The 64,668-nt window shown below is 39.6% G+C and overlaps 1 protein-coding gene across 1 annotated transcript; it reads right to left on the bottom strand.

The window, feature by feature from the left end:
- Positions 1 to 16,952: 16,952 nt before the first annotated feature.
- Positions 16,953 to 56,799, bottom strand: mbtps1 (membrane-bound transcription factor peptidase, site 1). The gene is made up of 23 exons (XM_061722309.1): positions 56,656 to 56,799; positions 48,792 to 49,343; positions 44,335 to 44,598; positions 40,600 to 40,815; positions 38,700 to 38,810; positions 37,146 to 37,255; positions 36,937 to 37,053; positions 36,310 to 36,377; positions 35,770 to 35,872; positions 35,516 to 35,667; positions 31,843 to 32,004; positions 30,388 to 30,532; positions 29,225 to 29,413; positions 27,958 to 28,130; positions 25,380 to 25,495; positions 25,133 to 25,289; positions 23,502 to 23,626; positions 22,617 to 22,694; positions 22,339 to 22,479; positions 22,133 to 22,258; positions 20,107 to 20,233; positions 19,739 to 19,869; positions 16,953 to 17,773 (listed from the first exon to the last, which is right to left on the bottom strand). Exons 2-23 carry the CDS (start codon positions 49,012 to 49,014, stop codon positions 17,568 to 17,570), a joined length of 3,240 nt encoding a protein of 1,079 aa, XP_061578293.1. The 5' UTR covers positions 49,015 to 49,343; positions 56,656 to 56,799; the 3' UTR covers positions 16,953 to 17,567.
- Between the last annotated feature and the right edge of the window lie 7,869 nt (positions 56,800 to 64,668).

The raw sequence follows: 64,668 nt of genomic DNA, 5'->3' as shown, positions 1-64,668 counted from the left end.
AATCATACTCTCGATCTCGTTCTCACCTACGGTGTTGAAACTGATGGTCTGTTGGTGTCACCTGTAAACTCCCTTTTATCCGACCATTACTTAATAACGTTTGAATTTAATTTTGTTGATGTTGAAGTGCAAAATAGGAGGTATTATTTTAGCAGATGTTTGTCTGATGAAGTTATTGTTAAATTTAGGGAGGCCATTGCTTATCTTACGACAGTGCAAAATAGTGATGTAGTCGAGGCCAGTGACCTGGGTTCTACCTCTGCAGATGTTGATTTCCTTGCTAGTAACACTGCTGATTTGTTGCATTCAGCTTTAGATGAAGTTGCTCCTTTGAAAAGGAGGGTTTTTAGCCACAGGAGCTTAACTCCCTGGTATAATTCAGATATCCGCATGTTGAAACAAAACGTGCGTAAAATGGAAAGGAAGTGGTACTCTTGTAGGTCTGTAGACTCTCATCGTGAATGGAAAGATATTCTAATAGTATATAAAAAAGCCATTCGCAAAGCCAGAACAGCTTATTATTCAACGTTGATAGAGGATAACAAAAGTAACCCACGTTTTCTGTTCAGCACTGTAGCCAGGCTGACAAAGAGTCACAACTCTGTTGAGCCGTGCATTCCTGCAGCTCTCAGTAGTGAGGACTTTATGGGCTTCTTCAACAGTAAAATCGCGAGAATTAGAGAAGAAATCAACCAGCCGGTTGTAGGTGTTTCTTCAGCTTTAGCGACTTCCCTAGGCTCTGACTTGTCTCTAGACTGTTTTGATCCTATAGACCTCCCTGAGCTGACCTCACTCGTTAATAGAGCTAAGTCAACCACATGTATGTTAGACCCCATCCCGACTCGTCTATTCAAACATATTTTTTCTCTTATTGGTACGACAATACTGGACCAAATTAACTTATCCCTAAGTTTAGGATACGTACCACAGGTTTTCAAAGTCGCAGTAATTAAACCTTTACTTAAAAAACCTTCTCTTGACCCAGACACCTTAGCTAATTATAGACCAATTTCCAACCTTCCATTTGTGTCTAAAATTCTGGAAAAGGCAGTTTCAAGCCAGTTATGTGACTATTTGTATAGAAATGATCTGTTTGAAGTCTTTCAGTCAGGGTTCAGAATGCATCATAGCACAGAGACAGCACTTGTTCGAGTCACGAATGACCTCCTTATGGCCTCAGATAAGGGATTAGTGTCCATACTGGTTCTACTGGACCTCAGTGCTGCTTTTGACACTATAGATCATGGCATTTTACTGCACAGGTTAGAGCATGTTGTTGGGATTAAAGGGACAGCTCTATGTTGGTTTAAATCATACCTATCTGACAGGTTCCAGTTTGTTCATGTACATGAGGTTTCTTCAGAACAGTCAAGGGTCTGTTATGGTGTTCCGCAGGGTTCAGTGCTAGGGCCAATCTTGTTCAGTTTATACATGCAGCCGTTGGGAAGTATAATCCAGAATCACGGCATACACTTTCATTGTTATGCTGATGATACGCAGCTCTATTTGTCTATGAAGCCGGATGAAACAGAACCGTTAGTTAAACTTCAGGCATGTCTTAGGGACATCAAGGACTGGATGTCCAGAAATTTCCTGCTTCTAAATTCAGATAAAACAGAGGTTATCATTCTTGGTCCAGAGCATCTTAGGAAGGGATTAGATGGTGTTGCGATGGCTTCCAGTGCAACTGTGAGAAATCTTGGTGTTATTTTCGATCAGGATTTGTCGTTTAAACCATATGTCAATCAGGTTTGTAAAATAGCCTTTTTCCATCTCCGTAATATTGCAAAGATTAGGAAAATCCTCTCACAGAGTGATGCAGAAAAACTAGTTCATGCGTTTGTATCTTCTAGACTAGATTACTGTAATGTGTTGTTAGCAGGATGTCCAAGTAATTTGCTGAATAGGCTCCAGCTGATCCAAAATGCAGCAGCACGAGTACTGACAGGAATTAGCAGGAGAGACCACGTCTCTCCAGTGTTAGCGTCGCTCCATTGGTTACCCGTAAAATTCAGAATCCAATTTAAAATTGTATTACTTGCGTATAAAGCCCAAAACGGCTTAGCTCCGCATTATTTGCAAGACCTGATAGTGCCTTATGTTCCTGTCAGAGCTCTCCGTTCTCAGAGTGCAGGTTTACTTGTAGTTCCTAGAGTATCTAAATGTAGATTTGGAGGGCGGGCGTTCTGCTATCAGGCGCCACTACTATGGAACCAACTTCCAATCTGGGTTAAGGGGGCTGACACCACCTCCACCTTTAAAACTAAACTTAAAACATTTCTGTTTAGTAAAGCCTATAGTTAGTGTTTAGTAAACCTCTAGCTGGTGTTGGTAAATCTCTAGGTAGTGTAAACTTTAGTGTGTCAGAGTCGCTCCTGTGGTTTCTTGTGCTGGCCCCCCCCTTCTCCTCCCTTTTCTCTCTTTTGTCTATGTTGCAGCATTCTTTGCCGGACACCGGAACCTGCAGGTGGTCGTGGGTGGCTTGTAGCTTGCATTACGGAGCACAAGTCTTTCCCCGACCCTGCACCCCAACCTGGGACTTGCTGATTGGGCCGGAGCTTCGGGAGCTGCGTGCTGGCCTGCGGTCCCCACCCCTGGTCATCCCGTTGCTGCCCCCCCCTTCTCCTCCCTTTTCTCTCTTTTGTCCTGCAGGTGGCCATGGGTGGCTTGTAGCTTGCATTACGGAGCACAAGTCTTTTCCTGACCCTGCACCCCAACCTGGGACTTGCTGATTGGGCCGGAGCTTCGGGAGCTGTGTGCTGGCCTGCGGTCCCCACCCCCGGTCATCCCGTTGCTGCTTCCACCTGCCTGCTGTGCTGTTGCCGTCCCTGACCCACCAGTCTGGCCCTCGGCAGGAGGGTCCCCCCTGATGAGCCTGGTCCTGCTCAAGGTTTCTTCCCTCCTAAAGGGGAGTTTTTCCTTGCCACTGTTTGGCTTAAGGTTTTTCTCCCACTAGGGGAGTTTTTACCTGCCATTGTTTATGTAATAACTGCTCGGGGGTCATGTTCTGGGTATGGGTCTCTGTAAAGCGTCTAGAGACAACTCTGTTGTATTAGACGCTATATAAATAAAATTGAATTGAATTGAATTGAATTCTCTGCGCCGGTTGACCCAGTGCTGCCACCGCTGCAGCAGCACTGGCACCCTCACCCTGGCCTGCGCCCTCACCCGCGCCCTGGCCTTCCTTATCGCTGTCCAGGTCTGATCCATAGTTTTCAATCCGAGAAATCAGTGGGGACTCGGACATCCCGGATTCAATCCGAGAAGTCAGTGTGGACGAGTTCTCAGCCTCCATGCATGTAGTCTCCGTCTCCCTGCCTCGTTAATAACAGCCTCATTAATAGCCTGACTCCCGCTTTCTCTACCTGCTCCTTCTCCCTCCGCTGCCGGGGCAACATTGGACCCATCCTTGCCTTCTTTTTTTGAAAAATAAATTGCAGGGTTGCCTGCTTCCTTATCATTCTTGTAAGTTAGTAACACTGCAGAGCGCGCTAAAAACGAGATTGACCTAGCAACCACTGTCGTCAGGGACCCTGGGACATTACAGTTCAAGATATGGGGGGGAGGATACAAGTGTTGGGAAAGATAATACCTAGTGAAATCCATCATGTTCTGATTTGCATTTGTAGTTATTTTATAGGTATTAAATAATAGAACAATCAATACAAATAGACACAGAGTAATTCCATGAATTTATTTAAAAAACAAACATTTACATTTTCCCCTGAAGCCGAGGTGTGGCGGCTGCCGTACCTTGCCATACCCAATTGACGTCATGTGACCTTAAAGGGGACCTATTATGAAAAACAGTTTTTTTCTTGCTTTAACATATATAAAGTGGTCTCCCCTCAGCCTGCCAACTCAGAGAAGGAGGAAAGCAACTAAATTCTGCAGTGTCTGTACAGCCGCCCGGATGAGCCGTCCAGTGTGATGTGGATCTACGAGCCAATAAGAATCTGCTCCCGTCGTTACGTAACCAAAATGTGATTTCCATAGGTCGGCCTCCGATGCGTGAAACCACGGCCACAACTAACTCCGCCGGCCGGAGCTTCCGCAATTTTTCAGTAGCGGTGTATCAGGTCATTCAGAAAGCCAATCAGCACAGAGCCTCATTATCATAGCCCCGCCCACTCAGAATCCTGCATAGATAATGAGGTTGGGAAGATAAAGACATGGCTCAGAGGCTGAATTTCTCATTTATTTAGCAAAAACAATCAAAAGCTTGTTTTTAAGACATTCAAGGCCTGTTTAAAATAGGTATTAGATGCCATAATAGGTCCCCTTTAAGTGACAGGACTCTTTTACATTCAGTTTTTCCACATATTCAGTCCCGTTTTCCTGCCCCACAGCTCATTCAGAGTTGCTATGGAGGAAGGATTGTAGCACCCTATAATGTAATAATTTCCTGAAAATGAAATAACGCCTGAAAATGTAATAAAATTTGCACTTCACTCAATCGAAAATGTAATAAAACCCAATAATGTAATAACTTCACAAATAATGTAATAAAATATCCTGACTGCTATTGTAACATTTTTACCGATATTGTAATGCCTTATTACATTATTGGGAATTTATTACATGGAACTCAAAGTCTGCAATTTAACCCAATAGTCATTCTGGTGTTTCAAATCCAGCGTATATAACATTGTTAGATACTTAAAACACAAAATGTAGAACTCTGGATTGAAAATGAACATATATATTACATTACTTGTCAAGTATTACATTATCAGTTTTGGAGAAAAAAAAAAACCCACCTGAAAATGTAATAAATTCCCAATAATGTAATAAGGTATTACATTATTGGTAAAAATGTTATTACAATATCAGTCAGGATATTTTATTACATTATTGGCGAAGTTATTACATTATTGGATTTTATTACATTTTCGATTGAGTTAAATGCAAATGTTATTATATTTTCAGGCGTTATTACATTTTCAGGAAATTATGACATTATAGGGTGCTACAAGGATGATGAAAGAACATGTGAGCAGGTGGGGAGAGGAAAGGAAGCTGAGGTGCAAATCTGGAGCAGAACAGGGACCGTCTGGTTGGACGAGGGGAGACTGAAAAAAAATTAAGCCTTTAGCTGCCATGTTTCTTCCAGGTGACCTGATTGGTCAAACAGGAAATTCCTCCATCTGGGAACCTCGGAGGGAAAAAGGGCATGTGACCTCCACTCACTACTGGCTTTCCCAAATCTTGTTAGTGCAGCCGGCTGGTGCCGGGGTCATTTCCCAGTTTCCCAAGGTTCTGAGGGAGATTAGCTCTCAAGCAGGCCTGTCATCCAAGAGGAAAGGTGACAGATTCACATGCTGATCTGGTCGATTAGGCTCTAATAAAGAGACAAAGTTCAGATTTGCGCACACCGGCAATCATCACTTCTGATGAAATTAACCCCAGTGACAGAGCTTAACTTATAACCAACACTAAAGCCAAGGTTGGGATGGAATTAGTTAGTTGAAGCTGTAATTTCTCGTCAGAAAGGAATGCATTTATTTCTGCTTAAAAACCTGCCAAGAGAACAGACCACACAAAAAAAAGCTCATTAGTAAGATGCAGAATGATAAGGAATTACCTTATGTCGTAAGTTAGATCAACTCTTTTTGATTCAAGCTTTTGCTGTGAACATCTTGTGTGGCTTTACGCAAATGTTTAAATAGCTTTCATCCCTTCTTCACAACACCAGCAACGCAGCGATGAGAAAATGTTTGACAAAAGCAAAGTACCATTATAATTGCACCGCAATGAGCCTGATCTTCACATTAACATATCTTCAGTGTGCCCATGCAGGCTTATGGTTAAACATTTTTGCAGAAAACTTTTGATATTTTTGCTTCAGCATTACCAAACACTTCTCTGCCTTCGTTTCATACCACCACCAAATATCCACTATCAGAAAACCCCAAAACCTCGACTGAATACATGTCTTACATCATGCTTTACTGTGCTTAACTGTACAAATACAGTCACAGTTGGTTTGCAAGGTTTTAGAGTATATATATTCTCAATGCTCATGGGCAAGGCTTTAACTTTTTTTGATCACCTGATCAAAGTATTGATTTCAGCTTTACTCACAAGAGGATAAATAAATTGTTAATGATTTACAAGCATGTCAACCTATGGAGTGAAACTGTGGAACAGCCTGAGCTTGGAGCTAAAACAAAGTAGAAACATATCACAATTTAAAAAAAGATACAAAGAAACATTATATTCAAAATACAGATGTGAATAAACATGTAGATATATAGATGTATATTATGGATATAGATATATGTATATGGATATATTGACTTGTATTGTACGTACAGTATTTGTGTATCTATATCTCTATTAATATATACTGATTTATAGTTATATGTAGATATGTCCATATATAGATTTATAGTAATTTGTATGTATATAATTGGAGGTAAGTATATGAACCAATGTATATACAGCATATCTACTCTTATATAGTTATTCAAGTATATTGTTATACCATTGCTTTCTATTGTTCTCTATTATATTGTAGTATTATAGTAAAGTAATGATAATTTAATACTATGCATTATAATTACTTCTATTAATACATACATACATAGTAGCACAACTAAATGCTGGGCGTTTGTGTCATTTTCTTTTGTTTGCTTTGATTTGTTTGATTTTGACTATATTTATATATACATATAATTGAGTATTATATCACTGTATTGAACAGTTATTGAAACTCGTCTTGTTATATGTAAGAATGTATGTAGATTCAGGGGTAGGACTGGATAAGTGGTTACTTCAATCCTACTCCGTTTCGAGCATGTTGGTGGATCCGTGATGTTATTATATGAAGTGCTGTACAAAAACAGAATACAAATATATATATATATATATATTTGTATTCTGTTTTTTCACTTTTTTGTACACTTTTTTATCATGCATGTTCGAAATAAAATCTTCAAATCAAATCAAATAATGCTGCACATTATACGGTGTAAGATATGTTTTAAAGTGGTACTGGAGCCATCACGAGTAGGATTACAGAAAATAAATCAACCCCCCAACAATCCATGAACTTCTGCTTGTCTTGAGTGTGGGTCACAGGGGAAGCAGCCTGAGCAGAAAAGCTCGGGCCTCCCTCTCCCACGCAGCTCCTGCAGCTCCTCGGGGGGGACACCCAGCCTTTCCCAGGCCACAAATATAATCTCTCCAACATGTCCTAGGCCCGCCGTGGGGCCTTCTCCTGGAGGCTAGAACCCCCTGCTAGAACCACCTCAACTGGCTCCTCTCCATGTGGAGGAACAGCAATTATACTCCAGATTCCTCCTGAATGGCCACGTTACATGATGTTTTTTAATTCGGAATTCATTATTCCGAAATAAATAATTCCGAATTAAACTATTTTCCTTTGAGTTTACATGAAAATAGTAATTCCGAATTGAGGTTTACATGGAAAACACGTTTGATCGGCTTTATCCAAATCCTCTTAACCCTTGTACTGTCTTTGGGTCAAAATGACCTAATTCTCCTGTTCCTTCTTTCCTCCTGCTCTCTCCTTCCTTCTCCCTTCCTCTTTTCTCCCTTCCTTCCTTCCTTATTTCCTCCTGCTCCCTCCTTCTCCTTCCTTCCTTCCTTCCTTCCTTCCTTCCTTCCTTCCTTCCTTCCTTCCTTCCTTCCTTCCTTCCTCCAACAGGACCATGTCACCTACCAAAAGTGTATACAAAACCCAGACATCACAAAACAGTATTTCTAGTTGTGCCTAGAAATTCTGTCTATAAAAGTTATTACCTGAATTGGTGACATAGGACAGCCACGATGAAGACCAACTCTCCCAACTCATCAACACACATCAAACCTGTTTGTGTTGACTAAAAAGCCCATAGGACCCCACCCAAATTTAAACATTCCCCCAACAGGACACCTTTTAGTACAGGATCAATGCCTTCCAATGGTCCACATGTTTTACTGTGCTTTTATTGAAAGTGTTTTAACTTTATGCATCATCTGCTGGTTTGAGAATAATTCTGAGGCACAAAAGAGCTCTGTTAGGAGGACAGTAACAACAACCAGCCTACCCAGCCTCCAAAGCATGTACAGAGACGGGTAACAAACAATGCAAAGGCCATTGTGGCTGATGAGAGGCTCCCACTTACATCTATCTATCTATCTATCTATCTATCTATCTATCTATCTATCTATCTATCTATCTATCTATCTATCTATCTATCTATCTATCTATCTATCTATCTATCTATCTATCTATCTATCTATCTATCTATCTATCTATCTATCTATCTATCTATCTATCTATCTATCTATCTATCTATCTATGCACGCACATGTTGACCTATTCAGCAAACTCTCATGCCATAGATATAGCTATAGAGTCGGCCCAGTGTTCCACAGTCTGTTCACAACCTTCAATTTGCCTCTTGAATGTGGAGTTTAACAATTGATCAGACTCTCTTCTCCAGCACCCCTGCATAGACCTTACCAGGGAGGCTGATGAGTGCCATTCCCTTTTACTAGGAAAACATTCCCCTGTACCCCTTCTTGAAAAGAGGAACTACTACCTCAGTCTGTCAATCCAGACACTACCCTTGCATGTCCACCCATTATTGCCGAGGCGTGTCAACCCAGAGAGCCCCACAATGTCTAAAGCCTCGAGGAACTCGGGGCAGACTTCATCCACCCCAGGAGCCCCATCTCCATGGAGTTTTTGAACGACCTACCGTGGGTAGCTGGCTCAGTTGGAACCTGAAGGTCAGTGGTTTGAGCCCTAGTTCTTCCTGTGTCCACCCAAGTGTCCTTGGGCAAGACACTGAATTTCCAGTTGCTCCCGATTGTCAGGCCAGCACCGTTGTATGGCAGCTCCGCCGACAACCGGTGTGTGAATGTGTAAATGTCCATCCATCCATCCATTTTCTTCCGCTTATCCGGAACCGGGTCACGGGGGCAGCAGCCTCAGCAGAGATGCCCGGACTTCCTTCACCCCAGACACTTCCTCCAGCTCTGGAGGTCTGAGGCGTTCCCAGGCCAGCCCAGCGTGTCCTGGGTCTTTCCCGGGGTCTCCTCCCGGAGGGACATGCCTAGAACACCTCCCTAGGGAGGAGGGACATGTCTGGAACATCTCCCTAGGGAGGAGGGACATGCCTGGAACACCTCCCTAGGGAGGCGTCCAGGAGGATCTGATACAGATGCCCAAGCCCCCTCAGATGACTCCTCTCAATGTGAAGGAGCAGCGGCTCGACTCCGAGCTCCTCCCGGGTGACCAACTCCTCACCCTATCTCTAAGGGAGTGTCCAGCCACCCTGCGGAGGGAACTCATCTCGGCCGCTTGTATCCGCGATCTTGTCCTTTCGGTCACTACCCAAAGTTCATGACCATAGGTGAGGGTAGGTGCGTAGATTGACCGGTAAATCAAGAGCTTCGCCTTTCGACTCAGCTCCTTCTTCACGACGACGGTCCGGTACATCGACCGCGTAACTGCGGACGCTGCACCGATCCGTCTGTCAATCTCCCGCTCCATCGTTCCCTCACTCGTGAACAAGACCCCGAGATACTTAAACTCCTCCACCTGGGTAAATGTCTACAGTGTAATTTAGGAGTACAGCTGGAAAGCGCTATATAAGTGTAAGCCCAGTTATGGTTGTGCCCACCTCAGAGTCCTCGGACTCAGCTTGGTCTGTGGAAGACGTATTCATGGGATTGAGAACATCATCAAAATATTCCTTCCACATTCCAGTGACCTCCCCAGTTGAGGTCAGCAGCACCCTACCACCATTATACACAGTGTTGAAGCACTGCGTTCTGCCTGAGCCGCCCAACAGCCTGCCAGGATATTCTCGGATCCAGTTGAAAGTCACTTCCCATGGCCTCAGTGAACTCCTCCCACACTTCAGCTCTTGTCTTGGCTGCCACTAAAGCTGCAGTCCGCTGGGCCTGCTGGTCCTCTAGCTTGGTGGTATCTCTCAACTCGACTGTCCACCACCGGGTTCAAGGATTGTCATCATGACAGGTACTGGCAACCTGCAAAAGCAGCTTACCAGCAAGAGCTCCGGTTGGCTGTTTCAACAAGGGAAGCACAGAACACAGACACAACACAGACTATGATTACGTTTACATGCAGTCAAAATTGGGGTTAAGGTCAATATTCTGGTTACTGAAACATTGGGAATAATCTGTTTCCATGCGTGAGCAAACAGGGTTATCCCTGTTTACATGGTAATTAATCATTTGGGATATCTGGATCAAACCAGCGACGCACGGAGAACATCATGACGCAATTCCCGTCATTTCCGCTTCTTCTTCCTGTATCCAAATCCAAAACAACAACAATAACAGCAGCACGGAGGATAATCAACAGCCCAGTAGAAGTGGTTTTGTTTCTCGACCCTGTAGTTCTCCTTTTTCAGCGTCTTCCAGCGGAGCTTGATCTGGTCTGGAGTTCCTACAAATCCTGCTTCTTGCAACTTTTCTCTCACCTTCTTGTAAATCTTCTATCCCGGTACTTTCTACCGTCTACAAATGCAGAAATGTTCATATCCTTCATTACATTTATGAAGTGATTAGTCTCCTCCTGGTCTTGTGTTTCTCCGTGTTTATAAGAACTTCCTGGACTCAAAAAACCAGGATTCCTTGCGAAAAGAACATGCGCCAAAAAACAAATTCCTGTTCCTTTTGATGGGATATCCTGTTAGGCTAAACATGACTCAATATTCAGTTAGAAAAGGAGTAACCCAGGGCTCATATTCGGGTTTTTAAAAACCGGAATATAAGCAAATTCCGGTTATTCAAAGGAGTTATTGGTGTTTACATGGCCGTGCGCAACCGTATTATTTGCTAATATTCCGGTTAGAAAAGGGTTATTGATGTATGGAAACGCAGTCATTGAATCCAAATTCAATGTCCCACACCTCCCTCAGATCACTTAATTTGAGTCTTTAGAAAAAATCTGCACACAACTTTTATTTTTAGCAGGTGTTCCATGCAAAACTTAAATCCATTCACAACAGTTTGGGTTGACGAGTGTAAGCTCTGGGAGGAAAATCTGCCGGTGTGGAGAGAGGAAAGAGAGCCAAGCACACGTCTGCAACCCGACCGTAAACCTCACTGCAGGCTGGAGAATCAAGGCTGTATCCATCAGCATAAAGCACCACAATCTCTGTGTGATACATTGGAGCTTGAGGCAAATTCACAGATCATAGATCACACTAACTCACTATTCTTACAGTCTAAAGCACTAAAACTCATGGATCTAGTGGCATTTCAATCTGCACAAGTAATGTTTAAAGCAAAAAATCATTTGCTACCGGATAAACATTCAGAAATGATTCATTGGGAGGGAAGGGGGTTAGAATTTAAGGGGAAACCTAAACTTCAAATCTTTATTTGTGCGTACAACAAAAAGAAGTTTCTGTGCATCAGTTTTGTGGAATTAAACTGTGGAATGGTTTGAATTTGGAGTTAAAAGAATGTACAAACATAAAACAATTTAAGAAGAAATATAAAGAAATAGTTTATTTGAGGTATAAAAGTGAAGACTGTGTTTAAAGATCAGCAGCTGTGTGTGTTCTGGTATTTATCATGTTGTCTTTGTATGTTTATATACTTAGATATACGTAATATATTTATATCATAGTTATATTAGATTTATGACCAAGCTTACATCTTGAATTAAACAGGTTATTTTTGTAAATAATGATATATATTTATACAAATTAGTGTATAGTATAAAAAATAAATACAGACATATAATTTATGTTTAGTTGTGGAAAGGGGGTGGGATTAAATACGTTTATTTTTCCTCCCACTCCTTTTCGAACATGTAACTTGAAATATGTGTTTTGATTTTGTTTTTTTCTTTATGTGGTGGAATGTAACCTGGATTTGTTTTTCAATTCAATTAAATTTTATTTATATAGCGTCTAATACAACAGAGTTGTCTCTAGACGCTTTCCAGAGACCCATACCCAGAACATGACCCCCGAGCAGTAATTACATAAACAATGGCAGGTAAAAACTCCCCTAGTGGGAGAAAAACCTTAAGCCAAACAGTGGCAAGGAAAAACTCCGCTTTAGGAGGGAAGAAACCTTGAGCAGGACCAGGCTCATAAGGGGGGACCCTCCTGCCGAGGGCCAGACTGGTGGGTCAGGGACGGCAACAGCACAGCAGGCAGGTGGAAGCAGCAACGGGATGACCAGGGGTGGGGACCGCAGGCCAGCACGCAGCTCCCGAAGCTCCGGCCCAATCATCAAGTCCCAGGTTGGGGTGCAGGGTCGGGGAAAGGTTGAAAAGGGGGCAGGGCCAGGGAGAGGAGTCTTGAGGGACGAACCTTCTCCCCCGCCCAAAAGGGGCCGTTACCCTGCCCCCCTCACTCCCACACTGCAGGTTCCGGTGTCTGGCAAAGGATGCTGCAACATGGACAAAAGAGAGAAAAGGGAGGAGAAGGAGAAGGGGGGGCCAGCACAAGAAACTACAGGAGCGACTCTGACACACTAAAGTTTACACTACCTAGAGATTTACCAACACCAGCTAGAGGTTTACTAAACACTAACTATAGGCTTTACTAAACAGAAATGTTTTAAGTTTAGTTTTAAAGGTGGATGTGGTGTCAGCCTCCTTAACCCAGATTGGAAGTTGGTTCCATAGTAGTGGTGCCTGATAGCAGAACGCCCGCCCTCCAAATCTACATTTGGATACTCTAGGAACTACGAGTAAACCTGCACTCTGAGAACGGAGAGCTCTGACAGGAACATAAGGCACTATCAGGTCTTGCAAATAATGCAGAGCTAAGCCGTTTTGGGCTTTATACGCAAGTAATAAAATTTTAAATTGGATTCTGAATTTTACGGGTAACCAATGGAACGCTAACACTGGAGAGACGTGGTCTCTCCTGCTAATTCCTGTCAGTACTCGTGCTGCTGCATTTTGGATCAGCTGGAGCCTATTCAGCAAATTACTTGGACATCCTGCTAATAACACATTACAGTAATCTAGTCTAGAAGATACAAACGCATGAACTAGTTTTTCTGCATCACTCTACGAGAGGATTTTCCTAATCTTTGCAATATTACGGAGATGGAAAAACGCTATTTTACAAACCTGATTGACATATGGTTTAAACGACAAATCCTGATCGAAAATAACACCAAGGTTTCTCACAGTTGCACTGGAAGCCATCGCAACACCATCTAATCCCTTCCTTTTTCCTTGTTTTCTTGTCTTTTTTCTTGTTGATGTTCGAAACAAGCGAAAACAAACGAACGAAATTGTTGGAGATACAGGCATAAGATTCTGTCTGCAAACTGTACATAAAATATGAAGATCAGGGCCCCATTTGAGAGAGAAGGTCTTACAAACTCTGTTAAAAAAACTCGGGTTGACAAACCCTGAGATGAGAAGCTCAGAAAATCATTTTGTTTTTCTGAGCTTACTTTGTCGACAATAATTAAAAGTATGTTAAAAGTTAAGAGCATGTGCTGCGACCACAAAGAGCCGTCATCAGTTCAGTAACCATGATTCACGATGGCAAAGGCCATTTAACATAAGAAATATTACTTTTCGTGGTTAAAGTTAGAGCTCCTATTGCAGTAATATAGTGAATCTGAGCATATCTTTCTGTAGAAAAATAGCACAGCTGTGGCTGCGAAGGAAAAAGATTAGGCACGGGAGAAATTGCAGAGTGAATTGAATGGGATTCAAATATTTTATGAACGCTATAATATGGGATGAGTGACAGGTGGTGGAATGTAGCTACAGGACTGTCTCAGAAAATTAGAATATTTAGATTTTCTGTCACGCAATTAAAAAAACTAAAATGTCATACATTCTGGATTCATTACAAATCAACTGAAATATTGCAAGCCTTTTATTATTTTAATATTGCTGATCATGGCTTACAGTTTAAGAAAACTCAAATATCCTATCTCAAAAAATTAGAATATTCTTAGAATCTTAATCTTAAACTGTAAACCAGAACTTTATCACAATATTCTAATTTTCTGAGACAGTCCTGTACATCGTTGCTCAGAATCATTTCATACGGTTGAAAAGGAAGTATAAAAAACACACTTACTTGTAACTGAAATGCAACGAGCTCGAGGTTTTTACTCACTTTAATAACCAATCTTTATTCTTCAAAAAAGAGCGGTAAGGATTATCACAAAATCAAATTATAGAGAACCATCAAATGAATTATTTATTAAATTAAGGGCATTTAAATTCATGGATTTAGTGGAACACAAAATAGCATTGATAATGTACAAAGTGTTCAACAGATTGTTGCCTAGTAAAATTGTAAGTATGTTTAAAATAAGAGTAAGTAGATATGAGCTTCGAGGGAAACATATGATTGAAAAACCAAAGTCTAGGACTAAAATTAAAGATCAATGTATTACTGTAAATATTACTGTAAGGGGTGTAAATATATGGAATGCACATGATGAAAAATTGAAGATGTGCCAGTCGATTCATGCATTCAAACGTTTGTTTAAGTTAAATGTGTTAGAAAAATATGAGGGATCCAGTAGATGATACTATTACGGAATTATGTTCGGGATTGTGTAAACAATATGATTTTTTTGTATGATGTTTTGTATGTCTGATCTGAATAAGTTGATCATGTGAGAAGGGTAGGCGTAAATAAGCAATAGTTTCAGCCTATTCCTTTTCGGTTAGGTCTCTTTATTATGTGAACTAATGCTTTCTATTGGTGTCTAAATTCTGAATGACCTGGCCGAAATAAATATATTTTCATTCATTCATTCATTTTGCATTGCAAATGAAAAATAATTTAAGATGAGGGCTAGAATTTACAATCGATCACAGGGAAATCCTAAAGGAAAATCACTTTACTCACAAAGGTGGGAGCAGGATGCAATTTAAAGATGTTGAAATTCTTTAATGATACTGATTTCAAAATCATGCAGGTTACCCATAATCCTTAAAAATGCTCATGTGTTTGTTGTCAGGAAAGAGTTGGCCCTTAAAACCCGGGTGACTTTTCTTAAAGCTGTCGTTCCATTTCTTGTATGTTCAGCATCTCTGCTGTAACGAAGCAAAAATAGCATGAAATAGCATGAGTTATGGCTATGATGGTGGATTTTGGTCATGATAAGATCATATTTACATGCAACTGCTCAAAAAATAAAAATATTAAATGGGTATGCCCAGTACTCGAGTTGTAAAAAATAATCAGGGGGGATGGGGGATTTTATCATATGGGACAGATAATTTGTGCTGATTACAAATAATATAATATATTACAAATAATAGCAGTGACCAAAACACCTGCAGAAATACTGCAGGAATGACATAGCAGCAGTTAAATGCAGCCTTCTGTAAGCTTTAAATATCCACTGGGCTTACATCAAATACATCAAAACACAACAATAAAAAACACTTTTCTGAACTTATCAATATGACTCTGTCCTTCACAGGATAAGTAACATGGATCACTGCAAAAACTCACAATCTTAACAAGAATATTTGTCTTATTTCTAGTTAAAATGTCTCATTTTAGTAAAAAAGAATCTCATTACACTTAAAACAAGACTCATCACTGGAAAAAACAACAATTTTCACCTGTTTCAAGTCGATTTTTACTTGAAATAAGTAGAAAAATCAGCCAGTGGAACAAGATTTTTTTGCTTGTAATAAGAAGATAAATCTTGTCCCACTGGCAGATTTTCCTACTTATTTCAAGTGAAAATTGTCAAATAAGTTATTTTTCTGGTGTTATTTTTCTGGTGATGACTCTAAATGTTGAAATAGCAGTAAAACCACATTCATTGATGAAATGACATAAGGGATGGAAAGGGGGGATGGCAGTTTTACAGGGGGGGTGATTTGGACCGTTTTTATTTCATCCTATATAGCTCCATTGCCTTGATCAATAAGAACATATTAATATTCAGATGTCTCAAAAATTGGGTATAAAATTGACCGCCTAATGAAATAGGTGACAAAGAACTCCTCAATTTATGAAAAACTTGCTCTAGACACGGATAGGCTCACTAAGTTACCATGGTAACAGAGCCGCTCTAGATTAACCCTCCTACTTGTGTTGAAGGTACTTTACTATCTGAAATGGAAAACCCTCAAGTTTCCCTCATTTCAGGTTCAGTGTACTCCGAAATGTACCCAAAATGCACTTTCTGAAATAGGCCACAGGCTGGGGAATATTAAGGCTTTTTGGTGCCAAACCCACCACACAAACATTTGACCCCACAAGTCCTCGTGTTTTTACTTTAACTTACTCCAGCTAAGTGTGCTGGGGTCCTTTTGAGAAAAGAAGTCCAGCAATAAATCAGATACACTCCATGGTAAAAACATCCTAACTAAACTCTCAAATAATTGTAAAAAAAAAAAAAGATTTTTACCAGGTGTTGCATATTACACCCATGTATGGAAGAGTATTAGGGCCAGGCAGGACAAAAATCAAAATAATATCTTAGAGGAGGAAGATTTTTTTTTTTTTTCATTATGCACTTCGAGAAAAAAGTCGAAATGTTGAGAAAAAAGTCAAAATGTCGAGATTAATGTTGAAGTACAATTTCGAGAAAAAAGTCAACTTTATTCTTGAAATTTTGACTTTATTCTTGAAATTGTATTTCAACATTAATCTCGACATTTTGACTTTTTTCTCGACATTTTGACTTTTTTCCAAAAGTGCACAATAAAAAAAAATCTTCCCCTCTCAAATATTGTTTCTCCTACATGGCCCTAATACTCTTCCGTACCCATGTCATCATTTAGCCAACTTTCTGTTTATTTTTAATTATGTCCATTTCTGTCTCAGAAGACCCGGCTGAACTTGCAGCATCAAAACCAGCAGGTGGGCGTTAAGTTGAACACTTATTATTTTGATCAAGACTTTGACTTCTTTTAAATTAATAATTCATAACATACAACATATCCCCAATGAATTCAAAAACAAAAAGAACAATGAAGCATTAAAGAAATGAGAAACTTTTGATTATGCTTTTTAATTGATGCGTTACATCTGAACAAGTCTGTCTATGCTACGTGGCGACAGTGAGATCATGAGGGATGATTCTGACAGAAGACCTGGCCACAGTTAATTCATTATATAAAATATAAAAACAATGAAAAGAAAGCTTTTCAAAACACATATGGGGAGGACTTGGAAAACACCACAGAGACAAACTTGATCCTCGATCGTCCTCGTGCTGAACAAACCTGCATTATGTGCTGACGACTCCATCCCCAATGTGTCCATTTCTCTGTTTTCACTGAAAAACGTCTCTTGTACTTGTGTGGTCGGGTACAGACTAATTCAATAAATAGAAAAAAGTAAGACATTTCATTTCCAAAGAAACCATTTGGTCAAATATGAGTTAGGGGAAACGTAGAGGGGCTTGTCTTGGACCGGATCAAGTGTTTTCAGGTCCGAGTGTGTGTGTAGTTTGCGTCGTACTGTTCATTTGGTCCACAAACATACAAACACCAAAAACTGTTCCGTAAAAGACAAAGAGGCACGTAAACTGTTCCCATGTCCGCCGGGTTAAAAGCAGTTCCGAGTCTGGCTCCAGGGTGAGTCCGTGAGTCCGGCCGGGTCGGGCCGTCACACTGTGGGGTTCTTCCCCGTGGTCGTCTGCTGCTGCTGCTGCAGGTACGTGGGTCTCTTGATGCGCGGTTTCCTGCGCTTGGGTTTGCTCTTGGCCTTGGAGAGCTGCACCACGAAGAAGGACAGGACCACCATGGCCCCCAGGAAGGCGAACACGGGGATGGTCTGGCCCACCTCCTGGTTGTACCGGCCAGGCATTATCCCTGAGGAGCAGCCGGGAGGAGAAAACAACAACTCTGTTAGGCAAGACAAGGTTATTTGTAGAGCACAGGGGTCGGCAACCCGCGGCTCTAGCGCCGCCCTAGTGGGTCCCTGGAGCTTTTTCAAAAATGTTTGACCTTATTTTACCTTTTTCTCTTCATTTTTTTCATTTTTTCTCTTTTTGTTCCTTTTTTTTCCTTCTTTTTTTCTTCCTTTTTCCTTTCCTTTTTAATCTCAACATTTCGACTTTTTTCTCGAGATTTTCACTTTTTTCCTCAACATTTCGACTTTTTTCTCGACATTTTCACTTTTTTCTCAACATTTCGACTTTTTTCTCAACATTTAGAGTTTTTTCTCGAGATTGTACTTCAACATTAATCTCGAGATTTTGACTTTTTTCTTGAAATTTTGACTTTTTTCTCGACATTTCGACTTTTTTCTCAACATTTCAAACTTTTTTCTCAACATTTCGCCTTTCACCATTTGCCTTCATTCTAAGGCTTATACAAGACTTCATTTTTTGCGGTTCCAGACATATTTGGAGTTCAACATTTTGGGTTGCCGACCCCTGGTTTAGCACAATTCAACACAAGGTAATTCAAAGTGCTTTAAATCAACATTAAAAGCGGCAAGACACAATTAAATAGTAACAAATAAAATGAAGTAAAATGATAAGAAGCACAAGTTGTTAAAAACTAAGGGCAGTAGAGTACAGCAGGTACATCTCATTCTTACAATGGCAAGAATTACATTTCTATATGGTCAAAACGTACAAAGACCGGGTCAAATACAGTATTACAAAAGTAATCTGTAAGAAGAAAGACTGAGTGACAGAAAGACTGAGTGTCAGCGTAAACTTTCACTTTGAGCAACTGGAAAACATCTAAAATGGGAAAGAGCTGTTGTGCGATCGACTGTACTCATAGATTTAGCAAGAAATCGGAGTTATCGTTTTACAGACTGATGAAAAATAAGCTTAAGAGAGACAAATGGATCGCTGCAATTCACAGAAACAACTGGATTCCAGACACCGAAACGTGGATTTGTGGTTCCCATTTTGTATCAGGTAATGTTGGATTTTTGGGTAGCTAACGCTAAACAGTCAAATCATAAAGTTCGGTGTCCTCATCACTTTAATTTTTACAACAAATCCTGCCTTGAAGTCGGACCAAGCATCAAAACTTTTGTAAGCCTTCAAGCTTTGCTTTGTGTATTTCCCCGGCGTAGAAATTAAGTACAAATAAATATCAGGAAACTGGATTGGTGGCCAAATATTAATGTCCATGGACCACTGGTTCTTGGGGTAACTGTACCAAATATTAATGTCCATGGACCACTGGTTCTTGGTAACTGTACCAAATATTAATGTCCATGGACCACTGGTTCTTGGGGTAACTGTACCAAATATTAATGTCCATGGACCACTGGTTCTTGGTAACTGTACCAAATATTAATGTCCATGGACCACTGGTTCTTGGTAACTGTACCAAATATTAATGTCCATGGACCACTGGTTCTTGGTAACTGTACCAAATATTAATGTCCATGGACCACTGGTTCTTGGTAACTGTACCAAATATTAATGTCCATGGACCACTGGTTCTTGGTAACTGTACGGGTCACTGTCAAGTCCAACTGCCTTTAATTTAAGCCGATAATCAGCTGTTATCCCGTCTTCTCCACCAGTTGCAGGCGTTTTTGCCACACAACAGAAGTTGTCTCTAGGATCTTTCCAGAGACCAGAACATAAACCCCCGAGCAATTATTACATAAACAATGGCAGGTAAAAACTCCCCTAGTGGGAGAAAAACCTTAAGCCAAACAGTGGCAAGAAAAACTCCCCTTTAGGAGGAAGAAACCTGGAAGATGGAAATCAATCAACTGAACTGTCCTCTAGTTGACTGGTATTTTGACAGCAGAAATATGGATTACAGGTAGGAAAAAAGCCAATGCTTGGTGTGTGTTACCTCCAGGAATGTCCCAGGCCCCGCTCTCTCCCGGAGACAGAGGTCTGACCTGGGGACGGTACAGCTTCATGTTGGGCAGAGTCACCTTCTCCAGATCCACAGAGAGAAGCTTCTGGTGCTTCCACAGGTTACTGAGAGATTACAGGGGGGGAGAGGGAAACGCAGGAACACAACACAGTAACTAACGTGTTCACCTATTACCTTCTGTTTCTTTCAACAGAGTAAAGAATCCAAAAGTGGGTCAACATTTACGACTGTGTGAATCCACTGCTTTACAGGATTATTGTGTTACTGAAATAATTTACTATGAAACTAAAAATATACCCAGATAAAGACAGGTGAGCTTTAGGAAATGCTGAGAGTGCTACCTGGGGGCCGTCTCGTTGAGGGGGTGTGGCTTGGCCCAGGACAGGTGGGGGCAGGCCGGGAGGGGGCGGGGCTTGGGGTCTCCCAGGTGAGCCTCCAGAACCTTGGAGTAGCGGTACAGGTGGTTTCCTGCAGGACACAAGAAACACTTCTGTTTCTGTCAGCGGTACAGGATACTTGAGGCTGAAAGTGTGTGATGACTGACAGGGCTGGGGATCAAATGTCAAGAATCCATTCGATTCTTAAGATTCAGAATCGATTATCAAGATTTGATTCGATTCGATTCCGATATTGATTTAGATTAATGTTATTAAAACTGTTTTTTCAGCTGTTGCATGAATGATATGACTGTAGTTCTGCAACATATTACTACTAGTATTTTATTGAGAATCAACAGCAAGTATTGCAGCTAATGATGCTGTAAGGACCAATCAGCTCCCAGAATGCTGATAGAACTGCTTTCAGAATTACCAAACAGATCCTGGGAGGAAACAGAGACGGATGGAATCGCTTTTATTTTTTCCCACATTCCGTTTTTATTTTTTCCTCATTTTCGGTCTATTTCTGTTTTTCATTTTTGAGAATTTGGTTTTTTGCATTTTATGCAAATGTAACCCCATGACAGTATATAAAGTAATGAAATATAGACAATTTATGCAATTATAACTGAAAACTTGAATGAACCTTTAAACATAATTAAAGGCAAAAACATGGCACTAGTTATTCTCGTGCCCAACAAAACATTCATTTTTTGGGCATAAACAAAAAAAATACCTAAACTTCTAATGTAATGATAAAAAAATTTTTTTAAAAAAATCGATCTTTAGACATAAAAATTGATTTTTAGCAATTGATATGAGAATCGATTTAGAATCGAAAAATCGATTTTTTCAACACAGGCCTAGTGACTGATACGAAAAACATCAACACAACTATGAGCAACCACAGCTGATTCAGCGCTACCAATTCTGCATCCTTGACCATTTTTCCAAGTAACAATTTTAAATATTAAGTACTGGTAGTATGACATCCTGCTCTTATAATTCATTTTATTTTATCACAAGTTTGTGCCCATTCGATGTTTGTTAAACTGTCCCAGAACCTGGAAAAAGACAAGTTCATATCAGGGACATCAGCTCGCAATAAAGTCTATAAGAGGGTGTGAAAACCCAGAGTCGTCAAAATTAGTCGTAGAATTTGACAGGTTTTTGGATTTCTCCTCAGACCTGGAGGGAAAAACGTGGGCCAGATCGATGACTGCGTACATGCATCAATAACCCTTTTAAAACCCCAATATTGGCAATAACCCGAATGCACGGCCATGTAAACACCAATAACCCCTTTGAATAACCAGAATTTGCTCATATTACGGTTTTTAAAAACCTGAATATGACCCCTGGGTTACTCCTTTTAAAACCTGAATATTGGGTCATGTAAACACCAAACGGAATATCCCCATCAAACGGAACATGAATCTGTTTTCTGCTCATGTTCTGTTCACAAGGAATCCTGGTCTTTTGAGTCCAGGAAGTTCTTATAAACACGGAGAAACCAAGACCAGGAGGAGACTAATCACTTCATAAATGTAATGAAGGATATGAACATTTCTGCATTTGTAGACGGTAGAAAGTACCGGGATAGAAGATTTACAAGAAGGTGAGAGAAAAGTTGCGTGAAGCAGCATTTGTTTTGAATTTGGATACAGGAAGAAGAAGCGGAAATGAGGGGAATTGTGTCATGATGTTCTCCGTGCATCGCTGGTTTGATCCAGATATCCTGAATGATTAATTACCATGGAAACGGAATATTCCCAATGTTTCAGTAACCGGAATATTAGCAATAACCCAAATTTTGCCCGGGTCACTGTCAAGTCCAACTGACGCTAATTTAAGCTGATAATCAGCTGTTATCCCGTCTCCTCCACTAGTTGCAGCTGTTTTTGCTGATGTTTTTCCACTCAGTGCAGTAAGGGTCTGGTCCAGTGGGGAAGTGACATCAATGCATTCCCTCTACATGTTTCCTGCTCACCTTCCAGTCTCTGTGGCAGCAGGTTCTCTGCCCCGGTGGGAGGAGCCACTCCGCTGTGGCTGAGGCTGGGAGGGGTGATACTGTAGGAAGTGTAGTGCAGCAGAGCGTCCAGCAGCCAGAAACAATCTGAAATGAACAGAAAGAGCTGAGTTCTCCATCTCAGCTCCCAGATTGTTGGAAAACAGACAAAAGAAACACAAGTTCACCTTTCTGTCTGTGGCTGTCATCTATGCAATTAGAGTCTCCGTACAGAGCGATGCGACCGCCGCCTTCAGACGGCGTCTGATACAGCCCTAGGATGGGGACTCCCTCCACAACCGCCGTCTCCTGCTTTAGAACCTCTAGACCTGTAAAAACACACACACGGACCGTACACTTTCTGTTTCTGACACAGATTAAAGAGTTTCCTGTCAGCCTGCATGGCTGCTGGCCAGCGATCTGCTCCACTAAGCAGGGTTTAATACTTTAAAAGGGTTACTGGTACCTTGGTCCTTCAGGTTCATGGCAATCACGATTCCATCCTCTGGGAAACGAGCGATGCTGCAGCCCGAGGCGTAATACACTGGAAATAGAGGGGAAAATGTGAACGAGGCATCATGTTTTGTGGCTGGAGCAGGGGTCGGCAACCCACGGCTCTTTAGCGCCGCCCTAGTGGCTCCCTGGAGCTTTTGTAAAAATGTTAGATTTTTTTTTCCTTTTTTTTTTCCTTTTTTCTTCCTTTTTCCTTTTTTAATCTCGATATTTCGACTTTTTTCTCGAAATTTTGACTTTTTCCTCAACATTTCGACTTTTTTCTCGACATTTTGACTTTTTCCTCAAACTTTTGACTTTTTTCTCGACATTCCGACTTTTTTCTCTCAACATTTTGACTTTTTTCTCAACATTTTGACTTTTTTCTCGACATTTCGACTTTTTCCTCGAAATTTTGACTTTTTTCTTGACATTTCGACTTTTTTCTCGACATTTCAACTTTTTTCTCTCAACATTTTGACTTTTTTCTCAACATTTTGACTTTTTTCTCAAAATTTTTACTTTTTTTTCGACATTTCGACTTTTTTACTCGACATTTCAACTTTTGTCTCAAGATTGTATTTCAACATCAATCTTGACATTTCGACTTTTTTCTCAACATTTCGACTTTTTTCGAGAAGTGCATAATGAAAATAAATCTTCCCCCAGTTCTAACTAATATAGAAACATGCATCATGTGTTGTCTTCATTCTAAGGCTTATACAAGACTTTTCATTTTTTGCAGCTCCAGACATATTAGTTTTTTGTGTTTTTGGTCCAATATGGCTCTAAAACATTTGTGGTTGCCGCCCCCTGGTCTGGAGGAAGCTGTAAAAGGAGGTTAATGCTTGAGTCTTACTGTCGTGTTTAGCCAGGGTGAAGTCTCCCTCGTACAGCCCGTCACTGAAAGCCATCCCCCACACGGAGATCAGGTCGTTCAGAGCTGGGATGTTAGCGCCCCCGGTGTCTGGCATCCACCACTGCCTGCAAGTCACAGCAAGAAAACAAATCATCCACACCCGCTCACATTTCAAAAGCAGTAACAGAACTCAGAAATCATCAACTGCTACCAGAAGATCACAGAAACATGTCTGGAAACATTACAGCTACTAGAACTTCAATCGCTGTATTGAGTCAGCTTTAGTTTTCATTTTGAATTGAGAGTCTGCTTAAGTGCCTATTTGAGACTCAGCCGTATTTTATTTATGAATTGTATTTATTTAACTGTATTTGTATTACATTTTTAGTTATGTGCTTGAGCTTTTTCTTTTGAATTTCATCTATGAAACACCCTTCACCAATAAAAATGTGAATTTAAATCTTCTCTTCTTAGTGGATTCAATTGATTAGTCATGCACTGCAATTTTGTAATGTCCTAGAATTCTAATTCTTTATTTGGGGACCTTTAGCAGATATGAGATTAAAATGCAATTAATTAGATTAAAAACAATAATTACAGGATTTATAATTAATGGCCTGACAGCACTAGTAGAAATATCTCTGAGTAGGAATGTTTGTAATGAACACGATTGTACAGGGTGGATATAAATTCACATGGTAAATAATGTCTGCTTTCATGTATAGATGAATACAGGGACTCAGGGTAAATATCTCAGGTGATTAATACTCGGGTATACCACAATTTATATCTATAAAATTCTTAATATTAATTTGTACAACCTTTAACTGGGTTTTTTCTTTCCTTTCATATCTAATAATGAGGGTCCAAATGAAAACATAGTATTGAGTTCCAGGGGTAGGAGGTCACACGTTTCTGACTTCTTCCTGCTCCTTTTTCCAGCCTGAGAATTTTTTATTAATATATTTATCAATTCCCGTCTACTTTGTTTACATTTGTTATTTAGTGATTATTATTTTTCTTTTTTATGTTATTGATTTATTCAGGGTTCATACACATTTTAACCAACACATTTCCATGACTTTCCAGCAAGTTTCCATGACTATACATGACCTCTAAAACATCTACGTATGAATGAAATACAGTGGAGATCTAATGACAATTATGGTTTTATACAAAATAAACATTTGTTTAAACTAACTGATATACCAGCTATGTTGTAGTATATGTAGTATAGTAATCTAATATAACTGTAATAACTGTAATAATAACCGACCTGCATGATGTGTAAGACGCTAGACACGTCACGCGTGAGAACGTGCAAGACTTTTCTATACTAAATATTTATTGATCAATTTTAAAACTACCTTTTAGGCTGTTATTACTAAATTTTATCATTAACTGAGAAAAATAAATTCCATGACTTTTCCAAAACGTTTGGGGTGAACTTATGTTTCCAAAACTTTTCCAGGCCTTGAAAATGACATTTTCAAATTCCATGACTATTCCAGGTTTTTTCAAAACGTATGAACCCTGTTTATTGTTCTGCTGTTTTATTTATTTATTTTGTGTGCTTATGATTGAAATAAAAGATATCAGATCAAAGTGAGGATCCACCCAGAGTGGCCTACCTGGTGTTTTCGTCATAAAACTTGACCTTCCTCATCACAGACGTGTTGTACCAGTCGCTGAAGACGATGAGAGACAGACCGTTGTCGATGTCTCTCTTCAGCTTGGTGATTTCTTCAGGGAAGTATTCCTCCTCACTGTCCACCATCAGCAGCGTTCCTGCAGGGACGAACACGCTCGGTCCTCATCTGCGTTTGAGCCTGGAACAATCTGGATTTTAGGGTATTTTTACTCCTATGTGGTTCCTACCGTACTGGCTGGCATCAAAGCATGTGATGGGGGCTCCCAGCACCTCAACAAAGTAGCCCATACTCCTCAGGTGCTGGTACATGTCCCGGAAGTTTGTATGAATGTGGTCCCCGTTCCTGGAAACATGAGGATGATCCCAAACAGCTTTAGCAAATTTAGTAATAAACTCAAACGGGAGTTTAAACTTGAAAAAAGAGATCTGTACCATTATTTAAAGCTACGTACATTTTATGACAAGGAAGTGAATAGGTACTTATCAGCAGAGACTAATGAGATGATTGTATTTTTGATGGGCGTGTATAAAAGAACCCACTCAAAGACTGTATCAAAACTGTATAGCTGTCTCCAAAAAGGTAATGGAAGAAACTCATTATATATCTAATCAAAGTGGGACCAAGAATTCAATGTTGTATTGTCAGAGAGTGATTGGCTTTCCATGTGCAGCACACAGCAATCTTCAACTACCGTAGTTCCAGAAGATGGCGAGAATTCGGATGGAAAAATCCCATACGCTTTTTCATCACTCCACACATTAAGACTAAACAAACACAACAACAACAGAATTGTTGGCGTGGGAGTGATCATGTAGTAGCCAATCACTCTCATGTCTTTTGGACATGTCCAAAAATACAATTATTTTGGTATAATGTTGTCCAAACAATGGAGGAAATTCTAAATCTAAGAATACCTAAAGACCCACGGACTGTATATCTGGGACTTATGCCTGTTGAAGTCACTGAAAAGAGAGACATCTACCTCTACAAAATATTGACTGTTGCTGCTAAGAAGGCCCTGACAAGACTCTGGATGAGCAGCGATCCCCCAGGACTGAGACAATGGCTCAACATTGTTGAAGAAATATACGCCATGGAAAAATTGACTTTTTGTTTGAATTAGAGGAAGGGATTTTGCTCAAAAGTGGCAAAAATTGTCTACATTTAAGGTCAAATCCCAGCCATGCCTTTAAAGAAGGGAAAGAAAAGAATGGCAAAATATTACATCTCCCCCAGGAAGTTATGATGTTATGATTGTTACTATCGTTTTTTATTTTTATTTATTTTTACTATTTTTTCTCTTTCCTTTCTGTGAAACTTGAAAAAGAAAAAAGAAAAAGTATTAAAAAAAAAAAAAAAAAAGTGTAACACGTCCACAGGTTACACTACTCTAAGGTCAGTCTTCGTAAAATGTTTCCAACACATCTATTTTGGTCAAGCTTTCCCCGAACCTTCATAACTTCTGCTCTGATATTCTTCTACGGGACTCAACTGTCTTTAATGAGAACTTATCTCCGGAACCAGAGACTGCTTTGTTCGGCTGTTCTGGCGCGTTGGAGCAACTGGAAACTCATGTACGCATCGCCCTAGCCCAGCGGGCGGCAACCACAAATGTTTTAGAGCCATATTGGGCCAAAAACACAAAAAACAAATGTGTCTGGAGCCGCAAAAAATTAAGTCTTGTATAAACCTTAGAATGAAGGCAACACATGCTGCATGTATTTATATTAGTTATAACTGGGGGAAGATTTTTTTTTTCATTATGCACTTTGAGAAAAAAAGTCGAAATGTCAAGAAAAAAGTCGAAATTTCCAGAAACAAGTCGAAATGTCGAGATTAATGTTGAAGTACAATCTTGAGAAAAAAGAAGAAATGTCGAGAAAAAAGTCGAAATGTTGAGAAAAAAGTAGAAATGTTCAGAAAAAAGTCGAAATTTTGTGAAAAAAGTAGAAATGTCAAGAAAAAAGTCAAAATTTTGAGAAAAGTCGAAATGTCGAGAAAAAAGTAGAAATGTTAAGAAAAAAGTAAATTTTGAGAAAAAAGTCGGAGTGATCGAGAAAAAAGTCGAAATGTTGAGAAAAAAATCTAAATGTCGAGAAAAAAATCTAAATGTCGAGAAAAAAGTCAATATTTTGTGAAAAAAGTTGAAATGTAGAGAAAAAAGTCGAAATGTCAAGAAAAAAGTCAAAATTTCAAGAAAAAAGTTGAAATGTCGAGAAAAAAGTCAAAATTTTGAGAAAAGAGATTCGAGATTATAAAGGAAAGGAAAAAGGAAGAAAAAAGGGGAAAAAAAAGGAAAAAAGAAAAAAGGAAAAAAAGGAAAAAAAGAGAAAAGGAAAAAAGAGAAAAAAGGAAAAAAAGAGAAAAACGGAAGAAAAAAAGGCAAAAAAGAAGAAAAAAAAAGGAAAAAAAATCTAAAAAAAAATCTGATCTAGTGAATGGTATGATGATCGCCAAGAGGTGCATTCTGAATCTGTGGAAATCTGAATCTGTTCGCTGCTCAGAGTAACATCTCTCTGTTCTGGCAAATGTACGGTTAGAACGACTGTAAAGCAGTGGAATCTTAACATCTAAGCAGCACACTTGTTGTTTCCCCCTTATGTTGGTTTTTGTTTTTATATTAGTTCTTTTATTTTACTATTTTTCTGTCCTGTGTGAATTCCTTGTCTCATGGGTGGTGGGAGGGAAGAGGGAGGGTGGGTGGGATTTGTATATTGTCTTGTCTTACTCATTTTGTACTTATAAGTTAATTACTGTACCTGTATGTATAAAAAAGTGCTATAAATAAAATATTAAAGACGCACCAGTCCAGCGGGTCGTTCTTCATGCGCAGGTTGTCCCGGGGGAAGTATCCGGGCGGGTAGCGCAGGTTGTGGTACTGGTCCCACAGCACCCTCTTACTGCGAGGAGGAGTCGGCACAATCTTCACCTTGATGGCCAGTTTGACGGTGGAGGTCAGCTCGCCTTCCACCTCCGACTGCAAACAGTTAAGAGTCAAACACACACGCAGCGCTGCCACCCTGATCTGTTCTCTCACAGCAACCAGCATCTGTGAGAGGGTGACCTCGAGAAACGTCAAAAACATTTAGATTCCAAGATGCATAACAATGTAGAATTAAAGCTGCAAGCAGCGATGAACGGGCCCTCGCACTCATGGCCACTGTCCCCCATAAGCATATCAGAAATGACACCACCCACGACTTCCTATGTCAAACCATTCAAAAGTTATAGCAGAAAATAGGGAAACCAATCAGAAGAAGGGGCGGGGCTAATTTTCACCAATTATGGTCAAGGACTCAATACCGAGTCCCATGACACCACCCACGACTCTTTATGTCAAACCATTCAAAAGTTATGGCAGAGAAAAGTATTCTAGGGGGCGCTGTTGAGCCGTTAGGCCACGCCCATTAATGCAAACCATGAAATATCAAATTTATCGTCAGGCCTGGCTTGCATGCAAAATTTGGTGACTTTTGGGGAACTATCAAATATGGACCAATCAGATGAAGGGGGGGCGAGCTTTTTGGCGTCTATCGTCGCCACGGTAACACTTTTGAAAGAGAAAAGTAATGCGTGGTGTCGCAGGATGGAGACGCAAATTTTGATGTATAACACACCTGGGTGCACGTTACGGTTCGGGCCGTATTGATGGCCGAAGAAGTGGCATAAATTGCGCCAAAATTACACGAATAATTCAAAATGGCCGACTTCCTGTTGGGTTTCGGCCATGGCCCCAAGAAACTTTTCTTTAAGAAAACTCAAATATCCTATCTCAAAAAATTTGAATATTCTGGGAATCTTAATCTTAAACTGTAAACCATAATCAGCAATATTAAAATAATAAAAGGCTTGCAATATTTCAGTTGATTTGTAATGAATCCAGAATGTATGACATTTTTGTTTTTTTAATTGCATTACAGAAAATAAAGAACTTTATCACAATATTCTATTTTTCTGAGACAGTCCTGTATATTTGTATTTTGTTTTTTCACTTTTTTGTACGCTTTTTTATCATGCATGTTGGAAATCAAATCTAAATGAAGTTGCTGTGGTGTTTCTGCGGTGACTCACGTCGTTGTCTGCAGGCGAGGCCACCGTGACCATCACGTGGCCCTGAGCGATCCCCTCCCACGACGCAGCCTTCTTGGCCACGGAGATGGACACGGCCAGGTAGCCGGCCCAGGGCCACAGCACCGGGGAGTAGGAGATGGCCACGTCGATGTGGTCGCCGTTCTGAGGGAGGTACGGCTGCCACACGGGCTGAACGGGAGAAGCAGCTGTTACTGGCCAGGAAAAGTCCTGGGGAGTTTCCACTGTGAGACTGTGGGGTTTTTGTTTTTTTTTTTATTTTAAATACTACAGGAATGTAAAACCCAAATATTGGAAGAAATACATTTGTTCCATTTGTTTTTGATCTTGTGTGCCCAGTACTCAAGTTGTAAAAATAAATCAGGGGGTGGTGAATTTGATCATATGGGGACAGATAATTTGTGCTGATTACAAATAATATAATATATTACAAATAATAGCAGTGACCAAAACACCTGCAGAAATACTGCAGGAATGACATAGCAGCAGTTAAATGCAGCCTTCTGTAAGCTTTAAATATCCACTGGGCTTACATCAAATACATCAAAACACAACAATAAAAAACACTTTTCTGAACTTATCAATATGACTCTGCCCTTCACAGGATAAGTAACATGGATCACTGCAAAAACTCACAATCTTAACAAGAATATTTGTCTTATTTCTAGTTAAAATGTCTCATTTTAGTAAAAAAATCTAATTACACTTAAAACAAGACTTATCACTGGAAAAAACAACAATTTTCACCTGTTTCAAGTAGATTTTCACTTAAAATAAGTAGAAAAATCTGCCAGTGGAACAAGATTTATCTTCTTATTACAAGCAAAAAAATCTTGTTCCACTGGCAGATTTTTATTTCAACTTTCACTTATTTCAAGTGAAAATCTACTTGAAACAGGTGAAAATTGTCAAATAAGTTATTTTTCTGGTGATGACTCTAAATGTTGAAATAGCAGTAAAACCACATTCATTGATGAAATGACATAAGGGATGGAAAAGAGGGATGGCAGTTTTACAGGGGGGGATGATTTGGACCGTTTTTATTTCAGGGGGGATGATTTGGACCGTTTTTATTTCAGGGGGGGGGATGCCGTCCCCCCTCATCCCCCCTCATCCCCCTCAACTCCAGTACCCTGTGTTCCCACCTTGTCGATGATCCTGCCGGTGACTCCCATGCCGTTGAGGATGGTCACGTTAACGATGGTGGGCATTCCTCCGTAGTAGATGGGCTGCGAGCAGTAAGGCCACATGTAGGGACACTCTGTGAGGTCGATGTAGCTGGGAGAGAGACTGGAGGAGACCAGGACGGGTCAGAATAACTACAGCTCACTACTTTTATGTTGCTGGAACGAGAGCTGTCTCTCAATACAAAGATGCCATGTTTGGACTTGTGTGACATTTATGGAGCTTTTCCACTAGTACCTACTCAGCGCGACTCGACTCGCCCCAGTTTGGTTCTTCTCCACTAGGGGTCTAACGTGCCGAGTAGATACTATTCTGCAGAGGTTCTGAGCTGTATCTGACATCATCACACTACAGGCCACCGATTGGTCGGGGGGTTGGAGTCAGACGTCTGAGTCAGGAGGAGGAAATCAGAGAAAGAGACTCTGACGGATTCTTGTTCATTTTATTCAACAGGCAACAGCAGCAGAAGTCTGTTTCATGATCCAACTCTGAGGGTCAGATGTTCATAAACCTGGTGCTGAGGAGAGAATTAAAAAGGGATCTAGACGGAGATAAGGAACGACCAGATGTACCAGCTCTGTGTCTTCATAGCTGCTCACGGCTCCAGCTGACTTTTCAGCAGCTCCGAGACAAACTAACAAAAAAAAAGTGTTGCCGCTAGAAGCTTCTCTCACTCTCATTTTTTAACTTGATATCGAACACAAGTCACAGACCCAGCAGCACATCTATCATCTCCTCCAGGTTATACATCTTTAGTGTTGTTGTCTTCTTCCTTTAGATACACAATCAAATACATCACAGCAGCTTCACTCCAACCTCCTACTTCTGATCTGGGTGTTGAAAATAAACGAGGGCAAGTCGAGTCGGGCTGAGTAGCAGCTAGTGCAGGGGTCGGCAACCCGCTCTAGAGCCGCATGCGGCTCTTTGGCGCCGCCCTAGTGGCTCCTGGAGCTTTTTCAAAAATGTTGGAGCTTTTTTTTCCCTTTTTCTTTTTTTCCTTTTTTTCCTCTTTTCTTTTTTCTTCTCTTTTTTTTCCTTCTCTTTTAAATTTTTTTCTTCTTTTTTTCCTTTTTTTCCTCTTTTCTTATTCTTTTTCCTTTCCTTTTTAATCTCGACATTTCAATTTTTTTCGACTTTTTTCTCAACCATTTTGACTTTTTTCTCAAAATGCATAATGAAAAAAAAAATCTTCCCCCAGTTATAACTAATATAGAAACATGCAGCATGGGTTGTCTTCATTCTAAGGCTAATACAAGACTTTTCATTTTTTGCGGCTCCAGACATATTTGTTTTTTGTGTTTTTGGTCCAATATGGCTCTAAAACATTTTGGGTTGCCGACCCCTGGACTAGTGTGAAAGCACCAGTAGAGCGTCCCCCCCTACATGCCCCTGTCCTCTGTGGTGTGTGTGCTCACCTGGCCTGAGGCCTGTAGCTGTTGAGGATGTGGTACGCTCTGATCAGGTCCAGTTTCCCGGCGCCCTGCTCAAACATGTTGACCCCGGGCAGCCTGCGGGCCGAGGCGATCAGAGCCTGCTTCATGGAGGCGGGGTTCACCAGCTCCCGGTTCATCACCGTGCTGCAGGAGAAGAGAGGACAGACTCAGCTGCAGGAGACAAGAGGACAGGCTCAGCTGCAGGAGAAGAGAGGACAGGCTCAGCTGCAGGAGAAGAGAGGACAGGCTCAGCTGCAGGAGAAGAGAGGACAGGCTCAGCTGCAGGAGAAGAGAGGACAGGCTCAGCTGCAGGAGAAGAGAGGACAGGCTCAGCTGCAGGAGAAGAGAGGACAGACTCAGCTGCAGGAGAACAGAGGACAGGCTCAGCTGCAGGAGAACAGAGGACAGGCTCAGCTGCAGGAGAAGAGAGGACAGGCTCAGCTGCAGGAGAAGAGAGGACAGACTCAGCTGCAGGAGAAGAGAGGACAGGCTCAGCTGCAGGAGAAGAGAGGACAGGCTCAGCTGCAGGAGAAGAGAGGACAGGCTCAGCTGCAGGAGAAGAGAGGACAGGCTCAGCTGCAGGAGAAGAGAGGACAGGCTCAGCTGCAGGAGAAGAGAGGACAGACTCAGCTGCAGGAGAACAGAGGACAGGCTCAGCTGCAGGAGAACAGAGGACAGGCTCAGCTGCAGGAGAAGAGAGGACAGGCTCAGCTGCAGGAGAAGAGAGGACAGACTCAGCTGCAGGAGAAGAGAGGACAGGCTCAGCTGCAGGAGAAGAGAGGACAGGCTCAGCTGCAGGAGAAGAGAGGACAGGCTCAGCTGCAGGAGAAGAGAGGACAGGCTCAGCTGCAGGAGAAGAGAGGACAGGCTCAGCTGCTGGGCATCGCTCCACCTGCTCACAACTGAAACAGCAGGATATTTAATGCAGCAATGTGAACTGAAACCAGCTCAGTGACGGCTCTGCGACGGGAGGGCTTTCTCCTTGTGAGGGCAGGTGTATTTACAGCCCAGGAACAATACTACGCACTAATCAGGGACATGCCTTCGTCCTCTGGGACACATTCCTCTGCGTCCTCGTGTTGGATTATAAAGCAGAAACTGTAGATCAGTGACACCTCGCTGTCATTCTACATGTCTGCGTTGTTGAGCAGAAAGGCCGACCAACAACGAATTACAGTAGTCAATGTGTGACATGACCAGAGTCTGAACCAAGAGCTGTGTCGTTACTTCTGTCAAGTAGGGTCTGATTTTCCTGATGTTGTAGAGAGAGAATCGGGAAGACCGGGAAACCGAGGCAACATGGTCTAAACCAGGGGTGTCAAATGTGCGGCCCGAGAGAGGTTTTCATGCGGCCCGCGAGAAGTTTCCAACGCAAAAAAACTAAATGTTAATTTACTAAAAAGGAAGGCATAAATAATTGCCATGAATCGCAGCATATCCGATAATATATTTCTTCTACATATCCATCGTTATTCCACAAATAGAGCAGTTTTCGACATTTTTTTAGTTTTCTAGAATGCATCTGCCGATTTTATTTCTTCGTAGACGGTCGTTTATTCTTATTAACTGACTACTATTATATATTTTCGTAGGAAAAATATCACTGGTAAAAAAGATGATAGAAGATATTTATTTTCGGAGAATTTCGGAGGATAGTGACAAAGTAAAACAGTTAAGTGCAAAGTGCACATTTCCTTTAAAATTAACTAAACTGATATTGGATTAGATAACAAAAGTAAAAAAAAAAGAAGAATTAGAAAAAAAAAATTTCGCACCGTTTTTGTTATTTTGAGCGTGCGGCCCGCGAGAAGAAAAATTTGTCAAATCCGGCCCGCCAAGCAAAATGAGTTTGACACCCCTGGTCTAAACTAAAGATACACTCCACAGTGACTCACCAGGCAAAGAGCAACGCTTTTCACGATTGGGTTACCAGTGTCAATTTTGGCTGCTTACTTTTTTTATAGCTTTTGACATTAAAAGCTGGATTACTCAAAGTTCAGTCCACCCACTCTTGCAGAGGAGAAGCACCCACCCTGCTGACTTGATCTTCCCTCAAAGCTGCATCCTTACTGGATACCTGCTGCTCTGTTTCTCAAGGGCATAAAACAACTACAAAACTATAGAATTACAGAATAACTGTTAAAGAAGTCAAATACAGCTTTTATATGGCATCTTAACAGAGCAGGGCTGTCTCTTTATCAGGAGTTAAATCATAGTTTTCTATGTCTTCTATGGTGCTGGTTCATGCACATTAAATGCTTGTTCGTGGCGGATTTGTCAAACATTTCATTTTTTGTTTCTCCAATTATTGTGCTGCAAGAACGTTTATGATACATGTCCTTCCTGTTTTGATCGCTGATCCAGTTCATTTTTAAGTTAACTTTCTACAGTGAATAAAACTAATGTCATGGAAATGACTGCTCCACCTACCTTTTGTCAATTTATGCTCCTAAGGTTTGTTAGTGATAATACCATCTTAATACATTTATATATATATAAATGGGTCTCCCAGGCCTTGAAGACATTCAAGGCCTGTTTAAAATAGGTATTAGATGCCATAATAGGTCCCCTTTAAGAGAGACAAATGGATCGCTGCAATTCTCAGAAACAACTGGATTCCAGGCACCGAAACATGGATTTGCAGTTCCCATTTTGTATCAGGTAATGTTGGATTTTTGGGTAGCTAACGTTAAACGGTCAAATCATAAAGTTCGGTGTCCTCATCACTTTAATTTCTACAACAAATCCTGCCTTGAAGTCGGACCAAGAGTCAAGACTTTTGTAAGCCTTCAAGCTTTGCTTCGTGTATTTCCCCGGCGTAGAAATTAAGTTCATATAAATATCAGGAAACTGGATTGGTGGCCAAATATTAATGTCCATGGACCACTGGTTCTTGGTAACTGTACCAAATATTAATGTCCATGGACCACTGGTTCTTGGGGTAACTGTACCAAATATTAATGTCCATGGACCACTGGTTCTTGGGGTAACTGTACCACATATTAATGTCCATGGACCACTGGTTCTTGGGGTAACTGTACGGGTCACTGTCAAGTCCAACTGACTTTAATTTAAACCGGTAATCAGCTGTTATCCCGTCTTCTCCACTAGTTGCAGCTGTTTTTGCCACTCAGTGAGAGTAAGGGGGCTGGTCCAGTGGAGAAGTGACGTCAATGCAGACCCTCTATTCGAGGGGTCGGCAACCCGCGTCTCTTCAGCGCTCTTCAGCGCCGCCCTAGTGGCTCCCTGGAGCTTTCTCAAAAAAGTTTGACCTTTTTTTTTCCAGTTTTTTCTTCTTCTTTTTTCCCTTTTTTTCCTCTTTTTTCTTCCTTTTTCCTTTCCTTTTTAATCTTGACATTTCGACTTTTTTCTCAACATTTCGACTTTTTTCTCGAAATTCTGACTTTTTTCTCAACATTTCGCCTTTTGCTTTCATTCTAAGGCTTATACAAGACTACATATTTGTTTTTTGTGTTTTTGTTCCAATATGGCTCTTTCGAAATTTTGGGTTGCCGACGCTGCTCTATACTGTATGTAGATATTAGTAGAACACTAAGTATGTGCCTTGTGCCTGCAATACATACATAATGCATTAAATACAACCTAACCCCAACCCAAGAGGTGTGTTATTTAGTTTGTAGTGTGTAGAGCTGACCTGGCCAGGAGCGTGACGGCCCCAGCCACCACGGGGGAAGCCACGCTGGTGCCGGACAGAGAGCGACACCCCTCCTTCATCCCCGAGCCCCGAACACCTGAACCGTAGGTGACAATATCCGGCTTGACTCGGCCATAACCCCCCGGCAGCTCCTGGACAAAGATGGGACACCAAACCATGAGACACAGAGGAAGGAAAATGGAATACAACTAAAGAAAGGTTGAGAGATTGTGTAAAGACAGAGAATATATTACCCAAGTGGTCATCCCTCTAGATGAAAATCTAGCAATGTTGTCCTCAAAGTCGATGCCTCCAACTCCAATCACATCCATCTGATCAGCTGGATTGTTCAAAGTGCTAAATAAATAAGTAAAAAGGTTTTACAAACATAAACAAAGACATTACAGTGCCATCGCATCGTGACTCTTTTTGCCGTAGATTCAACAATCCTTTGTTAGAACGAGTCAGCAGATGTTGCTCTTATAAGTGGCTTTTCTTCAAGTGCATGTATGCATTTGCAAATGTATTAAACACAGACTTTTGTGAGTAAGCATTGTGTATTGTGACTAATTCACAGTATTTCTGTGTATTTGCATGTGGTGTTTGTATTTGTTTTATGTAAAGCATTAATTTGATTTGAAAAACTTTGTACTGTTAAACACATTTATAGCAAAAAAAACAAAAAAAACAACACATTTGTAGCATTGAGTGAAATACCATTAGCTGGACCACAGGATGAAGAGTTTCAGAAGACGTTGATGTTTGTAAGTATGAACTTGTAGAGGATAACGTACCCGTAGAGAGGGCCGTCGTTGCCGATGGCAGAAACCATGATCACCTTGTTCGCCGTCAGCTCCCACACCTAAAAACACGCAGGAAAATCAACTGAGTTTTACTTTGGAAAATGAAGTACTTTTAAATGTGTAATAGCTTAAGATTAAGATTCCCAGAATATTCAAATTTTTTGAGATAGTATATTTGAGTTTTCTTAAGCTGTAAGCCATGATCAGCATTATTATAATAATAAAAGGCTTGCAATATTTCAGTTGATTTGTAATGAATCCAGAATGTATTACATTTTTGTTTTTTTAATTGCATTACAGAAAATCACAATATTCTAATTTTCTGACACAGTCCTGTAAACATGATCGCGGAATTATTTTATTCGGATTTAAAATCGGAATAAACCAGCCACTTCCTTCGGAATTAAGTTTAATTCAGAATGGCCATTTTCATTCAGAATTAGGTGTTTACATGGTCATTTTTACTCATTTTAAATCTGATTTAATTTTAATTCTGAATTAAAGAGGAATTAAACTTCCATGTAAACGCACTGATTACTGCTCTGATACGGGTGTGATGTAAAGAAATATATGATGGTTTCACAGCTACTGCACGGTTCCATCAGGACGGTGCGTTACCTTGTCAACAAACGGATGGTCCATGAAGTCCGGTCCCCCGATGCTGAGGTTGAGAACATCAATCTTCTTCAGGATGGCATAGTTGAAAGCATCCAAGAACCAAGAGGTGTATGAAACCTAGCAGGCAGACACAGTCAGACCTGAATTAAGATGGACTTGAGCGTTTGAATTGGCCGTGCTGGAGCTACGGTTCCGTTCACGTGTTGTACCTGGTTGTTGGTGAACACTCTGAAGATGTGCAGCTCTGAATCCGGGGCGAAGCCCTGACACTCCCTCATACTGGCTATAACTCCTGCTACAAACGTACCGTGACCCAGACCTGAAGAGAAACAGGAAATAAGAACAACCTCATCTTTACCTGTTCACTCTATTCATCATGCAACAGAAGAACACATAACAGAAGTACAGGACTGTCTCAGAAAATTACAATATTGTGATTTTCTGTAATGCAATTACAAAAACACAAATGTCATACATTCTGGATTCATTACAAATCAACTGAAATATTGCAAGCCTTTTATTATTTTAATATTGCTGATTATGGCTTACAGCTTAAGAAAACTCAAATATCCTATCTCAAAAAATTAGAATATTCTGGGAATCTTAATCTTAAACTGTAAACCATAATCAACAATATTAAAATAATAAAGTAAATTTTGAGAGAGGTCTCCGTTGAAACATTACAGAAAATACATTTTTACTAGGGCTGTCAGTTTAGAGCGTGAATTAGATTAATTAATTACACTGCTAATTAACGCATTATGAAAATTAACGCAATTAATTATGAGTGGCAAAATGCGCGAGTATTTTAAATGTGTCCCATTGAGGGACCTGTAGTTCACTCTGCAGTAAAAGGTCACTTCCCTCCTGCTGCTGGTCAAACTAACAAAGACCTGACAGACCTGGACGACTCAGGGGAGACTCAGCAAATCTTTGTTAGGACCTTTGAACGGCAAGTAGATGTATAAAAAGAAAGAAGACGGGACAATCAACAAGAACGTGGTGATTTGTACATTTTGTAAAAAATAATGTTCCTATCAGCGGAGCTGCTCCAGCCTGAATTATCAATTAAACGCTAAACATGTCCAAGTTCCACTGTAAACGTTACAGGTTCTAGTGCTTGAACTGCTGTATTGAGTCAGCTTTAGTTTTAATTTTGAATTGAGAGTCTGCTTAAGTGACTATTTGAGACTCAGACGTATTTTATTTCTGAATTTTATTTATTTAACTGTATTTGTTTTGCATTTTTGAATAATACACCTGGCCTGATTGGTTTGCTGATGTGCTTGAGCTTTTTCTTTTGAATCTAATTTATGAAAACGGGCAAGGACAGACGGGCGAGGGAACGAGCAGAAAGAAAGACCGGAATTAATTTAAAGAGGAATGAGTGTAGACATGATCTGGAATTATTCTATTCAGATTTAAAATCAGAATAAACCAGCCACTTACTTTGGAATTAAGTTTAATTCAGAATGGCCATTTTCATTCGGAATTAGGTGTTTACATGGTCATTTTTACTAATTTTAAATCAGATTTAATTTTAATTCTGAATTAAAGAGGAATTAAACTTCCCATGTAATGTACTTCACTGTTGGCCACAGCAAGTCCAAACTAAATGGAGTTTGGATCAGGAATCTCATCACATATTCAGTTATGATAATGACAAACAATTAAATAGCTCAAATGTATTTTTGACTATTGTTAAACATGTGGAAATGAATGAAATAGCTCATCATGATTAGTTGTGTGTTGTTCCTGCCCACCGTCATCAAGGGTTTTCTCATTGGTCCAGTTGGTCCTTTCCTTCACGTTCTTAAAATGCGGGTGTTTCTCGCTGAGGCCGGTGTCGAACACGGCCACCTTCACGCCAGAACCTGCACACACAAACCAAAGCAAAAAATGGTTTCAAAAAAAGACACATTCAAAATAAAACTCAATTTCCCTCTGTTTTAAAGCATGTATTTGGATGTCCGAAATGACTTCCAACTTAAAAACATGATCCTTTCCTTTGTTTGCGGCTGCCTCAGTGTGAACATGTGTGCTTGTGAAACATTCAGATTTAGACTTGTCTTGTTACAATCAGAGTTAAATTAAAATCCTGCTGCATTCCCTGTACACCTCACAAGTAAGTAACCCCCTAGCCCTACATTCAAGTTTCATTTGTTATTGAATGTAACAAATGAATGACAACAGTATCCAAACAGTAATCATTAAAAAAAAAAAAGAAAATGAGTGAAGCCCAGGATTTATTGAGCCTTCATGTGATGGAGGTATTATTGCATGATTCTAAATCGTTTCTCATATTAATTCCTAAAAATCGATTTGTATGTCTAAAGTATGTCTTTTTTTTTTTTTTCATCATTACAACTTTTGGTATTCTTTTGTTTATGCTTAACTACTACCATGTTTTTGCCTTTAAATATGTTTAAAAAGGTATGACAACATTAAAGTTTTCAGTTATAATTGCATAAATTGTGTGCTAAAAACCAAATTCTCAAAAATTAAAAAACGAAATAGACCGAAAATGGAAAAAATTAAAAACGGAATGTGGGGAAAAATAAAAGTGATTTCATCCGTCTCTGTTTCCTCCCTGGATCTGTTTGATAATTCTGACCTACACCTTTCTGAAAGCAGTTCTATCAGCATTCTGGAGCTGATTGGTCCTTACAGCATCATTAGCTGCAATACTTGCTGTTGAATCTAGATATAATACTAGTATTAATATGTTGCAGAACTACAGTCATATAATTCCTGCAACAGCTCAAACAACTGTTTTAATAACACTAACCCAAATCAATATTGGAATCGGATCGGATCAAATCCTGATAATCGATTCTGAATCTTAAGAATCGGAATTGATTCTTGACATTTGAATGGATCCCCAGCCCTAGTATTGTGTAATTCAGACTCCTGCAAACCCCCCAAGAGCCTGGGTTGCAGCCTGCATCCTTCTTGAGTATGTCCACATATGTTGGTGTAGGACGTCCTTTTTATTGATGTCATAATATACAGGTGAAGGTCTGAAAATGTGAATATATTGCAAAACTTCATTCATAGTAAATTCAACTAAAGGTGAAACAAATATAGTGAGATATTTCACGCCTTTATTTGTTATAATGTTGATGATTATGACTCACAGTTCATGAAAACCCCAAATAAAAAATCTAAAAAAATTTGAATATTTTATAATATCAATAAACAATTCAATCATCAAAATAATAACAAATAAAGGTTTAACACATCTTGCTTTGCCTGTAATGAGACTATGTAATGTATTAGTTTTGCCTTTTAAGTTGAATTATTGAAATAAATTAACTTTTACACCATATACTAATTTTCCGACCTTCACCTGTAGCTTTATTTATATTTACCTGCATGTACATCTAGGCTGATGTGGACAAACATAGAATAGGAGCAGAGGATATTTCAGTTGCTATATGGTAGTCTGTCTGTACAGTCATGCAAATTCAATGCTATTAAAGCACTTTAGACTTTAAATCAAAGCATGTTGTTCTTTCATATAAAATAAATACATTTCTATGCAGTTTAGAAGTTTTGGGGATGACCCTTTTTTTGGCGCCTGCGCTGCTGAAATCAGGGTGTCGCTTATTTCTATTTCTGAAAGGTGGCGACCCTATTTGTCATGGCCCCTCCCTCTCTCACCGGTGTGTCCCATGTCCCACAGCACGTTGGCCTGCAGGATGTGGGCGACATGGCGGGGGATGGCGCGCAGCAGCCGGCGGCTGGAGTGGCGGCCGGTGGCGTGCCAGAACCCGGAGCCCAGGGACAGGCTGGTTCTCCTGAAGGGCCGGGACGACTGCCACGACTGCCACTTCTGGGCCTCGGGGGTGGCGTTGCAGGGAGCCGACGGTTCGGGCGCTACATGAGAGAAAAAACACACGGCACAAGAAAAGATTGAACATTAAATCCAATTTACATTCAATTATTTAATGTTATACCACGGTCTGTGTGCATACTCCATTCTGATTGGCTGGCAGGTGGAGGTTAAAAGTGATAACCTACACCAGGGGTCGGCAATCTAAAATGTTGATATTGGACCAAAAACACAAAAAACAAATATGTCTGGAGCCGCAAAAAATTAAAAGTCTTATATAAGCCTTAGAATGAAGGCCAATGGCGAAAGGAGAAATGTCGAGGAAAAAAGTCGAAATGTTGAGAAAAAAGTAGAAATTTCGAGATTAATGTTGAAGTACAATCTCGAGAAAAAAGTCGAAATGTTGAGAAAAAAGTTGAAATGTCGAGAAAAAAGTCAAAATTTCGAGAAAAAAGGCAAAATTTCGAGATTAACGTTGAAGTACAATCTTGAGAAAAAAGTCGAAATGTTGAGAAAAAAGTAAAAATTTCGAGATTAATGTTTAAGTACAATTTCGAGAAAAAAGTTGAAATGTCGAGAAAAAAGTCGAAATGTCGAGATTAAAAAGGAAAGGAAAAAGGAAGAAAAAAAGAGAAAAAGGAAAAAAGAAGAAGAAGAAAAAGGAAAAAAAAGACAAAAAAGGAAAAAAAAGGTCAAACATTTTTTTAAAGCTCCAGGAGCCACTAGGGCGGCGCTAAAGAGCCGCATGCGGCTCTAGAGCCGCATGCGGCTCTAGAGCCGCGGCCCTGACCTACACCTAGAAAACAAGTTGGGTCAAATTACCTAATAACTTTAATATAATTGCGCTGGATCAACTGCCAGGTGGTAACCCACGGCAACGGAGATTCAGAGAAGAAGAGCCGGCTACCGCAGGACGGAGACATGAGGGATTTTGTCATTTCTTTTAATTTATTTGGTGAATTTAACAATTTGGATGAGTGGGAGAAAAAAGAAAATAGCTGAGCGGACTAGAATATCTCCCGTTGCTGAGTCGTATCTCAGGTCCGTCCTGGTTACTGAGGAATCAACACTGTGTCCATTAAGGAGCTTATGGGACGGTAGTGATTGTTCCAGGTATTAGTCAGACCCTCAGGTGTTACCAAGGAAACTGAGTTATGTCTTGTTAAAAAAGTTTGTAACTTACCAGGTTCCAACGGCTGCAGACGAGAGATTAAATAGTCGCTCAGCCGCTCAGCTGTGGCTGGTTATAAAACTAATGATTTACACTGAAAACACATTAAAGCATGACTAACTGATTTAATATTTATGTTTTTTGGTAAGTGACCGTGGTATAAGCGGGATAATGCCCACATTATCATAAATATATATGGACTTTGCGGAGGCAAACCGGTTCACGCCCCCACGTCGTCCATATATTTATGTTAATGTACAACTTGTCGGGCATTATCCCTTACTTATCATAGTGATTAAAGATGTGGAAAAATTTGCCAGTGCCTTTCTAATAAAAACAACACAAGCCCAGATTTACGCTGAAAGACAAAAGCTAATATTTTGCTGCACGGCCTCCAGCATTAATGGCCTTCAACATGTGATCTGCAGCTCTCAGTGACATATCTGGACCTGTAATCATTTCTTAGCATTTGTAGGGGCATTTACGACTATCCTTGGTAAAAGGATGAGTTGTGCCTTTCGATACTTTTATTGCTTTATTGCTGCTTCAGCCCGTCATGAATGCAGCACTCGCTTTTTGTGAAACTAATCACGTATATCACGATCTGATCACAGGATGCAAATCATTTCTTCAACCTCAGATTCAAGGCCGTGTGTGTGAGCCTAATTCACACCTCTCTTTTTAAAGCCCGATTCAGCTAAAAAGAAGCAAGAGCGGAGAGATGCGGGGCTTTTCAAAGTAGGAATGAAGCACAGGGGAGAAATGTTATTTTCATGTTTCCTCAGGGGCTCGGAGTAGCAGATTTATACAGTAGAAGCAACCAGAGCAGCACAGATGTGCCGTCTTTGTGTATTCTACTACAACATATTCTTATCTAGAGAAATCTGCATTCCCAAGAGTGTAGATAGAAGACTTTTCAAACACTTTTCAAACACCGTAACTCAAACTTTTTTTTCTACTTTCTGTTTTGCTTATAAAAATAAATGCATCCTGGCCAATTATGGTGCTTGAAGAAACCGCCTAAAAATCTGATTGCATGAATTGTACATTGATAGAGTAGAATTATGAGTCAGCTTTAGTTTTAATTTTGAATTGAGAGTCTGCTTAAGTGCCTATTTGAGACTCAGCCGTATTTTATTCTGAATTTTATTTATTTAACTGTATTTGTATTGCATTTTTGAATAATGCACCTGGACTAATTGTTTTGCTGGTGTGCTTGAACTTTTGAATTTCATTTATGAAACAAACTTCACCAATAAAAATGTGGATTTCAAATCTTCTCTTCTCAGTGTATTCAATTGATTAGTCATGCACTGTAATTTTGCAATGTCCTAAAATTCTAATTCTTTATTTGGGGACCTTTAGCAGATATGAGATTAAAATGCGATTCATTAGATTAATTAAATATAAATCCTGTAATTATGGTAATTAGATAAAGAAAATTGAATCACCTGACAGAACTAATTGTAAATCAAAACCTGAAATCTGAGAACCAAAACCAAGAATCTGTAACCAGGAAATCAAAATCTATGACTGAGAGTGCAATCGTATCATCATGGTTTTAGATACATCATATCTAAAACTATCCATTTTCAAACCGGCTTTCTCAGTCACACATTTTCTTTTTGCGACTGAAATTCTGAAACAAGCGTCAAATCAGAGCCTTGTCAATCTAAAACCAAGGTGAGGGAAGGCGGGACAGAGTCCAGATCTAACAGCTCATTGGCTCGAGTCTTACATTGACATCCAAGTTCCAAAAACATATTGTGGATATGGAGAACCTGAAAGTAGAGTTAAGTTGTTAACGTCTGTCTCTATGTTAAATGACAACGTTGTTATTGCCATGATAACTTACTTCCATAAACTGGGTGGAATTAGAAAGTTGATCAGGGATTTTGATTTCCTGGTTACAGATTCTGGTTTATCAGATTTTGGGTTTTGATTCTCAATATATTTGTCGTTGAATTGACACCATAGAATAAGCAGTTACTATATATGACTTTAAAATGATATAAGTTAGTGATGTTCTACCAGCATTTTACTGTTTTACATATGACTATGAAATCTGACTTCTTAATGTTAGCTCTCTTCAGTATTTTTCAAGTCAATTTGCAAATTCTGATGTTCCATTTGTTATGAATGCATCATTAGTTACAAAAGTCTCTTCCATTCAGCATTTAAATTAATTTCCTTTAATGGATAGATAAACTATTTTTACATTGAATTGAATTTCTAAAAATTTAATAATAAATATTTAAACTAACATTGTAAATATATATATATATATATATATATATATATTCTCTCATCCAAGGGTCCCTGGGCTAGAAAAGACCCGTGCACTAGTGGACATGATGACTTCTGCAAAACAGCGCAACCTGGTCAAACTTACTGGGCAGGTATTTGAGTGTGCGGAACACTTTGCGCTGCGGCGTCACCCTCTTGATGTACGGGTGCTCCTCCAGGGTGAGCAGCCGGCTGGGCGAGGCCTGCCGGATGTGCACCAGCTCGAAGTCGCTGGGGAAGTCGGAGGCCGGGTTTTCCCTGGGAACGATGTGCCACTCCAACCTGCCGTCCCCAGAACCCCGCAGGGCGCTGCTGATGTACAACCGGCGGGCTTTTGCTGAGAAGTAGCCTGTAAACGCAACGATGTACTCTGCAGAAACGGACACAAGACCAGACACGACAAGAAACAAGTTCAGTGAAGCGACCGGCGTGTCATTCAGACCAAAAAAAAACAAAATTCAAATAAAAGTCAAGAAGTACAGACTCTTAAATGTACTTCAGTAAAGAAGTTAAAATTATATATTATATCCGAAGTAGAAAACTTTTAGCACACCGGATATGCAGAAAGGTGCGTCGTACTCGTGTTTATAAACACGAGTACGGTGAGAAGAAGGTGTGCGGGAGTTTTCTTTTTATTAATAATTTTATAAAATTATTTTTTTGCCGTCACTGATGTTTCATGTTTTAATAACTCGGGAAAGCTAAAAAACATGTTTTTTCAAATCTAACACAAGGGATTTTATTTTCTCAAAAATAAAAATAAAAATTCTGCCATTTTTTTCCTTTTTTCTTAAATTTTTATCCCAGCAAATGACATTAATACGGTGGCCGAAACCCGCCATTGCTGAAAATAAAAGAAATGCTGCAAATAAAAATAAACGCTGCTGCAAATAAAATAAACGCTTTGCAAATAAAATAAACGCTGCAAATAAAATAAACGCCGCTGCAAATAAAAAAAAATAAAAAAGCCACAACCGAAGTGAATTACCGGGGACTATTTTTGCTGATGCACCGGTGTTTTTTACGTGAGAGGAGAAGAAGAAGACGAAGACGAAGAAGACGTAAGTGAAAAGGAAGAAATAAGAAGAGTCAGGAATAAGAAGAACAACGAACGAGAAATAGTGAAAAGGTTAGTGTTCAACGTCGCTACGTGTAATTTCTAATTTGTTAGGCCATAAAAACACCGGTGCATCAGCAAAAATAGTCCCCGGTAATTCACTTCCGTTGTGGCTTTTTTATTTGCGTCGTTTTTTTATTTTATTTGCAGTGGTGTTTCTTTATATTTGCAGCGTTTCTTTTATTTGCAGCGGCGTTTGTTTCTGTTTGCAGCGTTTCTTTTATTTTCAGCAATGGCGGGTCTCGGCCACCGTAAAATACCGACGAGACGCTTCGTCTTAAACCCCAAAACACGATTGTAAAAGAATAACAATAATAATAATAATAATAATAATAATAATAATAATAATAATAATAATAATAACAAACAAATACAAAAATGGGTTAAGCATACAACTAATAGAACAAAAAAAAGCAAATAAATTACTTTTTCCCTGCAACTTTGTGATCAACTCTTATAATCTCTTTTCTTCTTCTTGTTTGTGTTACTGTGCTTATCTTTTTCTTTGTTTTCGTTTTAACATTATGCCATCTTGAGCACCAATTTGAACTTGGAGTAGAAAGTACAGATTTGGGGGTTTAAATGTAAGTAGTAAAAGTTAAGTCTTCAGAGAAATAAATACTCAAGTAAAGTACAGATACCTAAGAAATCTACTTAAGTACTCACAAAGTATTTCCCACCTCTGCTCATTTGGTCATTTTACACGCAGACAAAGAACTTTGAAGAGAAAGTTCAGAGTTTTTTTTCCCACAGTTGTTGTTTACAGTTGGAGATTTTCAATGTGAGAAATTCCAGACAGGACCAGTCAGTTTGGTTCCATGCATATTTAAATCTAAATCAAGCTATTGGCAACAATTTAGCTAAGGATTAAACTGCAGTTTCCCAGACATCCAAGTAAACATGTTGGAGAACACAATCCATTATTGAGTGAGGTGCGTTCGACGCCACACGCACTTTTGTGTTGGCAATTCTTCCGGTACAATTATGGCACTTTTCCACTAGTACCTACTCAGCCCAACTCGACTCCACTCACACTCGTTTCTTTTCAATACCTATCGCCCATCTAGATCCCTTTTTAATTCTCTCCTCAGCACCAGGTTTATGAACATCTGCAAAAACCCGGGGCGAGTCGAGTAGCGCTGAGTAGGTACTAGTAAAAAGCGCCATAAGACAACAAGAGCGAAAGAGGACAACAACATGCGGAAAAATCGACACTAATGATGCAGTATGGAGCCAAATCAGGGCCAAAAGTTTTGCTAATTTGAAAATAAAATTTGAACCTGAAAATTTTTTTTTACAGTTTCAGTTTTATTTTTTTCAGTATCAGATCTTTTTTTCAGTTTCAAATCTTTTTATTTCAGTTTCAAATCTTTTTTTCAGTTTCAAATCTTTTTTTTTCAGTTTCACGTCTTTTTTTTTCAGTTTCACTTCTTTTTTTTTCAGTTTCAAATTTTTTTTTCAGGTTCAGACTTTTGGCCCGGATCTGGCGTGGGGGGCGTGGCATCAACGGAGAGGGGCGTGGCATCATGAGTGACAGCAGAACAGAGAAGGCGGGGGACGTTCCTCAGTCATGTTGCCTTCAGGAAACGTAGGTTGCAGAAGTTATCAGTAGAAGTTTGATTCAACACTGTATATACACTATATTCACGTGATTGGCAGTGGAAAAAACGGATACTAGTGACACATTTCTGTTTAAAAAGCTGTTTTAGACCGTACTTGGTAGTATGTGGAAGTGGGAAATGTCAAACTTTAAAGTGTGGCTGTTGAACTGTACAGTCTGGCATAGTTTATTGCTTTTATACTGCGATTGGTGCCAAGTACGGTCTAAAACAGCCTTTCAAACAGAAATGTGTTACTAATATCAGTTTTTTCCACTGCCAATCACGTGAATATGGTGTATATACAGTGTTGATTCATTCTTCTACTGATAACTTCTGCAACCTACGTTTCCTGAAGGCAACATGACTGAGGAACGTCCCCCGCCTTCTCTGTTCTGCTGTCACTCATGATGCCACGCCCCTCTCAGTTGATGCCACGCCCCTCTCAGTTGAAGCCACGCCCCCCACGCCAAATCTGGGCCAAAAGTCTGAACCTGAAAAAAAAATTTGAAACTGAAAAAAAAAGAAGTGAAACTGAAAAAAAAAGATTTGAAACTGAAATAAAAAGATTTGAAACTGAAAAAAAGATCTGATACTGAAAAAAATAAAACTGAAACTGTAAAAAAAAATGTTCAGGTTCAAATTTTATTTTCAAATTAGCAAAACTTTTGGCCCTGATTTGGCTCCATAATGCAGCAGCTCTGTACATTTCGTACATATTAAGCCTGATAAGATGCAGCAAAGCCTCCTTCTTCTCCTTCTGTCACCGTGTTGTTGTGATGCCGGAATAACTGGAATTAGGACGCGTTATCTGGCACTAAAAGCTCGATCTCAAGAGCTGCAGTCTGGTTCCACTACAGCCCGGCTAAGGTGTACACATGGCTTTTAAAACCTCTATATCGGTTCTATATGGTCAGATTAAGGAAACAATTTGACTTTCTCTTAGTGCATGTAAATGTACTGTTGTACACAGGACATAATGCAGAAATCCCACGGTTAAGATGACTGTGGTTTGCTTGCAAAATGTCAAGTATGGTGGATGACACCCATGACAACCTTTCAGACGTCAAGAAAAAAAAAAAAAAAAAAGACGCCCAATTTACTAATGATTTATATGTGGCTTCAAACTGGAGCCAAGACTTTTTATTTACTTCTTAAATCCAAGCTTAATGAGGCTGTGCTGTCTCAAGACTGGTGTTTTATAGGTTTTCTGTTTTTCTGCCTGGAGACAAATGTAAGTATATAATGAAGACAAAAAACAGATTACTTGGCTATCAGGCATGTGAATAATTTGTGCATTTTCATTTGGTTGATTGATGGATATCATTTTCATATTAGAGACAGATTCCTGTCTTGAAATTGCTTTTGTTTTTCTTGAGCAGATATGCTTCAGACCAAAGTTAGATGATGTGAGCACAGTAAGCCATGCAAACATCATCAGTTTGTGGCAAAATATCTGTACTTGTATGAAACTGAAGATGCATAATGCAAACCTGACATTTACTTTTAGTTCAGTTTGTGGAAAATAGTTGGTCTGGCTTTCTCTTTAAAACTTAAACAGTTATAAAGCATTACAAACTGGAACAATAGGGCAAATGCACAGTATTGTTTTGTATTTTGTGTCTTTCAAATAAAATACATTTTTTTCCAGTCATATGTTCCTCATTTAAGGTTGTTAAAAAAATACCACTATAATATCGTATCATTATCGTGACCTCAATATCGTGTACCGTACCGTATGGTGAGATTAGTGTATCGTTACACCCCTAGAAAAGAGTCTGCCTCTTTTTTGCAACGAGGATTTTAGCATAATCAAGGACATTACATCCAGTTTAATCTGTTTCTCACCATGTTCCACGACCTCAGAGGAGAACTCCAGTTTGAGGGTCAGATGGGACCGGTTGGAGGCGGATGGCAGGGGGAGGCTGGAACTGGGTCTGGAACTGGAAGTGGGTCTGGGACCGGGTCTGGAGCCGGGTCTGGTCCCGTGCTGCGCCTCCATCCCCACTGCAGGCAGGAGGCCTGCCAGCAGCCCCACAAACACGGGGGCCAACACGGAAATCAGGAGCATTTTGACTTATAAAATAGTGCAAACCGTCAGCGACTAAGACGTGCTTCACGATCAGACGTCGGGGAAAGGCATTTTCACGTCCACAGCTCCAAAGACGAGTCCATATTGCAAAGGGCCCGGGCAGCTAGATACATTTCTTTCTCCGTTTTCTCTCCATGGTGGTGGAGCAGGGTGACGGCTCAGTGACGGAGCCAGAGCAGGAACAGAGTCATCATGGTGACGGTTAGACAGAGCAGGTGATGGTGAGGAGTAGGAGACGGTGGAGAGGAAGGAGAAGGCAGGCCAGCGGTGAGAACAATGCTGCCTTCTGTCTCTAGGTCTTCTGCAATCTGCTCCACAAGGAGGACAAAAGAACACAAAACAACCTACATGAATAGAAAGAACAAGTTTGATAATATTCATTAGTAGGCCTGTGTTGAAAAAATCTATTTCCCAATTCCAAATCGATTCTCATATTAATTCCTAAAAATCGATTCATATGTCTAAAGATCGATTTTTTTTAATTTTTTTTTGGGGGGGGGGGGGGTTAATTTATTTATTTATGTTTTTTTTTCATCGTTACATTACAACTTTTGGTTATTTTTTTGTTTATCCCCAAAAAAGGAATGTTTTGTTGGACACGAGAATAACTAGTACCATGTTTTTGCCTTTAAATATGTTTAAAGGTATGACATTAAAAATAATTATAATTGCATAAATTGTCTATATTTCATTACTTTATATACCGTCTTGGGGTTACATTTGCAAAAAATGCTAAAAACCAAATTCTCAAAAATTAAAAACCAAAATAGACCGAAAATGGAACAAATAAAAAGGGAATGTGGGATAAACTAAAACTGATTTCCTCCGTCTCTGTTTCCTCCCTGGATCTGTTTGGTAATTCTGACCCACATGATGTTTCTGAAAGCAGTTCTATCAGCATTCTGGGAGCTGATTGGTCCTTACAGCATCATTAGCTGCAATACTTGCTGTTGAAATAATAATAGTATTAATATGTTGCAGAACTACACAGTTATATCATCAATGCAACAGCTCAAAAAACAGTTTTAATAACACTAACCCAAATCAATATCGGAATCGAATCGAATCAAATCTTGATAATTGATTCTGAATCTTAAGAATCAGAATCGATTCTTGACATTTGAATCGATCCCCAGCCCTAATCATTAGGGCTGCAGCTATCGAATATTTTAGTAATCCAGTATCCTACTGAAAATTCCATCGATTAATCGAGTAATCAGATAAAACATATTTTTATTTAGTTAAAGAGTAATTAATATACATAAGATGTTAGATGTTAATTGAATTACTAAGACTAAATTATATAATCCAGTAGGTTCATGGCTGTGCATTTAAAAACCCTGAACTTACACCAGTCGACCAAATTCACTGCCTTCACTCAAAAAACTAAGGATCTTACCAAGAAATGTTCTTATTTCTAACCTAAAAATGCCATTACACCTGATAACACACATCACTTAAAAGGTTAGGTGTTTTTCTTTAACTTTCATTTGTGTCAAGCACATTTTAAGTTCTAGTTAAGTTTTAAGTCTTTAAGATTTTGAGTTTTGGCAGTGTTCAAAATAAAATGATGAGACCTGCTGTATTGGAGCACATTTTCTTTTAGTTAAAACTGTAGCGGGAACAGATGTTTAGAGGAACCTATGTATGTACCGGGTTAGAGGGGGAACATATAGGAGAACGGACCAGAAGAATATAGAGTGGATTGAAAATAAAAGTTAAGCACTGAGCTACATGTGTCTCCCGTCTGGGCCATTGCAGACTGTCTGAGCACATATATATATAATATATATATCTATGCCTGAGCACGGCATTTTACAAAAACCAAACATATCCGCCTCTTTCTTCTTCCTTTACGTGTCAGCACGTTGTGCCGCATTAAACGTAGTCCGGGCGAAACACTTTCCTGCTCTCTGTCTTGTGCCGTCTTGTCACTCTATTGGAGCCTCTTTTCATATTCTCTGAACATTTCTAAAGTCATGGAACTGGTTAGCAACGCAATTGACCACATTTTCTCGATGAGAAGACTAGGGCAGGGGATCGATTCAAATGTCAAGAATCGATTCCCATTCTTAAGATTCAGAATCGATTATCATGCTTTGATTCGATCCGATTCTGATATTGATTTGGGTTAGTGTTATTAAAACTGTTTTTAAAGCTGTTGCATGAATTATATGACTGTAGTTCTGCGACATATTAATACTAGTATTATATTGAGATTCAACAGCAAGTATACACGAATCCGACGACCGGTTTGTGTGTGCCGCCATCTTGCGGCGGCGCCATTGCTGCGGTGGCAGGTGTCAATCTGCCACCGCAGCGCTGTTATTGTAACCTGACGCTACAGCATCATTATAGCTGGATTGATGATGTTAGACAGTGGCCTTCCATAAATAATGAAGGTATCTTAAATTAATGCTGATGTTAATTTATAAATAATGATTTGTTTGAGCGATAAGCAGGAAAGAATAGAGGAATAGGGAGATAAGGGAGTGTATGATTAAACACTGTAATATAGCTCTCTCCACCTCCTCTCCTTACGAGGCACGTCTGCACAATTAAATATTACCTGTTTATGTTTTGTTTAATTTTAGGTATCCAAGAATATTTTATTGATCGCCTGGCGTCCGATGACCAAAAAAAAACGCAATTACAGGTCTCTAATTGAAGGGCAGAACTATCTCAGCTCCGGATGATACAGAATACATACATACATAACCCCAATCTGCAGATAAAACTAGTTTGTTGAGGAAAAAATATCAACTCTATTTGTAGCTGCAGAAGAAAAAAATAATCTCACGAGGAAAAGAAAAATATTGCTCACGCCTCGGAGCCTCTTCAGCATAATATAGTGGTAAAAAAAAAAGAAAAGAGAAGTAAGAGTAACAAAAAAGATGTACTGTATGTTGTTATATTATACTAATTTATTGAAACACATGGCGAGTCAAACATTTACCAAAGCAGCTGCCAAACACTAAACAAGGTAGTAAGACGTGGGTTGTGCAGAACTGCGGCAGTAAATCCTCATCGGAGCTTCATTCTTTAGTAGTGATTTCATATGGATCCAGACCGTTAATAATCATTATTTTCTCCATATACCGCTCCCTGGCTTCCTTGTTTAAGGTATCCCGGTAAATTCCAGTTCCTTTCCAGCAGTTTAACATCTTTTTTTTGCGTTCCGTCTGTTCACTTGGTGAAACAGAAAAGTAGTTTTTAAAGTCCATCCCGTCTTCATTCACTATCAAAACAAATGCACGTGACGGGACAGGAGTGTTCCGATGATACAAATACATTAAGAGAGCCTGGCAGGGAGCGGAGTAATAGATCCATGGGAGCGGAGCATGGATCTATATACGTATTTATGTCTATGGGCTGGAGCGGAGGAGCGGAGCCGCCACATGGATCTATTATATAACGGCCGCCACCGCAGTAATGGCGGCCGCTCGACTTCCGGGTTTCGCCGGATTCGTGTATTGCAGCTAATGATGCTGTAAGGACCAATCAGCTCCCAGAATGCTGATAGAACTGCTTTCAGAAACATCATGTGGGTCAGAATTACCAAACAGATCCAGGGAGGAAACAGAGATGGATGCTTTATTTTTTCCCATTTTTGAGAATTTGGTTTTTAGCATTTTATACAAATGTAACCCCAATACGGTATATAAAGCAAATAAATAGACAATTTATGCAATTATAACTGAAAACTTTAATGTTGTCATACTTTTAAACATATTTAAAAGGCAAAAACATGGCAGTAGTTATGTTTGTGTCCAACAAAACATTAATTTTTTGGTCATAAACAGCTAAACGATCGGCAAAAATAGTCCCCGGTAATTCACTTCCGTTGTGGCATTTTTATTTGCGGCGCTTTTTTATTTTATTTGCAGCGGGGTTTCTTTATATTTGCAGCATTTCTTTTATTTGCAGTGGCGTTTCTTTTTGTTTGCAGCGTTTATTTTATTTGCTAAGCGTTTATTTTATTTGCAGCGGTGTTTGTTTCTGTTTACAGCGTTACTTTTATTTTCAGCAATGGTGGGTCTCGGCCACCGTACTTAGAGCATCATTAGCTGCAATACTTGCTGTTGAATCTCAATATAATACTAGTAGTAATATGTTGCAGAACTACAGTCATATAATTCATGCAACAGCTGAAAAAACTGTTTTAATAACACTAACCCAAATCAATATCGGAATAGAATCGAATCAAAGCGTGAGAGTCGATTCTGAATCTTAAGAATCGAATCGATTCTCGACATTTGAATGGATCCCCAGCCCTGGTGAAGACTAACTGGTTAAGACCAGGGCCTGTAAAACAATAGTTTGTCTGGTCAACGTTGGGCTGTAAAAGGCAAAGCTGCAGCCACTTGTGTCAACATGACACTAGGCCACTTTAAAAAAACTAAAAGTCTCCAGAGCAATGATTAGAAGCAGAGAAGAGCCTGCAGCCTGCAGAGGAATGTTCTGTAGCTCAGTAAAAACACCTGCATGCTCTGCAGGTTAACTCGCTTTACTGGGGCACTTTGGTTTTTACCGTAATGTTGGGTACAAGGTGGGTGAAAACATTGTTATTTTGTACTAGTAAAGATGTGTCCCACTTCTTGGACAAACCAAACACAAATAAATACACAATATTATGTGCTTTTGTAGTTTACCTTAAGACAACATTTGGAGAAAAACTAAGAAAAACTGCATTTCTCATTATTATAAGCCAACATTGTTCTCACGTGTATCAATGCTGTGTACACTTTAACTCAAGACCCAAGAAATTGACTAAATAAAGTCAACTACATAGTGAACTGTGCCAACTAACAGCCCGAGCTTTATAGCAGCAGCAGCTACATCTTCACACATCTGCTGGAAAACAAGATCACGTCTACAGAAACCACAATTATTCCACACGTGCAATTGTGTAAAAGGGCTTCCATGGTTCCTACGCCTTTTTCAAGGTCAAATGCAAGCACTTTTCAAGCACTTTCAAGAGTCATTTTCAAAATCTTCAAGCACCTTATGACTGGGGTAAAATATCTACAGGAATAAATATACTTAGAATTATTTTTTATTTAATTTTTCCGCTTTTTATCACAATTATGTACATTGTATCGTACTGTAAACATCTAGTCATGTTTCATCTTACTGATTTTCAGGGTTCCTACGGGGGCTTGAAATCCTTGAAAGTGCTTGAATTTCAATGCTGTCTTCAAGGCCTGAAAAGTGCTTGAATTTTAGTTTAAGTGCTTGAAAGTGCTTAAAATTATAACTCAAAATCGGGATCGGACTGTATAGTTTAGTTATTACAAGGAGAAATAAAATCTATGGTTCTTACACATTTTTCAAGGTCAAATTCAAGTACTTTCAAGGGTCATTTTCAAAATCTTCAAGAACCGTATGACTGGGGTAAAATATCGACAGGAATATACTCATAATTATTTTTTCCGCTTTTTATCACAATTATGTACATTGTATCGTGCTGTCAACATCTAGTTATGTTTCATCTTACTGATTTTCAGGGATCCTACGGGGGCTTGAAATCCTTGAAAGTGCTTGAATATCAATGCTGTGTATTCAAGGCCTGAAAAGTGCTTGAATTTTAGTTTAAGTGCTTGAAAGTGCTTGAAATTATAACTCTTGTGTCAGACTGTATAGTTTAGTTATTACAAGGAGAAATAAAACCAGTGAGATTAAACATATTAGATGTTTACAGCACAATACAATGTACACAATTGTGATAAAAAGCGGAAAAATTATTCTGACAGTTATAATGTAAAGCACTTAAAACTAAAATTCAAGCACTTTTCAGGCCTTGAAAACACAACATTGAAATTCAAGCACTTTCAAGGATTTCAAGCACCCGTAGGAACCTGAAAATCAGTAAGATGTGCTTGAAATTATAACTCTGTGTCTGTCACAAAATTGGGATCAGACTGTATAGTTTAGTTATTACAAGGATAAATAAAATCCAGGGTTCCTACACCTTTTTCAAGGTCAAATTCAAGCACTTTTCAAGCACTTTCAAGGGTCATTTTCTTATCTTATCGCTGGGGTCAAATATCTACAGGAATATATGTACTTATAATTATGTTTTCATGCTTTTTATCACAATTATGTACATTGTATCATACTGTAAACATCTAGTTATGTTTCATCTTACTGATTTGAAATCCTTGAAAGTGCTTGAATTTCAATGTTGTGTTTTCAAGGCCTGAAAAGTGCTTGAATTTTAGTTTAAGTGCTTGAAATTATAACTCTGTCTTTCACAAAATTGAGATCAGACTGTATAGTTTAGTTATTACAAGGAGAAATAAAATCCAGGGTTCCTACACATTTTTCAAGGTCAAATTCAAGCACTTTTCAAGCACTTTCAAGGGTCATTTTCAAAATCTTCAAGCACCTTTATCGCTGGGGTAAAATATATCTACAGGAATATATATACTCATAATAATTTTTATAACGTTGTATCGTGTGCACTACTGGAGTTGAGGGGGGATGAGGGGGGACGGCATCCCCCCCTGAAATAAAAACGGTCCAAATCATCCCCCTGTAAAACTGCCATCCCCCCTTTCCATCCCTTATGTCATTTCATCAATGAATGTGGTTTTACTGCTATTTCAACATTTAGAGTCATCACCAGAAAAATAACACCAGAAAAATAACTTATTTGACAATTTTCACCTGTTTCAAGTAAATTTTCACTTGAAATAAGTAGGAAAATCTGCCAGTGGGAGATTTATCTTCTTATTACAAGCAAAAAAATCTTGTTCCACTTGTTCTTTACTAAAATGAGACATTTTAACTAGAAATAAGACAAATATTCTTGTTAAGATTGTGAGTTTTTGCAGTGATCCATGTTACTTATCCTGTGAAGGACAGAGTCATATTGATAAGTTCAGAAAAGTGTTCTTTATTGTTGTGTTTTGATGTATTTGATGTAAGCCCAGTGGATATTTAAAGCTTACAGAAGGCTGCATTTAACTGCTGCTATGTCATTCCTGCAGTATTTCTGCAGGTGTTTTGGTCACTGCTATTATTTGTAATATATTATATTATTTGTAATCAGCACAAATGATCTGTCCCCATATGATAAAATCCACCATCCCCCCTGATTTCTTTTTACAACTCGAGTACTGTGTAAACATCTAGTTATGTTTCACCTTACTGATTTTATTTCTCCTTGTAATAACTAAACTATACAGTCTGATCCCAATTTTGAATTATAATTGCAAGCATTTTCAAGCACTTAAACTTAAAATTCAAGCACTTTTCAGGCCTTGAAAACACAACATTGAAATCCAGGCACTTTCAAAAGGATTTCCAGCCCCAGTAGGAGACCCTGATCTTCATCCCACTGTTCTGATTTTGTGTTTTGTTTTCATAAAGAAGAAGACACGCTGATAAACGGCCCATTAATGCACTTGAACACATGCAGGTCGCTTAGCTGCTAGAACGCAGCGTTAAAGCCTCATTTATGCTTCTGCGTTAAATCCACGCACGTAGCCTACGGCGTATGGTTACGCGGCGACGCGCACTACGCCGTAAGCTCTGCGTCGGTGTGACGCGGAACCATAAAATCAGCCTTTACTTCCCGGTTCCTCCCGGGTGTTGCTGCGGCTGGACCTTACTCACCCAGATCCACGCGTATCCGCGGGGCTTTCCCCGTCTAATGTCCCGAGTTCCTGCGTTGTTTCCAGCACCTACGTGTGTATTTTAACGTTGATCAGAGCACAGCTAACAGCTACAGCCGCTGAAGCCTGACGACTGGCTTCAAAGGGGTTGCCAGGTTTGACTGTCCAGTCCCCCTCCATCCGCGCACACTATTAGTTCCTCTATACGTTTTATACGATCAAATAAATGAGAGTCGAGTTTCCGTCCGTGTGATCATTTTTACTCACACAGTCACGCTCTAACTTACATTAGTTTTTTTCCTTTCTCGTTCAAGTTGCCGATTATAATGTTAAGTGGGGGTTTACACCAAACCTGGCAACCCCACGGGCCTTCCATCTGCTGCTCACCAGCCTCCTGGACGATACTGCGTTTCTGCCAGCAGAGGGCGACATTTCACCGTCAGGTAGAATCACAATCATGTTTATTTGGCCATGTCAGGTCAGACGTACGGAAGAGTATTAGGGCCAGGCAGGAGAAAAATAAAAATAATATTTTAGTATTAGGGCCAGACAGGAGAAAAATTTTAATAATATTTTAGTATTAGGGCCAGGCAGGAGAAAAATAAAAATAATTTTTTAGAGGAAGATTTTTTTTTTTCATTGTGCACTTCGAGAAAAAACGTTGAAATGTCGAGAAAAAAGTCGAAATGTCGAGAATAAAGTAGAAATGTCTAGAATAAAGTTGAAGTACAATTTCGAGAAAAAAGTCAAAATGTTGAGAAAAAAGTAGAAATGTCTAGAATAATGTTGAAGTACAATTTCGAGAAAAAAGTCTTTTTTCTCGAAATTGTACTTCAACATTAATCTCGACATTTTGACTTTTTTCTCGACATTTCGTCTTTTTTCTCGAAGTGCACAATAAAAAAAATCTTCCTCTCTCAAATATTTTTTCTCATGCCTTGCCCTAATACTCTTCCGTACAGAGACATGGAATTTGACTCGGTTATTTTAGTTTTAGTTTAGTTTAAGTTTATTTCAGTCATATATACCTTTCAAGGCAACAAGGAAGAGACACATTTTGCAATTTGACTGAAAAAGGCTCAGGCAGAAGCAAAGCTTATTAATGCCCGCCTACTATACAATTTAAGCTACGGAGAGAGAAAAAAAAAGAACAAAAAAACAAACATAATATATACATATACTGTACATACACTTGCATACATACATGTACACACATACAGTAGATGCATATACATACACATACATGTCTCTTTTCCCCTTTTTTCAATTACAGCCATAACTCCCAAATATAAATGCACATAATGATTTTTTTTAACATAACAAAGAAAGAACATTGCTTAAGTTTGAGATCAACACTATTCCACAATTGGACCCCTTTAAAAGAAATACATCTTCTTTTAACTTCTTTTATCGCTTTTGGTATCGCTGACTTAAGTAAATAGGTAATAGACAAATGACAGCTCTTATTAACATATATACAATTTTTAAAACGTGAAAGGAGCAGCAGTATGAGGTAGACATGATTGCTGAAAGGTGCATTGTTACAGCATATGATTGTGGTTATTATAATTGTTATTACACAGTGGTTGATTACTCTGATTACTATGAGTGATGAGAGTTCATCAGAGCAACAGCTTAGGGAAGGAAACTGTCTCTGAGTCTGGAGGTTTTAGCGTACTGCTCTGCTCTGTAGCGCCGTCCAGAGGGGAGACGTTCAACCAGACTGTGTCCTGGGTGTGAGGGGTCAGCAGAGATGCTACCTGCCCGTTTCCAGGTACTGGATAGATGGGAGGTTAGTCCCAATTATCCTCTCTGGCAGACCTGATTGTCCGTTGCAGTCTGTGCCTGTCTAGTTTGGTGGCCGATCCAAACCAGACAGTGATGGAAGTGCAGAGAACTGACTGAATGATGGCAGAGTAGAAGATGATCAGCAGCTCCTGTGGCAGATTAAGGGCCAGTCCAACCCCCCAAAGCGCCGTACGGTGCGCGTCGCCATGAAACAATAATTGTCTGTAACTCAGCAATACATTATTTGATGTGGTCGAAAACGTATGTGCACGATTGTAGACTGAGCCTGAAGACATCAATGGTGGAATATTCAGGATCGGTTGTAGCGCCACCTGTTGGCACCAGGAATTGTCATGTCTTCTAGTATGCATCCGTGCTCCAAGCGAGATGAGCGGATGGATCTCAAACCTGGTCACATATTAGGTAAGACATTGACGATGACTGACAGTGAAAACTGTAACTCTTTATCAAAGGGCGTCGCCGTTAGAGGTAGTCAAATTTCGCCATGAACATAAAAGTTGTTCTTGCTCATACTTTGTCCAATTTGACCCAAAATCTATACATTTAATCAGGCTTCCATTCTGAACAAGTGGATATGACAATCTTGGATGAACTCCATAGCGCCACCTTTTGGTCAGGTATAAGTTTTTCATCAAATTATGTGCTGTAATTCCTGTTTCGTTCATCCAATCACAATGAAATCCACACATATTATTGTCATAAGTGTCCTTATTGACTGCTTCACGTATCGTGGTCATAACTTGAACGAAATTGCCATTCTATGTCATTCTGGATTTCTGGTAAAATAATCATCAAAAATCACTGGTTTTGTCTTAGGACAATTAAATTTCAGATTCAGATACCTTTCGACATGACCCCAAAATCGTACACTGTATCGATTTTAGAGAAGTTTGTCACTCACTTTTTTAAAATATAAACTCATATCCAAATAAATCATAACTTTCTCATGCCATGTTCAATCAACTTCAAACTTTGCAAATATGTTGTTTATTGGGGCGATTTATAATGAATTTTTTGAGTTGGATACATTGGATCTGGGGGGGGGTTATTGTTGCAGCAATGTGTGGAGTAACGGAGTCACGTAAGTATTGTGTGTAATGTGGGCCGGGTGAAATAAACCAATCCTGATTTTGAGACCACCATATTTCACAGCCGCTTTGCAATTATTTTATTATTAATTTATTATTATTATTAAGCCTGAATTATGGTTCCACGTTAAATCGACGGCGTACCCTACGCCGTAGGCTCTGCGTTGGTGTAACGCGGAACCATAAATCAGCCTTTAGCAATTTGTGCCATTCTGTGTGGCGATAAATGAAAAAAGATTAGACAACGTCGTGATTGGACAAGGAATTGGCTGGGCAGACGCGGGAAATGTGGTCTTTTTTTTCTGCTATTAAAACATGATTTGTAATGTGAATTTACAACAGTTTAAACCAGGGTTTGTCAACCGGTGGTCCGCGGCCCTCTGGTGGTCTGTGGCGGTATTGCAGGTGGTCCGTGAAATTGTAAATGGAAAACAATCATTTAAAAAATATATATTTATTTAGACTCAATTTATTTTCCATTTACTATTCATTTTTATGAATAATTTACCCATCCAAATGATGTAAAATGAGTGAGAGTGAACTTTGTAATATTATAAGCCTTCTTGGCTTCCTATCCCAATTTTTCATTGACTGTTTTTTGTTTTTTTATAGCAAAAAGATGCAAATAAAAATATACACTGATGCTAATAGATAGCCTATATAGGCCCATACTTTTATTTAAAAGCAAGGTGCAAAATAAAACAAACATCCCCAAAAGCAGTGGTCCCCAAGTTGCTTCTTGGTTATAATGGTGGTCCCTGGGACAAAACCAGTTGAAAACCTCTGCTTTAAACTACAAATAATAGTTTTTGACATGACATCAGAGATTGCGCATGCTCTCTGTGAAAGGATGAGTCCAATCGGGTCATAGCTGCTTCAACTGTGTGATTCCTTCACGAGGAGCGACCAGGATTTTGTCGAGAATTGACCATTGTGGTTTCTCCTGTTTACTGGTGTGAGGAGTGATGTGTAAATATTATAATCTTTAATTACCAACTTCATATAATTAATGTTTTTCATCTAACCTCAGTAGTGTGAGATATTATTTCAATAGGAAACTGCACACCAACCCAGCGGCGGTTGGTGTTGTTTTCCCTTGGGGAGGACTCTACCAGACTACAAAATAGATATATACCAAAAAGCAGTAAAATCATGTTTTACGGTATCATATCCGTGTATTTGAATTACCGTTATGCCATTAATAATAGAAAACTTTGTGCCTCAAGCCCCACAATACAGTTTGACGTATCTCCACGAAAATCGGTACACACCTGTATCATGTTGCAACTTAAAGAAAAGTCTCTTGGCCGAAACCGAACAGGAAGTCGACCATTTTGAACATTCTGAATTAATCGTGTAATTTTGGCGCAATTTATGTCATTTCTTCGGCAGTTAATACCGTCCGAACCGTAACGTGCACCCAGGTGTGTTAGACATCAGAATGTGCGTCTCCATCCTGCGACAACGCGCATTACTTTTCTCATTCAAAAGCGTTACCTTGGCGACCATAGATGCCAAAAAGCGCGCCCACCCTTCATCTGATTGGTCCATATTTGATAGTTCCTACTTTCTGCCATAACTTTATAATGGTTTAATATAAAGAGTCGTGGGTGGTGTCATCGGACTCGGTTTTGAGTCCTTGAACATAATTGGTGCAAATTAGCCCCGCCCCTTTTTCTGATTGGTCAATATTTGATAGTCCCTATTCTCTATTTCCCTACTCACTATTTATCAAATTGAATTATCAAAATGATTTAATCCTAACCGGGGCACCACCTGGATTTCTAGGAAAAATGATAACTTTAAAAGCAGGAATCAGTCTCAAAATAGGGATTATTCCACCAGAACACAGTAAGAGTTGTTATTACCGGTGAATAATCTTGAAGGCGTTACAGCTCGGCTCTAGTTTAGTTTAGTTTAGTTTTATTTAGCACATAACATAAAAAAATAACATTACACAAATAAGTGCAGAAACTGTGAAGGGAGGAACGAGCAAGCCAGAAGGCTTATGAGGAGCCCCCACCTAATAACATTTAACAAAATAGTTATGAGGATACGAAATCATAAAAATAAAAATAAATAATATATCATAAAAATTGCATGTAGAACATGAATGAAAATAAAATAATAAAAAAAAAGAAAAAAAGAAAATAAAAAAAATCTAGCTCTGTCAAACAGCCATTGTGACAAGAATATGTGTAAAACATCACAAACAACTTCTCATTAAAATCAATCAGAATTTATTTACATCCAGGTACCAAGCAGATGGTAAAAGCGCAACCTGATCTCACAAAAATCCGTGAAATGACCACGACCTCTCACCACTATTTTCCGTGGTACCAACACGGAAAGAGGTATAATTCCGTGTGAGCACCACGGATATTGTACCATGCAAAGTCAATGGGATCCGTGATCATGATATATACACGGATTATGACATTATTATTATTATTTATATATTATTCTTTGTTATAGTGGCTAAATTATGCGTTTTTGTCGCGCAAGGTACTGTTTTTTACTGTCAGTTTGTAAAAGCACGCTTTTAACGCTGTTTTAGCAGTGTTTTATTGAGGTTTAAATGGGAGCACCACGGATATAGTACTATGCAAAGTCAATGGGTTCCGTGTCCAGGCCTGAAGAATCTACATGCAAGTCATACAAGCTTCCACTGCAGCACGCCTGAACGTGCGCAATGATGCGAGGGCCCGTTCATCCCTGCTTGCAGCTTTAATTCAGAGTTGTTTTTTGTGCAGACCGAAATACATGGCAAATTCAATGCGCCAGCGCCGGCCAAATGAGTGTGTATTGTACGTTCTTAAACTTTTCTTTCATGTGACTTCATGCTGGTCTCTAATTGGTTACTCAAAGGTTCTCCTCCGAGCGCAGCTCTCTGTGCCCGTGGCCAATCAGCGTGTTTTCTGTCATTCTTCATCCAATCTGATTGATTCATGAGCTGTCAATCAAAGTCACACCACTGACAGTGTATGTGCACGACTGCATCTGTCACTCGCTACAAACGGAGTCACAACGACAAGACAGGAGACAATGGCAGCAAAAAAACTAAATTCAGTTGTTTCATTACAAAATAATAATTTCACGAGGCGTTTGCCGGAGGAAAAGAAGCTGATTAAAGGTATAGTCTGTAATCGTATTCAAAAACATTTATTGTTATACTGGTGAAATGGTCCTTCCATCCTGAGAGTAGCCAGTGAATAAAAGTTTTGTTGAAAATGTGCTGTCCAAAATGTCCTGGAAAACTTTGGACGGAGCGCTGAGGGGAGGGGGCGGGGCTTAGAGGAGGGGGCGGGGCTTAGAGGAGGTGCCACTTTCAAATCTTGCTAGCTCTCCAACATTACAGACTATACCTTTAAGGAGCTTGGACCGGAGGCTGAATGCACCGGCCATGCTCTCCATGGAAAAGAGACTTGTTTGTGAAATGACAGATTTCAATCAGAAAGTCATTGAAAAATTTTCTGTCCTGAAGGAGAGGAGAGCAAAATTTATGTTCAAGTAGAATTTATAGTTGTGTTGTAATCCCCACTCGCCAGTGCGCCCCCCCAAAATGTTTTATCACCAGCCGCAACTGAGGCTGGTGCTTTATGCAGGGTAAAGCTGCGGGGGGAACCGAGCAGTATGCATCCTTGATAACAGTCTAACAATGTTCCAGAATGAATTATCATTGTGGAATATTAAATTTCCAACCATATCTATTTCAACTATACCTGCAGGCATGTCTTCAAAGTCATATTCAACTATACCTGCAGGCATGTCTTCAAGGTCATATTCAACTATACCTGCAGGCATGTCTTCAAAGTCATATTCAACTATAACTGTAGGCATGTCTTCAAAGTCATCTTCAACTGTACCTGCAGACATGCATTCCATGTCATCTTCAACTGTACCTGCAGACATGCATTCCATGTCATCTTCAACTGTACCTGCAGACATGTCTTCAAAGTCATCTTCAACTGTACCTGCAGACATGCATTCCATGTCATCTTCAACTGTACCTGCAGACATGCATTCCATGTCATCTTCAACTGTACCTGCAGGCATGTCTTCAAGGACATCTTCAACTGTACTTGCAGACACGTATCCCATGTCATCTTCATCTGTACCTGCAGACATGTATCCCATTTCATCTTCTACTATACCTGCAGGCATGTATTCCATGTCATCTTCAACTGTACCTGCAGGCATGTATTCCATGTCATCTTCAACTATACCTGCAGGCATGTATTCCATGTCATCTTCAACTGTACCTGCAGACACGTATCCCATGTCATCTTCAACTATACCTGCAGGCATGTATTCCATGTCATCTTCAACTATACCTGCAGGCATGTCTTCAAGGACATCTTCAACTGTACCTGCAGACACGTATCCCAAGTCATCTTCAACTGTACCTGCAGACATGTATCCCATGTCATCTTCAACTATACCTGCAGGCATGTATCCCATATCATCTTCAACTATACCTGCAGGCATGTATTCCATTTCATCTTCAACTATACCTGCAGACATGCATTCCATGTCATCTTCAACTGTACCTGCAGACATGCATTCCATGTCATCTTCAACTGTACCTGCAGACATGCATTCCATGTCATCTTCAACTGTACCTGCAGACATGCATTCCATGTCATCTTCAACTGTACCTGCAGACATGCATTCCATGTCATCTTCAACTGTACCTGCAGACATGCATTCCATGTCATTTTCAACTATACCTGCAATCACGTCTTCAACACCTGGAAGCATGTCTTCAATGTCATATTCCACTATATCTGCAATCATGTCTTCAATGCCTGCAAATGTGTCTTCAATGCCCTCCTTAGTTATGTCTTCAATTTCATCTGCAGCTCTGTCTACAACATCTTCAATTTCACCTGCAGCTCTGTCTACAACGATGTTTTCAATTTCATCTGCAGCTTTGTCTACAACGATGTTTTCAATTTCATCTGCAGCTTTGTCTACAACGTCTTCAATTTCACCTGCAGCTTTGTCTACAACGTCTTCGATTTCACCTGCAGCTTTGTCTACAACGTCTTCAATTTCATCTGCAGCTTTGTCTACAATGATGTTTTCAATTTCATCTGCAGCTTTGTCTACAACGT

The sequence above is a fragment of the Cololabis saira genome, chromosome 5 (genome assembly GCF_033807715.1).
Source record: "Cololabis saira isolate AMF1-May2022 chromosome 5, fColSai1.1, whole genome shotgun sequence".
Lineage (NCBI taxonomy): Eukaryota > Metazoa > Chordata > Actinopteri > Beloniformes > Belonidae > Cololabis > Cololabis saira.
Note: the sequence above shows the minus strand (reverse complement) of the source record. Positions and strands in the feature narration are given on the sequence as shown.

What these genes read in the sequence shown, in the direction of transcription:
- mbtps1 (XM_061722309.1), bottom strand. Translation starts at nt 49,014, where the DNA reads ATGCTCCTGATTTCCGTGTTGGCCCCCGTGTTTGTGGGGCTGCTGGCA. An exon ending in CCTCGCCTGCAGACAACGAC is followed by an intron (nt 28,131 to 29,224) that starts GTGAGTCACCGC and finishes AACTGTTTGCAG; the next exon opens with TCGGAGGTGGAAGGCGAGCT. An exon ending in CACCCTGGCTAAACACGACA is followed by an intron (nt 22,695 to 23,501) that starts GTAAGACTCAAG and finishes CTCTATTTCCAG; the next exon opens with TGTATTACGCCTCGGGCTGC.